The following is a 72,089-nucleotide window of genomic DNA, read 5'->3' on the forward strand; positions in this document are numbered from 1 at the left end:
ACATATTACCAATTTATCAGATTGTTGATTTTTTTCTTAAAAAAATTACTTAAAGGCGCGTGTGATTGATAATACATTATTTTACTGTGAATTGAAAGAGAAAGAAATTCATCTGGAAACAAATTGTATAATTTGGGACGGCGAATACCATCAGCAATACCTGAGACGGCGAATAAGGCGATAAATAGATAGAAAAATCAGAAATTTGGGAGTGAAAGCGTGACCCAGTGGAAAATAATTGATGGGTTTGAACAGGGGTGATGGTTCTCTCAGACTATAGAGAAATTGGGAAAAAAAGGAAGGTGGAATTGAAAGGGTGGAAGAAGGAGGAAGAGAAGGAGGAGAAGGAGAAGGTGGTGATGAGAAGGAACGCCATGGGCATATGGGAGGAAGAGAGTTGGGGCAGAGGTTGAAGGTTGCAATTGCAAGATGCGATGGGTGATTGTCATGTAGAGTGCCACGTCAACAAAAAATGTACAGCTCATCAGTTTTCTGCCAGCTGGGCAGCTGTGCCGTTAGTCTTTTTAACGCCGTAACCAAAAAGGACTAACTTGCACCGTTTTTGCGAAAAGTGGGATCTTAGTAAACTTTTGAAAAAAAGTAGGACCAATTTGAACAGACCCTACGAAAAGAGGAACCAAAATACGAATTAAACCTTAGAGGAAATAGTTCAAATCTATATGGATCAATCAATGACTGTAGTATAATGTCAATAAAACACCAACCTCTATTAACACTAAATAAGAAAAGGTTTGAAAAAAATAATTAAGAGCTAAAAAAAATACTCTAACTAACATATGTGAGAAAATAATTCGGCCAATAGAAAATAGTTTTCACCGTTTGTCATACTTGACAGATTTTTTTTGATAAATTAGTCAAATAAAATGAAAGTTGATAAAAAAACGGTTTAATTTTCCAGAAATATTTTAAGATATATTAATTTTTAAAATTGTGGATATAATCAAAGCATAAAAAAGAATACAAATTTTGATAAAAATGTAACTTAGTTAGGATTAATATATACATATAACTAACTTTTATAAAATAAAAAAATAAAAGGTAGTTATTAAGTCATGGATGATTGTAAATAACTAATTTTTATTTTTTTTATTTTAAATTAAATATTAAAATTATTAAAATACTTTTAGATTTAAAGTATGTTTTTATTTGAATACAGATTTTTTTTTCCATTAAAATTTGATACACTCTACTAAAATGTACCAAATTAAAAAAAAATCTTAAAATTAGCAAATCCCATATTAAAATCCGGTACATTTTAGCAATGTGTACCGGATTTTAGTAGACAAAAATATCCTTATATATCATGGATTCTAAGTTTTAAGGGTATTTTAATAATTTTCATTCTCAAAACTAAAAAAAAAAAAAAAAAGAAACCCCCCAAACCCTTACTCACCTCTCTCATTCCTCTCAACCCTTTCTCTTTCCTCTTTCTTACTCCAATCTTTTCTCTGTCATCCCTACTGTAGCCCCAATTGAAAAAATCAGAAACACTTGCTGTTAAACAGTCTTACAAAAAAATGATTTAATAATGAGTTTTCATCTTATAATTTTTGTCTTATCTAATTTTATCCAATTTTCACAAGCATAAAGGAATTGGTAATTGACCTAGAGGGTTTTTTTTAGAGATGATGATTCAACAAATACAGATGATGAAATTAGAGAGGTTAGTGAAGATGGTGAAATTGAAGAGATCTTGAATGAACCTTTGCCTTGAAGGTGAATATGTCAATGACTCAACTCTTTACAAAGGAAAATTTTTTAAAGGCATGTGTTTCTGATTTTTTTCAATTGGGACTACAGTAGGGATGACAGAGAAAAGGTTGGAGTGAGAGAGATGAAAGAGAAATGATTGAGAGGAATGAGAGAGGTGAGTAAGGGTTTGGGGGTTTTTTTTTTTTTTTTAAGTTTTGAAAATGAAAATTATTAAAATACCCTTAACCTTAAAACTTGGAATCCATAATATATAAGGATATTTTTGTCTACTAAAATCCGGTACACATTGCTAAAATGTACCAACTGAAAAACAGGCGTACGCGCGTTAGCAAACCCCTATATATATATATATATGGTTTAAATATTATATCATAAATGTATTTTTATTATATTTTCATCATAAAAAAAGTCTTATACATATAAAAACAATTTTACTTTATTATGAAATTATAAAATGTAATATATAATAAATTAGATATAATCAAACATAATTAATTATAAATAATTGTAATTAAAACTTAAATGATAATAATTTATATCTTAATTATAATAAGCAAAAATAAGTAGATACATTATAATCATAATCCGTTATATTTTAACTATAATAAATTATATTTAAAACTTAAATCATAGTCAATTATATCTTAATTATATTTTAATTTTTTTAATTTTTTATCGATAATCAATTATAACATTGTTGTAGTCGATTACAAAACATATAATTCGAATCTCATCCACTAGTAATAGATATTCAATTATCACATAAGCAGGGATGGCAAAAAAATCCGCGTCCGCGAATATCCGCAGATAAAATCTGCGACGGATAGTTGATACTCGCGGATATTTACTACTCGCAACCCGCGGGTAGCGGATATTTTAATACCCGCTTATAAACGGGTCGGGTGCGGGTATTATACTATCCGTACTCGCGGATATCCGCTACCCGCAAAAAATAAAAATAAAAATTTAATTTATATTTTATTAAGTTAAATTTAATTAAAATTAACATTAATTTATATTTTACAAGATTAAATTTAATTAAAATTGAATTTAAATTTATATTTAATTTAATTTATATTATATTTTATATATTTTTTGTAATTCTATTTAAATTTTATTTAATAATTTATTAAAATATATTTTTTTTAATATTTGGGGGTATCCGCGGATATCCACGGGTATCCGCAGGTTTTAAAATACCGATATTTTTTAAGCGGGTATCCGTGCGGGTAACGGGTCGAGTAGCGGATGGATTTTTTTTTGTCGGTTCGGGTTGCAGTAGGCACTATCCGTGCCCGACCCGACTCGTTGTCGTCCCTACACATAAGTTGTGTATCTCTTAAACAATTTTAATATTTTGTAATCTATGTTTGTAATCTATGTTTGTAATCGATTACGAAAATGTGTAGAGGTGCACAGTTTCATTACTTTTATTCTAGGGAAGTCGTACATCACGATCTAACAGAGACTGCACGATTTGCCCGTATATATAATTAAAAAAATTGCCAAAAACGAAAGCCTGTAAAAAAAACCCAGAACTTTACACCTTACAATTTGATGTTCATTTCATCATAATTGTTCAACTACCAAAAAAAAAACAATTTTTTTCAATGACACACACACACAAATATCCTTATATACCATGGATTCTAAGTTTTAAAAATTTTAATAATTTTCATTCTCAAAATTAAAAAAAAAAAAAAGAAACCCCCCAAACCCTTACTCACCTCTCTCATTCCTCTCAACCCTTTCTCTTTCATCTTTCTCACTCCAATCTTTTCTCTGTAGCCCCAATTGAAAAAAATCAGAAACACTTGTCTTTAAAAAATTTGCCTTTGTAAAGAGTTGACTCATTGACATATTCACCTTCAGGCAAAGGTTCATTCAAGATCTCTTCAATTTCGCCATCTTCACTAATCTCTCTAATTTCATCATCTGCATATGTTGAATCATCATCTCTAGAAAAACCCTCCAGGCCAATTACCAATTCTTTCGAATGTCATTATGCTTGTGAAAATTAGATAAAATTATATATGACAAAAATTATAAAATGAAAACTCATTATAAAGTCATTTTTTGTAAGAAATTATTTAACAACGAGTGTTTCTGATCTTTTCCAGGCCAATTACCAATTCCTTTGATGTCATTATGCTTGTGAAAATTAGATAAAATTAGATAAGACAAATTATAAAATAAAAACACATTATAAAATCATTTTTTGTAAGAAATTGTTTAACAACAAGTATTTCTGATTTTTTTTCCAGGTCAATTACCAAGTCCTTTATACTTGTGAAAATTGGATAAAATTAGATAAGACAAAAATTATAAGATCAAAACTCATTATAAAATCATTTTTTTGTAAGATTATTTAACGACAAGTGTTTCTGATTTTTTTTAATTGGAGTTACAGTAGCGATGACAGAGAAAAGATTGGAGTGAGAAAGATGAAAGATTGAGAGGAATGAGAGAGGTGAGTAAGGGTTTGGGGATTTCTTTTTTTTTTTTTTTAGTTTTGAGAATGAAAATTATTAAGATACCCTTAACCTTAAAACCTTAAAACTTAGAATCCATGGTATATAAGGATATTTTTGTCTACTAAAATCCGGTACACATTGCTAGAATGTACCAACTGAAAAACAGGCGTACGCACGTTAGCAAACCCCATATGTATGTATGTATATATATATATATATATATATATATATATATATATATATATATATATATATATATATATATAAATTATAATTAATATATTATTTATATTTATATATTAGGTAAATATAATTATTTAAATATTAATTATATTTATATATTATTTAAATATAATTATTAATTTGTTTTGTTAATATAATTATCTAAATATTAATTACTATATTATTTATATTTGTATACAATTTAGATATAGTTATTTAAATTTTTTTATGAATATAGTCATTTAACTATAGACTTTTTTTCCATAAATGTTTATCTTTCTAGATTAAAAAGTATAATTAGTACCTTTTAATGTATATCGATAAGTCCATGTTCTGTATTTATACAGTTTAACCGGATTTTCGTGTCTGTAGTTGTGTTCGTGCGGTGTCCGTATCCGTATATGTATTTGTGCTTCACAGTGAGTCACTAGTTTTTTTTCAAACTGCATTTGTCATCTTTTGCAAGGTATATTGACTATATATACTCCTTCTTGATGGTGCACTAAAGTAATTACCAATGTTGTACATTATTAGGATCTTATAATCTACATGGTTCTCACTTAATTACCTTAATCTTCTTTTACTAATATGCCTCTTTGCCATTTTTGTCTTCTCACACTCTTACTCTTTCTTGATGGTTAACAGTGAGTAAGTATTATGGCAAAGACAAAACCCTTGTTTCTTTAGCCAACATCTATCAAGTTGGTTACCATCAATTTTAAAAAAAGACTTTTCATACTAATCAATAATTCATTCTATTTTATCAAATCATATTTAGGTTCATAATTATACTTCATATAAATAATCAATTAATGAATATTTCTAATATTCTCCCACTTGAGTCACATTAAGAAAACATAATTTGAATTACAATTATTGATTCTAGATGCGTGACCTTTCAACATATCTCAGTAATTTAAATTGTCTATATTTGTACTCATTTTGTTCAAAAAGTTTAACCTCAACATTCCTACATTTTAAGATTTCTACATATGCATGTGCTTCTGTTCAAAAAATTTAATATCAACTTGATGCTGCTTTAATTTTGTATAGTAATTACGTTTTATTTAAAAAATTTAACCTGAACTTTTGCTTCCTATAATTTTGTACGGGGATTGTGTTTTAAAATATGTTTTCATTTTATTTTAAGTTGCTTACTTATTACTTATATGTGCATGTTTGTTTTGTTTAAAATGTTAAGTTAACCTTCATTTTTCTCTGATTTCTTATCCCAATAACTTCCAATATATCTTTGCATTTTGCATGTACTTCTGTTTAAAAGTTTTAATCGCAACTTCGTGTTACTCTAATTTTTGTATGGGGATTTAATTTCACAATATGTTTTAGTTTTATTACATGTTTACACTTTATTTTAAGCCACTTATTTTTGTTTGCATGTTACTTTTGTTTATGATATCTTATGTTAAACTTTAATTTGCAATGGTTCCATATTTCAATACATTTCAATATATATCTCTTCCTTTTAAGCTATTTATATCTGCATTTGCTTTTGTTTAAAAATTTTAACCTCTACTTGATGTTGCTCATATTTTGTACGAGGATTATGCTTCACAATATATTTGCATTTTATTTTAATTGCTTATTTATATGCGCATGGTACTTATGTTTAAAAATTTTTAAGTTCAAACTTAATTTTTGCTCTGCTTCCTTATATCAATACTTTTTAATGTATCACTGTCTTTTAAGCTAATTATATTTGCACGTGCTTTTGTATAAAAATTTTAGCTTCAAAACTTGATGTTGTTTTAATTTTGTAGGGGTATTACATTAATATGTAAGTGATTTATTTTAAGCTGCTTATTTATATCCGTATATCCCAATACATTCATTTTGCTTCTGCTTTAAAAATTATAACATTAACTTGATGTTGCTCCAATTTTGTAATGGGAGTACATTTCACAAGATGTCTATATTTTATCTTAATCTCTTATTGATTCCATATCCCAACACCTTTCAATATACTTTTGTCCTTTTAAGTCTTGTGTATCTGCGTGTGCTTTCTATTAAAAAATTTAACTTCATTTTGACGTTGCTCTAGTTTTTTTTATGTTGCATTTTTTAAGTTTATATGTTCATATTGGTTCTTTTAAAATGTTTTAAGTATAAAAAGGTTTAAAGAATAATTCTGATGTATTATTTCAAATATTACTATACCATATATATACATACAAGGGTCCTATGCTTTTTCATCTATTAAACGAATGACATTTTTCATCTATAATAATGTCTAAACTATAGCTAACATAATATTTTATTGCATAATATTTTCTAATAGAATATTTGACATATCTTAAAACTCCCACTCAAGAATAGGTGTATGAATATCACACATTTTCAACTTGAATGGAGACTCATTAAACACTATGTTTGACACTCCTTTGGTGAGAACATCAGCCTAATGCAATTCTGATCTTATAAAGGGAAAGAAAATTATTTCAGCTTTAAGCTTCTTTGATGAGATGTCTATCAATCTCCACATGCTTTGTTTTATCATGTTGCACAAGATTGTGAGCAATTACTATAACTGACGTATTGTCACAGTACAAACTCAGTTTCATTTGGTTTAAAGCCCAAATCTGATATCACAATTTTAATCCACAAAAGTTCACATATACCTAGTGTCATACCTTTGAATTTTGTTTTAGCACTAGATATTGCTACTACAGGATGTTTTTTACCCCTCCAAATTACAAGATTCCCTCTTACAAAAGTAAAGTATCAGGAAGTAGATATTCTATAATTTTTTTTAACCTACCCAATTTGCATCAGTATACCCTTCTACCTTTAACTTTTCATGATTTGAGAACAAAATTCATTTTCCAAAAATGGACTTCAAATATCTCAAAATCCTCTCAACATTATTCATATGAAGCTTTCGTGGGTCATGCATAAATTGACTAACAACATCACTGCATAGGTAATATTTGGACATGTATGGGACGAATAAATTAATTTTCCTACCAGCCTTTGGTATTTTCCTCTATCTATGCTTGCTGAATTTGAGCATTGAAAGAGTTTATGATTTGTGTATCAACTTACTCCCAAGCAGCTCAATTTTTGTAAATCAATAGTAGATTTTCTTTGGCATAGAAAAATATCATGTTTCCAAATTGTTTCATCTCGAGTTCAGATGCAAGGTATTGTAAACTAAAAATCTCATCTTGGTCATTTCTTGTAACAATCATGTCATCTACATATATAATCAAAGTTGTAATTTTTCCTTTTCCTCTTTTAGAAAATAAGGTGTGATCGGAGTTACTTGCTTTATAGCTAAAAGCCTTGATAGACTTGGTAAACCTTCAAAACCATGCTCTTGGGGTTTGTTTTAATCCTTATAGAGCTTTCTTTAATTTGCAAACTTTCATTCCAATTGAATTTGTCATGCTTGGTGGAGAATCCATATAAATTTCTTCTAAAATTTCTCCATGTAGGAAAGAATTTTTCACATCAAATTGTAGAAGAGGTCAATCTTGATTTTCTACTAGTGACAGAAGTATTCTCACAGTGTTGAACTTGGCTACCACACGAACGTCTCTTAGTAATCTACACCATAAGATTGAGTGTAACCTTTAGCCACAAGTCGTATTTTATACCTCAATAGTTTATCAGCTTTATGCTTAATTGTAAATACCTATTTGCAGCCCACAATTTTCTTACCTCTTGGTAAGGACACAAGATCCCAAGTGTTGTTTTTTTCTAAAGTTGTCATCTCATCAACCACTGTTTTGGTCCATCTAGTTCTGCCAAAGCTTCCTATCACTAGTGCAAAAATAATGTATAATGTCATGCATTTAACGTCCAATTATTGAATAGCTATCGTTAAAAATGACTAGTGACAGTTTTGTAAATAAATGCAATTATTAGACGTCGTTTAGAATTGTAATTCGACGTAAAAGGATGTAAAACGTCAAATGCCCCAGTGTTAGACGTCAAAAGGTTAGTGAATTCAATAAAAATTTGAGCGGAAGATTGAAAATTCATTCACTTTATCTTAGCGCGCGAGACCCTCTTCTCTTCTCAAACTTTTCTCGAACAAAGTTTGACGACCATCACATGTAATGTTTCTTTCATTTGATACAAATGCATGTTAATTAACTACTTTATGTATGATTTTCGTTTGTTTTGACCGATTATTTTCGTGTTCTTGTCCTTCATATGCGCATTCTGCTTTCTCTCTCATTGGTGAGACACTTTATTCTGACGAACCCACCTTTTGAAGATTAGTTTTCGTTTTCGTTTTGAAGAACTTAATTGTTGAACTTGTTTGTTGTTTTTTTTGTTGAACTTGTTTGTTGTGGTTGTTTGGTCGAACTTTTTTGTTGTTGTTGTTTGATTGAACTTGTTTGTTATTGGTTATTGTTTTTGTTGTTGATACTACACTACACGTTCATAGTTCATGCTTTATAAAATACCAACAACTGAAACTTGTTGTTTTTCTGCTTTGTAGGTCTCGTAGAATTGTAAAAAAAGATCACAATTAATTTAAAAAAACAAAAAAAAATTGATGAATGTCGAATATTGAAAAAATTCGACGTTAATTTAACGTCGAATTTTTTAAATTCGACGTACTTCGACCTCAAATGCGACGTGAAAGGCCCAAAATATTTGACTTGTACGTTGTTTTTGTACTAGTGTGTATATTATTAGGATTAGAAATTGAAGATAATTGAGATACAAATGATGCATATGATTGGGGTAACCTATGAGATGACATATATTTACTAATGGGATATTTAACTTTGGCTTGGAGGTCTGGTTCATATTTAGCTGGAAGTTGACCACGATTAGAATGGAGACAACAATTATATTGAATAGTAGTAGATTCAATGTTTAATAGACTTTTTTTCCATAACTTTTGTGTTCTATTCTTATTCTTAACAACATAATTATTGATTGCATACTTTTGGTATCTAATTGTTGGAAAATAATTTAAAATCTGGAATCAGAGTATATAGTTTATTGTTGATAAGATTAAAATTTATCCAAATATAATCATTATTTGTGAGATATCAATTATGAATGAATTATCAATCCCTTATGAAAAGGAAAAATATACATCCATGTAGACTCATAGTTTGATTTAGAGACACTGATGAGATAGAATTAATATAGTGAAAAACATTGTCCAAAATTCTAAGTTTTCTTCTCATAGTATTGCGTATTCAGATAGTAAAATAGGTGTGATTTGGTGAATCAATCAAAATATCTATACAATAGATTTAATAAGTCCTAAATTGAAATAAACCAATCTTTTCCAACTTATTTAATGTGCATCCCTAAGGCAGAGTTGACTTGCTTTTTTAAAAAATAATAATTATAATATTAATGATTTTGAAAATAATATTACTTTATTAAAACTCATACATGTGTTAAAATTTATAAACGGAATCAGTAAAAAATTGAAATTATTTTAATATATATGTAACTTAAATTTAAAAAAAAAATATTTAATTGTAAAAGTTATATATTTTTATTTATTTTCTTTAAAACCGTGACTTATTTGCTAAATCTAGTGTTAGTTGAAAATGTTTGACCAATTTAAAATAAGTCAGACAGGCTAATACAGTTTTCTTATTATATAATTAAATCGTTAAATTCTTATTCTTTTATTTCTTTTTTATATTTATATTTATAGTAGATACGAAGATTAAATGTGTATTTATGTTTTGAATAAAGTATCATTTTTGTAATGGTTTGACTATTCGATGAGATACTTTGTATGTGTTCTTTTAAAAAAAATAGTGGTTCTCTATTTAACCCATTGATAATATTTTCAAAATGAAAAACTTAGCTTTAGTTTAAGTCAAAGAAAATCAAGAGCTAGTTTAAACAACATGCAGGATTAAGTTATTACCTAGGTTGGTACAGCTTTATATGATTAATCTGGTAAGTGATGGAGGTTACATGTCTTAAAGAGCGGTTTTGATATCCTAATTATATATATTTAAAATTTCCATATATTTTATATATTTAGCATCTATAATTTGTGTATTTTTATAAAAGAAAAATAGTTGTCACTTTCAAAACATGTTTTAAAAATGCACTGAATTCGATGATTGAAAAAATTGATGAGTTAGAATATGTGATACTAAGAAGAAAATAGGAATTAGACTGAAAATAAAGATAGAAATGTTTTTGGATATCTTTTAGTAAGTAAGAAAACAGGATCAAAAGACGTCATACTTATTATATTTACAATGAAAAGTGAAATGATATAAATTTACCAAAGAAAAACAAGGAGTTATAGACAACACAAGTGGAAAAGCACACCCTGTTCATCACATTATATATAAGAGAGAGAGAAAGAGAGAGATTTAACATAAATTTATATATATATATATATATATATATATATATATATAGAGAGAGAGAGAGAGAGAGAGAGAGAGAGATTTAACATAAATTGTCATAGAATAAATATATTAATAATTTCTTTTAAATTTGGTAGTTATTAATTGTTTATATTTTTAATAGTATAAATATAACATAATTATTTATTGCATAGTTTTGTACAAAATTTTGTTATGGGTGGATTGGATTAATCTAATTTGTATATATAAATATATTCCTGCAGATAACAAAAGTACATAATAGATTTTTACAATTTAATTATTTTTGTTAATTTACATAGTTATTTATCCTAATAATTTTGTATAAAAGTTTAAGTTGCTCGATCAATTCATTTTTGCAGTACGGACTCTTAGTACGGCCTCTTCCTCACTATTATCACCTGCCAATATTTACACTTAAAATTTTCTTTGTTTTTTATAAGCTTAAATGTTGGTACTTTTAATATGTATACTTTGTATTACTCTCACCTGAAGTTGAAATAAAGTTTGTAATACTGTACATTTCTTTTAGTCTTTTTATGTTTTTTAATATAAATAATTTTATAACCATTGAATAATTTTTTTCTGAAATATATTTAATTACTTTAATTATTTTCTCCACTTATAGGATAATAATAAACTATATATATAAACTATTAAAGTATATTAAAAATCATGAATAAAGAAATATCTGGTAATTAATGCTAAGAGAAATGAACCAGTAGTATATGTTAAACAAGGATTTAAAGATAATTTTGAGAAGTTCAAATCATTTCCTGATAAAAGAACACTATTTATTAATTAAAAATTTACTTCATTATAAAGACTTTTCTTAATTGCTGTAAAGGAGTTAAAAGTTAATTATAAAAAGAAACATGAAAACAATTATAAAAGAGAAAAAAAAATTAAGAATTGATATATTTTCTTCAAATTTTCTTTTACATTCATTTATGATAAAAGAAATACCAAAACTTACACACCATTCTCTATTTTAATTTTTTTAAATACAAATATAAAAGAAGTTACAAAAATTTGCAAGAATAAAAATATATGTTACTGATACATATATAAATTTTTAAACACAGCACTTTTTCAGAAATTAGTTGTCTTACATCCATGTCTTTTTTTTCATGGAATGCAATATACAACTTTTCTCTCATTTTATCATCATAAAGGTTTCAAGTTTCCAATCTGTCTTGCACAATGAAACTGTTAACTCTTATCAAAAAGTAATAATAATGACCATGAGGCATTTGCAGCCATCTATATGGATCATATATTATTGAATGAGAGTAACTAAAATTAACTAAGATTACAAGAGAATAAAACAAACAAACCTTTGCAATTGAGGTTGCTTTAAGACTTGTAGGTTTTATGCAAACATGAAGAAGCACTGAGATATTGGCACGGCTCAATCAAACCCAAAAACCACGCATACAAACTTACAATGTTTCTAGGACAAGACATAAGTGTGTGTGGTACGCATGTCTGAGTGAACCAGGCCAATATCACAATAACTACTTCATATACTTGTCTCTGTGCATTTTTTGTTCTGTTTGTGCCTGAACTAGGCTGGTGTTTGCAGAGAAGAGAAGGCACAAGGCAAAGAGAAAAGAGAGAGTGTTCCTTTGAAAGGTTGTGTTGTGAGTGTTGAGAATGTCTCGGCCGAGATTTAAGATTTATCGAAAGCGTGTCTGAACACAGCATTTAAAACCCCCGACTACCAAAGCATAAAGCTGGGACATAGCATTTAAATCGATACTTCTCCCTCCACCCCCACTTTTTGTTTTACCCTTTTTATTTTCATGAACAATTTCGTCTTCTATACTATCATGATAATGTTGTTGATATAGTATATATCTTTCTATCATTCTAAATAAAAGTGAATAAATAATTTAACAGATGTGTATTATCTCCATAGTTTTTCTAGTAAAAGTTTTGTCAACAATGATTGATATTTCTAATTTATTAGTAGTGTATGAGAGTATCTACTGTGTACATAGTATAAACTTGTAAATTTGCATGAGAGTGTACTTTCTTAATCTAATTTTTTTATAAGAATAATAATAAATTATTAGTTTTATTATAAAAAAAGTAAAACATGTGTTTTCACTAATATATATTTAAAAAATAATAGAAAAAGGTCACCTAAAAATGTGTGATCTGTTTCAGTATTAACTCGTTGCATATTTGGTTGTTTCAACGTTCATTTTTTAAATTTTTATACAATTAATATTTTAGAATTTCAAAGTCTAATTAATGTTTTTATGACAGATAATAATACAAGTGGTACCTACATTCATAATTAAGAGGTTTTCTCACTTTATCTCAATAGAAAGAGTGCATTTGAACACTATATATAAATTTCTCCTTCCCTCAAATATGTACAAATTTAATTACATAACAAATATTAGTGCTTTCTTTCTCTTATATCCTTCAATTAATTACTTTATTATATATATAATATTCTATACAAACTACTTTATACAAAAAGAAATTAGTTAAATTTTAATATATACTTTTGTTCTTAACATATATATACATGTACAATAACATAAGAGTCAAAGTTGTGTTATATAGTGTATAATGGTTAGAGTAGATGGGGAGCATTCCTTCTATGTCTAGGTTTTGTGATCTTGTATTAGTTATGTACAAAATGGTTCATTTGTATAAGAATTTAATATTTAAAAAAGTGAAAAATAGGAGTCGAAGTAAAGATAGAGGATGAGGGTAAGCATTGAAAAGTAACCCTAGTGATGGTGGGGATGAAGTGGGGGTGGAAGAAGGGCAGAAGTGTAATTGAAGGAACTGACATGGGCGCATTTGGTTAGGGTCAAGAGTGGGCAGAGAGGGAAGAAAGAGGTTGAACATGATGGCGATACTCGTTGTGACAGAGAAACCAGAAAGACCACGACATTTAATGAGGGAATCTCCCTCTGGAATGCACAGGCTGCAACATTAATAGGTGAGGTACCCATGAAACTGTGTCTTAGAACTGTCAAAACCATTTCGCTCCCCCCACTCTATACTTTCTTTCTTTTCTTTTGGGTTGAGAACTTGAGACTATTCATCATGTAGTAGTAACTATAGGGTGGGGTTGACTTGCTTTGGAGGAAAACCAATTCCATGGTTTAAAGGCTCTCTGATGTTTGCTCAATATGGCAAAGTAGTATCTCTGTTGCAATTGCCAACCCTTGTTTTATACACCACCTAGTTTGTGGTTTGGTTGATATGGTATTTATGGGAACAATTAATGATACCCCATAATAATATCTTCACTCTTTTTTCCTGCTCTGCTTCGCCTACACATGAACACACTCAACTTCTACATTTTTTCATTAAATTAATTTATCGTCATCATCATGACAAGTACAACTTGACCACGATTTCACATCATTTAGGGCATTTCTGTTAGTGTTTATATGCTATCATGGGAATATGCTACTTGCAATATTACAATTGGGAAACTCCAAACCAATTATATAACAAACTTGAAAATGAGATACAGAGAAATTAATCTAAACAATACTTTGTTTATCCATCCATAAGAAACAGTGACTATAATATATAATGATTTGTTTTGCAGAAAACTAATAAAATTTTTATTTTTGCACAAGGCATTTAGTGTAGAAGTTCATAAATATTAAAAAAAAAAATAGGGAGATAAATAGGTGTGAAGATAAAAAAGGGTAAATTTTAATAAATTTTCTTGTTGTTCAAAATTCTAGAAAGCATTTCATATTTCCTTGACTTCATCTTTTGGAGAGATATTATAGTGGAATTGCATCATGATCAAGAACTGTTTCTATGAGTAATAACCTTTGATCATGGACTCAACATGTTGCATCTATGTTAAGTTATCTTTTATCAATTTATAAATCAATTTGAGTGATAAATGTTATAGACATGAAAGCAAATCTTTGAGACTCTATTGATATCTAGGAATGATAAAAAAAAACAAGAGAAAAGGAAGAAGTATTGTTCTTCACATTAAAAGAGTAGTCGTACCTAAAAGAAATTAAAGAAGAAATAACAATTATTGTACTTCTCCTATATTTCTTTATGGCAAAAACCTGAAAAATTAATAATGAATAGTAATAAACACACAATCTTCTATTTAAGTATGAGTGTCTTCAACATTAAAACATCTCTAAAAAAACATTTCTGTTATAATAGGGCACTAAAATAAATGATCGATTATTATTGAAAATTTTAAAAAAGAGATATAAGAGAAGTTTAAGTCTTAAACAACATCATATAAAACACCAATACTCCATCTTCAAACTCATTCTTAAGAAAATATTGTTCTATTTATATATTTTTTCATTTTATTATGTAAGGCTTTGAACTCATTTCATACCAACTTCTTTTAAAAATTATTATATATTAAGAGATTTTAAAGAATTTACAGATGTAATAATACTTAATTAAAAATTATTAAAAAATTCAATACAATTATAAATGAATTAAAATTGATGTTATACTGAAAGACTAATTCATTGTAATTGATGGCAACATCGGAATTAATTGAGAATAACAGTCGTGGATAACATTATTGGATATGTTTTTAATTACATATAAACCTTTGAATGATTTAGATGATTATTAATTATTTATATTTTTTATAACATAAATATAAAATAGCTATTTATTGTAAATATTTGTACAGATTTTATTTTTTTTATCAATAAAAAGTTATAATTAATCAGGTGTCACCTTTTAATTTGAAAGGCAAGTATATAATAAAATAAACAGTACTAAATATATTATGATAATGTTATATAAACAAAATTGGATTAATTGGATTCTTTTTAACCGTGGGTCCTAAAGCTGTCATACTACTTACTAAACAACATCCAGAGATGCCCCTATGTATGAGTACATAATCCTATGTACGAATATGGTAACGAGAGAGTTGATTGGACAAATTTTCTGGTAAGGTGTAAGAATAAGATAAACTTTTGGGAGAATATATTGAAGTAACAGAAACACTAAACAAAGTTAGGGTTCATATGTAAAACATTTCAACAACCTCTTACAAACAAGTAAAAGTTCATAAAAGAAGAAAAACATTTTAAACACATATGAGAGTTAACAAAAATAAGAACAGGAGAAAGTCTTTTTACATTACTTAAAACAAGATTGATTAGGGATATTTTCTTTTATGTCTTCAAGAAAATAACAATATTTTTATAACCTAAAGATTTATTTCTCTTAAAATTTAATTTCTTTTGATCACTGAGTCTCTTTAGATTTTCTCTGAAGGCAAATACAAGTGAAGACATGCAAGTTATATCGGTTACAAGAAGTCAAAAACGTATTTGGTTTTGGATATGGTTATTATTTATTGTTCATTGGTTTGATCAACCATATTTATTATTTTTTTATGTTCTCTATGTTTGATCTTCTTTTGATACATTGACTTCTTTTTCTTCTCTCAAAATGATACATTAATTGGCTATCATTTAATGTCTCTAGGTAAATTTGATCATTTAATGAATATAAATATTTAAGCATTATAAATATTTATTTTCCAAACGGTCATACAACTCACCCAAATAATAAATTTGATGGTTCTGCAAATATTTAAGCATTATAACATTTAAAGAAAAATCATTTTCGGAAATGGCCGAAGAAAGGTTAGAGAAATATTTATTAAAACAATCATATTGAGTATGGTCACTTTTAGTATTTGAACATATGACACAATTAAATGTTATGGCGAAAGAGATTTACTTTGATTTATACTCAAATATACACAAATATATTGAATTGAAGTTTTTTTTTCTTTTATTTTGGATATTAAACTTCAATTTTTAATAAATTTTGTTTCCATAAAAATTTATAATAAAAAAAAGTGATTTATGTAATTAATTTGATGTCTGATCATTTGGTGTGAAAGATGTGCAGTAATATTTTTATAATTAAAAGTAACTCTTTTTTTTTGCCTTACTTTAAATTGACTTTGACCTACATTCCATTGTAATATCTTTGTATGTATTTTTCTTTCTCATTTTCTCCTTTTCTCTTAATGATTTTGATATCTTTTATCTCTTATCCAGTAATGGCATTAGCTGCACAAGCTCATTTATCTTTACCAAAGAACTTTCTTCTTTCATCTAAGTGGTGGCTTTGCACAAAAAAAGGTTTATGAGTAATTGTAGTGGTTAAACATTCTTCATTGATGTTAGTGGTTTAAAATTTCATTTTCATTTTTAAAACTGATATTGATTTTATTGGGATTTTGAGGACTAATGTGTAAATGTGACAAAATTCTAATAGCGGTTTGATTGTTTTTTTTAGTTAATAATCATATCTCTTGTTGAAACGAGAGAGATCCACCTGCAAAAGACTTTCTGATGCTCAAGTCAGTAAGAAAGCTTATTATCTTATGAATATGGTGAGTATCAGTAATTATGAAGTGAATATTCCTTAAAAAATACTAGTTGAATTTATAGGATATACTCATGTTTCTATTGAAATAATACTTACATGAGAAATATAATAATAGCTTACCAAATAATAACATAACGATAAATAATAATTACCACACCAAACTATCAAAATTTAATTATTATACAAGGATATGACCCAAATAGGTTTAGGCAGCTCCATAATGAAGAGGCTTAAAGAGCCTTATTGGATCATGCTCTTTAATGTGCGTATTAGTCCGAATAGGAATATATACCATGATTGTTTTAGAAGAAAGGTATTAAATTTTGAATTGTCTGATTGTACAGTTTTAAAAAAGCATTTTTCGTAATTTTTCAATAAATACAAATTATAAGTCTATGCTGAGAGTTGATAAAATTGTGGTTCAAACTCTTTTATTTTATTCTTTAGATGCATATTTGATTGTGATATGGTGTGACTACTTTCAATACCTGTTGTTCCAGTTATAGGATCGATTCACCTAAATCCTACACAATGTTCTCCAATCTTCGTTCGGTTGTTGCTTCAATCTCTTGTTCGTCGTCTGAAGGTGTAACTGCCAAAGGTTCTCCGATGCCAAAGTCAGTGATTGTCCGTACGATAATTTGAGTGCAGTAATAAATGTGTAATAAATGTGAACCCCTACATCTTACCTTTGACCTGTATTTATAGTTTTCGGTAGGTAGGAGGACGATACAGAGCTTGGAGAAGAAGACCAATCTGTGCCGCCATCACTGCCCCTGCCCGTCGACTCTGACGAAGAATAAACGTGCACGAAAGCCATTTTTAATTACCTTGGAAAAAGAATGAAGCCCTTGACCGGATGATTAAGAAATCAGTATAAAAGAAAAGCATGAAAATGACAACACCCCAACCCCCTATTTATAGAAATTTTTTTGAAAATTGTCACGTCATCACAGTCGTTAACATGAATCACGTCCAATGGCCCAGATCAAGCGACGTTACCACTACCCGAGAAGGAAAACACTCGAGCAAGCAACACATGTTTTCTCGCCCAAACAAGGGTTCAAGACTGTGTCGCCCGAACCTCAAAACCACCCCAAAATAGGGCGAACCCATTCAAAACCCTACATCAATTCCATTGCTTAGGGCTTGGGGAGTCTATGTACCGTATGGGCTGGACAGTTGTACTGTTGTCTCGCATTAATTGGACGGACGACTCTGAAAATTAGGAAATGTGTCAGAGCGGCTACAGCGAAATGGTTAGCATGGAACAACAAATCAAGAGGGGAGGGGGGTGAATTGGTTCTTAACAAAAACGTATGCCTTTAAAATTTCTACTCAATTAAACTTACTTAGCAATTAATAATGACAAGTAAATAGAGTAAGGTTGAGATAAATCTGCACAGATGATTTTATCCTGGGTCGGATCTTACCAATCCTACGTCCAATCGCTTATCTCAAAACAAGATAAACAATTTACTAATCACAAAATAATTACAAACTACAATCACATAGATACAATTTGTAAAAGTTCAGAAAACACCTCTCTTAATGCCACAAGAGATGAACCTACACCTCCTTTGAATCTTCACAAAGGATGCAACACTTCCTCCGAATACTTCACGAAGGATGACTTCCTCTTCCGAACACTTCCTTAGACACACCAAGGATGAACCACTTATTCCTCTATCACTGTAGCAACACTTCACCAACTCTACAGACAAGAGTTTCCTTAGCCGAACAAAACACATTTTCTACTCTTAAAGCTTATTAAATCTAGACTTGTTACAAAAGCTTTATAATACAATACAAGTCTTCAAAATAATTCTTCATGAATCTTGATTCTTCTTGACTTGATTTGGGCATCATCAACACTTTATCTTCATCATTTCGCTAACAAAATGGTTTATCCATAGGATGTCGCTTAACCAAGCGACAAAGCCGGCTGGAAGAAAGTAAAGACATCCGGTCATAGTCAGAAGATAGATTTGGCTACAAGGATAAAGGTAAATGATAATTAGGGGTATTGGGCTTAGATTGAGCCACGATTAAGGCTTTGCTAATCTCAAGCCCATACCGAAAACTATAAATATAGGTCAAAGGTAAGAGGTAGGGGTTCACATTTATTACTGCATCAGTCACCGTACGAGCAATCATTGACTTTGGCATCGGAGAATCTTTGGTAGGTACGTCTTCGGACAACGAACAAGAGATTGGAGATTGGAGTAATGACTGAACAAGACTGGAGAACATTGTGTAGGATTTAGGTGACTCGACCCTATAACCGGAACACTTGTATTTTAAAGATTAATGTCAAATGTTATCAAAATTTAATCAATTTTTAGATGATATATTTTTGTTGTTGTATGTGTTACCTAATTATGGAAAATACTTTCCCAAACGGGTAAGGTTTTACCTTCTATTAAAAGAGTGAAAACTTCATATTGCAAGCGGTGATGAGATGGAGTTTGTAACATACATAAAGTTATGGAGATGAGTTGAATAAATTCAAATTATGTTAATGTAAAGTGTGAAAAAGGAGTTGACAAGTTCTTGCAATTTGCTCACAAAAATGGAAAACTTATTAATGGAACATATTATTGTTCTTGCTTTCATTATCTCAATCAAATATATCATGATTGAAGGGAGATACGTGATTACTTATTCTTCTTTGACATAGTGAAGAGTTATATAATATGAACTTGTCACAAAGAAATATTGTTATATGTTCTTCATGTTTCCAAAACAGCAAAACCTTTCAAAGAAGAGGTGAATGATCCTTTAGAAAACATTATACGTGATGTTGGTGAATTTTTTTTTTAAATAACTCATGTATGATTCTTTGAAGTCTGATTTAGAGTAACAATTATACTTAGGACGTAGTAACTTTAGTCGAATGTCAACAACTTTAAAGTTATTCAATTTAAAAGCAATAAATAGATGGACTCATAGAAGTTTCATCGAATTGTTGAAGTACTTAAAGAAGATGCTCACCTTGCATGTTCATCACGAAAATTTGGACAACTTAACATCTTAAACATAATAAAAATGATATTTCAAGTTCATATTGTGTATAAATGATTAAATGTTTTCACCTATTTTCCAAATCCATAGAACAGTCTACCTCTTATTGAGTTCCAATGAGTTCAATCTCACCCTCTTCAAATAGAGTATAGAAATAGTAACTTTCTTGTTGAAATATTTTAATCTTTAGTAGATTACCATCTATCAAAAGTATATGTAAATCCTTTTCCCATAAAGGTCTATCTTCCATGAGAGTAATTTTGATTATAGCAGAGTTGAATGTACACATTCAACTCTCGAAAGCCAAAATTCAATACATTGTAGAGTGGTCTTTATGGAAATAGGGATTTATGTCCTCTTTTAGTAGTTGGTAATCTACACATTAAAAGATTTCAGCTAAAAAGTTACTCTTTTGGAGCTCTATTAGAAAAATGTGAGATTGAGCTCATTGGAACTCAATAAAAGGCTATTCTTGTATTGATTTGAAAAAGAGAGAAAAATGTTTAATCAATTACAAACAATTTGAAGAAATGTCATTCTTATTAGGTTTAAGATCTTAAGTTGTCCAATTTTTTCATGATGACCATGTAAGAAAGACATCTCCTTCAACAACTTCAATAATTTGATGAAATTTCTATCCATCCATCTATTTATTATTTTTAAATCAAATAATTTTAAAATGTTGACAATCAACTAAAGTTACTACATCCTAGGTACAATTGTTACTCTAAATCAGACTTCAAGAAAATTATTTAAAGAATAAAAAGAAATGTGTCTCAAAATTTTCTTAACTTTCAAACTTACTTATTAACTAACTTACAACTACCTGTTACAATCTTATTGACAAATAGTTAGGTCACACTTTAATAACTGACTTTAGCAATATATATATCCATTGATAAATTTTGGTATGTCTCATCATGCAACAATATCTATCACTAATTTTGTTGGTAATTTGAAATTATTAAGTAATTTTTCTCCCTTATTAATCTTTTTCAATAAATTATGTATTACTATAGTAATAGAATTGTTTATAAAAATATTATATGAGTATATAAGTATCTATTAATTTTAGTTACGAAAATATTTTAAGAAAATATTAAAACTCTATTAATTTTATAAAACTGTCTTTTCAACTTACATAAAATTGCCAACATATTTCTTTAGAAGCATTTAGAGAACTAATTCCCAACTTTTTCATGCATATTGATTTTAGATATAAGATACAAATATAATAAAAGAACTTGACAAAGATTAATAATGTGATATTCAGTGATATGAAACTGCATCACACCTTTTTCATTAGGTTCTTAGGTATGTTGAGTAGGGCCGACTTAAGGCCTAAGTAACTAAAGATCTTGCTTTAGACCTTTAAAAAAAATCTTCAAAAAATAAATTTTCTAGTATTAATATACTTCAATTAAATTAATTGTAAAATTAAGTTTGAGAATAAAATGTAATTAAATTATTATGAGTGATTGTAAAATTTTTTGGTATTAAAAATAATATTTAATCATTTGATACAGTACACAAATTTTTTAAATTACCAACAGGATCTCATAAAAAAAATTGTTGGTAAATTTCAATTATCAACGATTTTTATTGACATATTTTAAAATTGTAATAATCAATCAATTTTATTGATAGATTTGTTACAGACGAAAAAATTTATCGATAAATCTATCAATGATGCATATTTCATTTACTAGTGAAATTTTTCGTTCAAAAAAAATCGTGTATTACCAACTGAATAATCTATCGATTAAAAAAAGTAACAAATTTTTCGTCTAAATCTTATGATCAATGTATAAACCTAAAAGTCTTTATTCATCTTCACCCACGCCATGCAACCCACCACCATTGAAACTTAGGCCAAGCCTCTTCATTTTCATATCTTCTTCATATCCAAACAATAAGACCATTAAACTGCCATTGGTCGAGACACCACACTCGTTCTTCATGCCTGACCCCTTTTCAATATAACCAATGTTTTACCACACAACACCTACCAACATGTAGAAGGAAAGCAAAAAAGGGAAGAGGAAAGGAAAGGAAAAGTGAAGTGTAATCATGGTGGCAGTAGTGCTACAAGACGATGGCTCTTTAGTGTCGCTAGACCTTGAGCTAGCATGGGAAGCATGAGCACAACTTTGAATGCAGTGTTTTCTATGTCACGTGAGTGCTAAAATCAAAGTACAGAAGGAATGTGTTGAAGTTGGCGAAGCGTTCAACGATGACCAACTTGGCTGGCGAAGGTCCTAACCAGATAAGTGACTTGATGAATGTAGGGTTCAATTGTCACATGATTTGGTTATGGGGGTGTTTCAAAGGTGTAAGCATACTAGGAAGTTGACTTTTCAGTTCTTTTGTTGTGTGGGCAAGAGACCAGGGTTTGCTCATGATTCCAAAACTTATAACTTCATGAGAAGTGCTTTTGGATTAGGGTTTAGGGTTTAGGGTTTAGGGTTTAGGGTTTAGGGTTTAGCTTGAGAACGTTGGTGTTTCTAAAAGGATTTTTCCTTCAATAATTATTGATGGATATAAATATTCGTCAATAAATGTTACCAACTAACTTTTATCGACGAATTTCAGTCTATTGAAAATTCGTCAAAATAACCTTGTTACTAACATACTTTTAACGTTTTCGACTAATTTTAGCTGTTAGTAATACCTATTTTTTCGTAGTGATAACTTTTTTCAATAAATCATAATTTTATTTAGAAAAAAGAAAATGGTTAGTATCTCCTCTTACTAATGAATTCTCATTTATATCTTCTTCTTTTCTCTCTCTCTAGGACTTCTCATCGTTTATATTTGGTGATTCCTTTTTTTCTTGAACATTACTTTATTCACTGGTTCAATTGACACATTAGTTAATACTAATTAGTCTTTCTTCTTGGTTTAGAGTTCTTCTTTTTAGGACTTTGACAAATTTTATTCCTTTAGTTATACCAATCTTTTTATCCTAATTTTTGGTTAATATATTTTTCTTTTTATTTGTATTGCTGTTATTTTTTATTTTATTTGTTCAACTTATATTAGGATATTATGATTAGAAATGTGTTCTTTTATCCAATTTTGTTTCTTTTGTTTTTCAATTTATAGATTTCAAGAGTTGGAGGTCATTTGTGATGTTTAATTGTTATGAGATACTCTTTACAAGCTTAACGCTTTCATTCTTAAATGTTTTATTATGAATATTGTAAAGGTTTTTTTTGAGTTTAAAATAGAGCTTATTAAAGTTCTGCACTGGACTTTTTCCACTTTCCTTCAATTTTGAATTTTGCATACTTGTTTTGGTAATTTATTTTACACTCGAAACATTGTATTCATTATTTAGGAACTTTTTGCTATAGAGTAAATTTTATTAATTGAAGGATGATGTGATATTACTAGTGCGGAAAAGGCCTTTAACGTTACCCTTTAGACGTCTGACCACCAAATATCCAACGTAAAAAATGACTGGTGAGATGTTGTAATTACAATTACTATTTAGACGTCGGCTGAGGAGGTCCCTAACGTCTAAAGAATAATACACACCGACCCCTACAATTGGACGCCAAAAATAGACGAATGAATAAAAAATATTAATATTTTAATTGACTTTAGACGTCTGGGTTCAAGGTGCCTGACATCTAAGACCTATTTAAATGTCGGGGCCAACCATTGGACTCCAATAAGGTAGTCAGAATTCCAAAAGTTACTATTTAGACGTCCGATCCCGCCACACTGACGTTTGAAGTCTTATTTAGACATCGGTCCTCAATCCCCGGACGCCAAATTGCCTGAAAAAGTCATTGTTCCATTGTCCTTAGATGTCCTTAGTCATAGTGACGTCTAAATAGGTCTTAGATGTCGGCCCCTCCTAACCCGGATGCCAAATGTGTCCACTAAAATTATATTTTAAACCCTTTAAACGTCGGCTCGGGAGGGCCAAATGTCTATAGTCGTTTAGACGTCGGCTATGAGGGGGCCCAACGTCTAAACGTCTGCTATTACCAAAACCGCGAACGCGAGGCAGCAGTTACGCGTACTTAGTGTTCATCATCTTCCTCGCGTTTTCTCTCCACGGCCAAAGCTTTTGAGGTTCGTTTTCTCTCTTTTGCACCGTTTAAAATTAGTTTTATTCCGATTACATTACTCTTTGATGAATTATGTTCCATTTGAACCGATTATAATGCGTTTTCGTTGCATTTTGGTGCAGTTTTGTGTGTGTCCTTAGCCGACGATTTTGAGTATTTTTGGCCGACGATTCTTGTGTTTTTTGGTGCACTCCTCCATTTCCCTTCACTGTGTTTTTTAATGGTGCACATGCAAACGTATAATGGATTACAGAGCCAAGATTCATTCAGGACATTAAACGTTGGTCATCCACGATCAGACGTCTATATAGACGTCTGACCTGTACTATCCGACGTCTATATAGACGTCTGACCTGTACTATCCGACGTCTATATAGACGTCTGACCTGTACTATCCGACGTTTACATTGACGTTTCCCAATAGGACGTCGGTGCGGGATCAGACATTAAAAGCCTTAAATAACAGATGTTAAAAGTTTTTTTTTCACTAGTGTATGATATTATGTTAATCAACATTGTTTGTAGATTATTTAAACATTTAAGAATATGAATACAGAGGAGTTCTCACTTCACGTTCTTTCATACACCTCCAATATTTCATTGGAGTCTCTTAGAATTTATGTTTGAGTCCAACTATATCTATATCTGCAAAATCAATTAATAAGAAGAAAGTTGTTCCATTTATATTATAATTTAAGTGAAAGAGTTTTCATCTCCCTTTCAAAATAAGAATGGGATAACTTGAACATGACATTTGTAGGATTAGACAATTGTAATTTCAATGTGAATGCACATTACACTCGAGAAGAACAAGAACTATTTTAATTGTTTTTATTAATAATTAATCTCAAAATAAATTACGAAAGTTTATGACAATTTAATAAATAAATTTGAATAAAAAAATTAAAAAATAATTTTTATATAAAATTAAGAAACATTTAAACATAAATTATTTTATTAGTAAATAAAAAAACTTACTTAAAGGTTTTCGTGACCTTAATACATAATATAAGTAAGTTATCATAAAATTTACTTTTACAGTTGATGTATGAAACATTCGAACACTTAGAATCAAATTAAAAAACATCAAGTTTATTAGATCATTGTTAACGAACCTACGTCGAATAGATTAGATTCGTCGGAACTACTTTTGACAAACATCAGATCTCAATCCTTATGAAATGATTTATTTTAATTCTGCCAAACCCTTAAACCATTCCTGATTTGATCTGCATTTGTATCCACTTTTTTATTTTTTAAATTAATAAATAAAAATTTTCATAGTGAACTTTAAACTTAACTCAATTCTAAAAAACTAATTTGTATGATAAGATTTATTCCACTTATATGTTATAACTTAGTTTTATATTTCTAATCGATACGAACTTCGAACAATATTAATTGTAATTTTAATATATACATTTTCCTTGTGAAAACTAAAAAACTATCTATAACATTTTTCCAAAGTTCTTTATTTTTTTCTTTAGTTCGTTTAATCCCCTGAAAACTAACTCATCGATATTCTAGTATTCAGATTCCTATCGGCCAAAAAAAAAGCACCTGAATACAACATCGTTGTCTCTTGTTAGTACGTAGTTAAATGGGCGGTCCTTATCTGTTTACTTTTTTAACTTCTGTAAATTATAAAAATGTCATTTATTTTTATTATCAAAATTTTTAACAGAAAATGAAAAGCATGAAAAAAAAATATTGTCAATATTTCCCGAAGAAATATTTGATACAAAATAATATATAGATTTAAAACAAAATTATATTTAACAGTCAAAAGAATAATAAAACTATAGGTAAGATTGGAGTGTTTTAATTGATATACAAGCGATTTAACAATCCATTCAAATTTTTCAAAAAAATTTAAAGTCCCAAATAAACAACCAACCATAATCACTAAGAATAAAAGTGACATCTTTGTAATTACAAACAAAAACAGAAACTATATATAATATACATTAAATGTTTGCTGGCTATTGGTTGTAAGAGAATAATTTAATAGATATTTCCTCGAGTTTTTTCATCGAAAATAAACACAAGTTAGAAGTTTTTAAAACATCTCAACTCACACAATTGAGCTAAAGTATTAATTTATTTGCTTTAATTATTGCAATTGCGTCATCTTTTATCGTCTTCAATGATTATTTATTACTTAAATTTAACTTGCTCAGGAAAGTTATTAAAATTTGAAAACAAAGAGATGAAACGAAGTCGATTAGAACAATGCTCCTCACGTCACAAAGGAATTGCTTATATCCCTTGTTACAAGTGCAAACTATAAAAGTACAAAACTTCACCTGACTCTAGATTCTACAGTTTAGCTCTTTTACAATATTGAAATGAATCTAGTGCGTCGAGAGCAGATGTCGAATCACCGCAACAAGAAAAAACAACTAGTCGATTATTTCAAAAGTTCCTTAAAAAAATGTCCAAAATTTGTCACCTTTTATATTCCAAACTCGATCCCACCGCAGAGAAATTTTTTCAAACACCATGAGTGCAAGTTCTTATGGTTTCCCTATCCCAGCATCGCTTTTGCCAAGCGATGCATCTCCCGAGTGGAACAACAAAGCAGCTAATGCATGGCAACTAACGGCAGCAACCTTAGTGGGCCTTCAGAGCGTTCCTGGGCTTGTGATCCTGTACGGCAGCATAGTTAAGAGAAAATGGGCTGTGAACTCAGCCTTCATGGCCCTGTACGCCTTTGCTTGTGTGCTCATTTGTTGGGTTTCATGGGCCCATGGCATGGCATTTGGGAATGAGCTTTTGCCATTTGTGGGAAAGCCCAACCACGCTCTGAGTGGGAAGTTTCTGCTTGCGAAGTCAAGTGCTGGGTACTTTCCAATGGCTGACTTCGTGTTCTATCAATTTGCTTTTGCCGCAATCACTGTTGTGTTGCTTGCAGGGTCTTTGCTGGGGAGAATGAACTTCTATGCGTGGATGTTGTTTGTTCCTTTGTGGCTTACCTTCTCTTACACAGTTGGTGCATTCAGCATATGGGACAAATATGGCTTCCTTGAGGGAAAAATAATAGATTATGCTGGTGGCTTCGTCATTCATTTATCTTCTGGCATTGCAGGTTTCACAGCTGCTTATTGGGTAACCCTTCATCTTTATCAACACTATTACTTCTACAAACTATAAGTTTCTACTCACAAATTACCATCTACAACTTCACTTAACTAGTCTAGAAAAACTTTCTAGTTAATAAGTGTGGATGAATGGCAGGTTGGTCCAAGAATTTCATACGACAGGCAAAACTTTCCACCAAACAACATAATTCACGTGCTGGGAGGTGCAGGGTTTTTGTGGATGGGTTGGACAGGTTTTAACGGTGGAGCTACTTTCCGAGTGGGAGAAATTGCATCGTTGGCGATCTTCAACACCCATCTATGTACTGCAACAAGCCTACTGGTTTGGCTTACATTGGACATGATTGTATATACCAAGAGCTCAGTCATAGGAGCCGTACAGGGAATGATCACTGGCCTCGTCTGCATCACACCAGGTGCAGGTAAATATATTGACCAATGATGCTTGCTCACTCATAACCATACCACTCAAACCGATCAAAAGTTAACTGTGTTATTCATATAAAAAACATCCTCTTTAACCTTGTTTTTTTCCCTATGTGAGAAGGCTTGGTGGATTCATGGGCAGCAGTATTGATGGGAGCTTTGTCTGGTTCCATTCCATGGTACACTATGATGGTGTTACACAAAAAATCAGCATTCTTTCAGAGTGTGGATGATACATTAGGAGTCTTTCACACTCATGCTGTGGCTGGTCTTCTTGGGGGTCTTCTTTCTGGCGTGTTTGCAAAACCCAGGCTTCTAAGAATAATGTATCGCGATGATCAGTATGGCCCAGGATTAATCTATAGTTTTTCTAAGGGGGAATCAGTGAGTGAAGGGTTTAGGCAAATATGGTACCAGTTACTTGGAGCAGGTTTTATTATTGTTTGGAATGTAATTGTTACTAGCCTGGTTTGTGTTCTTATAAGCCACATTGTGGATCTTAGGATGCAAGAAGAGGAGCTTGAGGTTGGTGATGATGCTGCTCATGGAGAAGAAGCATACGCATTGTGGGGTGATGGAGAGAGAATGAGAGTTCCTCTTCGTCTCCATATAAGTCCAACCATTCCTTCTCTGTGCCGGCGAAGGTTTTCTATTCCTCTCACCAGGAACCAAGAAGAGTAGTGTTGCATTATACTTGGATTCTGGTTTTCTTATGCTATCAGTTCATTAATAGAATGAAGCTATTTTTGCAAGTATCATTTACTTGTTTAGTAGAATTAGCTTATGCAATTTGCATCTTTTTCAAAGACACAGAAGAATTGAGGTACTTTCAAGCTCCTGTCTTCATCATGTGAAAAGTACAAACTCATCAATTTAATAAACTTTAGACTTCACTACTGCATAAGACAATGAAATCCACTTTGTACTTTATTTCGTACATCATCTTTTCCTTCTCAACTTCTTAAAGGAATTTACATTTATAATAGCTAGGTAAACATGAAGAAGACAAGTCGTTCAATGTTTTACACCACAACTTTTTATACGTTACTTTCAAAAATCAACAAGTCACATTAGAAAAAAAAAAAAAAGAACTTATGATTGACTTTGGGATATTCACGTTCTAATTGAAAATTCTTTCCACGAGAAATTTACTTCAATAAGACAATCTATTCTCAAATACTCTAATAAATTATGTGTTGGTATAATTAATATTACAATCGACTAAGTTAACTCTAAATCAAGACATTAACTTTTTAATAAATAAAAATAGAATTAAATATGTTTTTAATTATATTATTTTTAAAAATTGTTTATCTATACATTATATATATATATATATATATATATATATATATATATATATATATATATATATATATATATATATATTTCATTCCTACACTTTTGTGAAAATTATTAAAATATCATTTTCAATAAATGGTACCTGAAGTATTTACTATGTGACAAATAGAGTTTTACAATAAACTATAATATAACATCTACGTATATGTTGAAAAATATATTTTATATAACTTTCATAAAGTGCAGATATTACCTTGATACCAAAACTCATCATCTAATGTTTATATCGAAAGCATAACATTTATAATTCTGATACCACTGTTTAAATATATAACAGAAAATAAATTCATTCACAAGTAATAAAAGATATATATGTGTCATTGTTCAAAACTGTAAAACTGACATCTTAACGAAATGTTTACAAATGAAAAAAAAAATCCTTTTTTTTCTAAAAAGAACTAAGAAAAACTAATTTTTCAATAACTATTCATGTAACATTTTTTAATATTGTGCATTTTTCTCAACAATACATGATGTACTATAATATATTCCCATGACAAATCACGAGTGGAATAGAATGTCCACATAGATCTCGCTAGTAAAGGCTCCAACAATGGCTCTAATACTATGTAAAGAAGTAGACTTTAAACCTAACTCAAACCCACAAAACCGGTTTGAAAGATGAGGTTTGCACCCCACTTATATATTATAATTTAGCCTTATCTCTTTTCACGCCGAGGTATAGACATCTCGAGTGTGAGAGTAAAATTAATGAGTGGTTCGATAGTGGCCCGACAGCGGGTGAAACAAAATGCCCACATAGATTTCGTTATGATAGGCTCCAAGCATGACTCTGATACCAAATTAGAAAGTGGGCTTCAAGCCTAATTCAACCCCACAAAATCGACTTATATGGTGAAATTTGCGCTTCACTTATATATTATAATTTGGCCTATCTACGGTGGATGTGTGAGTTCCAACCAAAACTAACATATAAAAACTAATAACCATCACCTTAAAGGTACATCTTATACTTTAATCTCACATTTATCCATAATTTATTCATCAACGCACACAATAAAATACACTCATTCACTACAAAAAAAAATTGCTAGTTATCTACTGATAATATTAAGTACATATTAAAATTCGTACGAAATTTTTTATTTTCATATTAATATTATCTATGGATTAGTATCTATATATAAATTTGACTTACATACATATTTTTCTGTATATAATAGTAAATTAGTTTGATATCCAAAATTCGTGGATAAAATCTATACGTAACTTTCACGCATTTAGATATAAACTCTTTTTCAATAATACCATTCTATTGGTCATTAATTAGTAGGCAAGTGAAGACACACCTTACCTACATGTTTTACATTAATATGTTGTGTATTGTATGACCGGACGACGCTATGGTAAGAAAGGAAGACGTCCAGCAAGGACGGCCGACCCGTGACAAGCAAAAACCAATCCCGCGAGATTAAAGTAAGTCTAGATTAAGAGTAATGGACCAGGATTGGGCCGATATTAAGACATCACTAATCTTGAGTTCATGCCAAAAACTATAAATATGGGTCAAAGGGGAGAGGTAGGTGATCGCATCTACTCTACATTTATTATTGTTACATTGAATTACCGAACGATTCACCAACTGACTTTGGCATCGGAGCACCTTTAAGAGGAAGTATACCTCCAAACGGGAGAGCGAGACAGGAGACTAGGGAACGAGACCGGACGGTGGAAGAGAGTAAATTGTGAAGATGTTGAGTGACTCGACCTCGTAACCGAAACATATTGGATATTATATTTATTATTATTTGACATATGTTTCCACTGTTATTTAATTATTACTTCATTATCAGGTTATAATAGTAAATTTTTTTAAGCACATCAAATTTAAAAGGAAATTATTCGTAGAGGGAACCATATTTTGTTCCGTATGATCCGTGGATAACTATTTTAGAATATGATCCGTATCTTACTACTTACGAATATGATTAATAAGTAATTACTTACAAATATTGTAATATATGTATCTACAGATATGGTAATATACAGTGATGATTCATAATTAACTAGCTGCAAATTCGATCCATAGTGAACTATGCCTACAATTCAATCCGTAGATATTTGGCTGGCGTTATCTTTCCCTTCAACAAACTTATTAATTAATAATAAGGATTTCTTAAATTGAAAATCTCGTATTTACAATATTATGCTGTTTTAATCATGTAATCATTATTCCCTAAAAGGCTAATATCACCATTATAATGTAACTTCCTTTTATGAAATAAATGTGACAGAATTGAACATGAATTGTTCTGGGCATCTTTCATAATAAGATTTTTCCGATTCATTACGGTGTGTTTGGATGGATGAAACAATATTATAAAAAATGGCAACATTTGAGAATTTTTAATTATGTAAAAAAGGAAGAGGTTTAACATCTTAAAAATTACATTAAAAATGTGTCACATTAACAAGGGAAAATATTTATTTATTTCGATAAATATATTTTCTTACATCTTAAATATTTATTTAACATGATTTTTTATCTAATTAAAGAAAATTAAAAATCAATTTTAGAAAAGAAAGGAATCTATATGTATCTATTAGTTTATAGAAATTAAACTTCGCAAAATATTAATATAATATTATTACAAATTATAGCAACAAAAGTTTTCTTATATAGTGTGGTATGATACAATATATTTTTTAATCGCGATATAAAGAAGTTTATCAAATATATTTTAAAAAGGAGATTTTCAAATATGTATAGAAAGAGAAAAGTAAAATGATTTAAAAATTAATGTAATATTTAATTTTATTAACATAATATTCTTACAAATCATTCAAATAAAAACCATCTAACTTTCCTTTTTTGAATTTGAATAAACTGTACTGATATTGTAGAGATATTTTACATTTATACACTGTTCAAGACTAAGATGGTTAATGGTATAATAGTTATTACTTTGAAACTCATATCCAAAATGATTTTTTATTCATTAATAATAGAAATAAAATCATGACACTAAGCATCTAAATAAAATTAACCTATTTTGTGATTCCAAACTTCGAAAACTGATTATATATAATCATCATCATATCTTCAATTCAGATTTGCAGGAACATTTTCTTTCATTGTCTTCCACAATGAATTTCAACCAAATATTTCTCTAGTTAATTAGCTATCATTTTCATTTATCTCTCAAAGTCTTCTATTTCCAGTGCCTTATTTGTTACCTTAAGTAGCCCTACTTTTGTGATCAGAGATCATAACACAAAACTATATCCATTGAGGTGCATTCATGATGAAGATACTGTCTCAAATCAAAGCCAAGTTGTTGAAGTTTGTGCTAAAGCAACCGGTAGGTTCAGTGGCCTTTCAAAACCCTAATATGAGTCCTGCAGGAAATTTCTCTCCAAGGTTAGGTCGGTCACCACCACGTAGAGTCTCGATTGTTCCAATGGAGATTCGAAGAAATCGTGGAATCGAAAGCATCAGTGAACGAGAGCCTTCCTCCCCCAAGGTGTCTTGTATTGGTGAAGTGAAGGGCATGAAGAAGAGAAAGGTTTGTGTACAGAAAAGGGTTCCAACACAAGAGGGCGATGCTGCTGCATGTCATGAAAAGAAGAAACCTCTGCAATGGATTTTCAAGGGAAGTAGTGGTGAGAGACAAAAACATAGTACGACGGCTTCTGTGTTGGAAGAGAAAGCACCAGCAACCGCAGAGGAATATCCATCGTTGGGTACAATGAAAAATTTTGCCAGTGGCAGTGGATCATTGCCCCGTTTTGAGGTTACATTTATAGAAAGGTAGCAGAAAAGTGAATGAAGTGATTTAGAATGTTGTATAAGAATGTTACTCTGAGTTATTTGCAATGATGTTTGTGATGTTTCATAGATAAAATAGGTACTGTTTTAGCAAAACGCAGTGTGTAAACTAAACTACGTTCAGTTTATAATGTTTGCAGAGTGAAGAATTTTTTATGTGAACTGATTCGAAGTTTCATCAATTTTGAGTTTTCTTTTTGATAAATAATCTTCAATACTACGCATGCCAGATATTTGGTACTATAGAGGAATATGTCTAAGTAAATAATTAATATTTATTTAAAATCATTTTTTTAACTAAGAGGATTTGTCATAAACTATAAGCTATGACGGATTTTGGGAGTATAATATATTTTTATTAATCCCATCACAAAAAGTGATTTAGTAATAACAAACATTTATAACAAATAGTATCAAGTGAAATCAATGATGATCTTGGTGATTATAACGAATTTGGATTTTTTTTTTTTGGTAGTTTCTTTTTTGTGTTATTTTTCTGCCTTGTTTTTTAAAAGAGATTGATGAATACTAATTTTAATGTTTTAAAATTTATTAAAAAGATTTTTAAAGTACCAAATGTATTTTGAAAACACAACAGTGAATGACACTAAAAATCCTGTAAAATATCTAAACTCGATTATAACTATATCACAAAAAATGTCACTTAAGTATGTTAAGCAAGTCCATTCTTGCTTCAAGCAAGTTAAAATGTAATATCCACTAATGTTATGGTACATTGTTTAAAATAAAATATATGACACTTGTGCATTTAAACTTAAGTTTTATATTTTTTTAGTTTAAGTAATACGAATGACGTTATAACAGATATGGAAGAAACTTAAATTTTTTGAAGTGTTTCACTTTAAAACTATGCTTGAACAAATGTTTATATACTAATGAACGTAAGGTGATGGACTTCTTATTTTAAGTAATCACTTCAAGCAGGTGCTTAAATAGGTGCTTAAACAATGACACACACCAAACTTAAGGTTTGTTAAGTACTTTACTGGGAGCATTCTTACTTACGTAAATATTAATGTATAGCTAAGTGAAGTAAATGTATGTAAGATAATGAACTTCACGTTATGAAATAATCACTTAAAAGAGAAATTTAATAGACGGTTAAGCACGACAAATTAAACTAAAATATTTTTTTAAATTTCATTTTAAATATTTATAAAAGTAACATTAGTATAAATATTGCATTTAACTACATAATATAAGCTACATTATAGGATAAAAGTAGTTTTTAAAAACACAGTAATATTTTTAAAATTTTTAACAAAGTATAGACTACGGTTTTTTGACTAAGAGTATAAACTATGGTTTTACGGATAATCATAGTCTTAAACTCTTTTTTTTTTACTAATAAAATGTATCACAGTTCCTTAACTAGTTTAATATCGTAAATAACCGTAGTCATATTGCTGTATTGTAATATGATATATGTAAAATTATAGGAAAAGTAATTTGTTTATTTAAAGTAAAAAGTTAAGATAGTTTATTAAAATTATTAATATTAAAATTTTTGCAATAGTTACTTTTAAAATATGATATTTGGTTATTATTTATTTTGAATATGTTATATAATATTTATAAACTATAAATAAAAAATATAGAAAAATGGTGCCCATAATATGGTTAACTTTGAATATTTAATTTTATTATCGGATGCATTTGTATTTGTTTCATAGATATGATTTAGCAAAGTCTTAATATGGCCAGTAAAATTTGAAATTTTTCGGCCAAAAATTGAATTGTTTGTCCCATTATAATGAATATACACTGTAGTTAAACAAATTAATGAAATTTTAGTTTTACATGAAATGGTAATATTTCAACATAGTTTATTGAATGATTTTATTGTTATGTATTAATTAGTAAGTTATCAAAATAGTTAATGAAATAACTTATTTAATTAATTATGATAAACTTAAAGAATTGAAGTTACAGTAGTCAGACTGCAAGTGATGAATACAATGAATAAAATAATTTCTTCAATGTATATTAAAATGTTGAAATGATGCATTAAATTAAAAAATAAAAATATGTGCATATTATATATTATATATATGATTTCAAACTAATATTAATATATATATATATATATATATATATATATATATATATATATATACGTAATTACTTTATAAAACAAATATATCTATTATCAATAAAAAGATATATTTAAAAGAGTTGCTCTCAATTACTATATATTTTTAAAAGTTTTAATATATTGTAATTTAAGTTTATAATTTTTGCACTTTTGATTGTGAAATTTGTGCATAATGATAACATCAGGTTGGTGTCCAAAATATACAATAAATAAATATGTCTAAATTAGAAACTTCAATAAATAAATAAATAACTATTAAAAAGGAAAAAAGAACATCCAAAATAGAAATTTAGAAAGACTATTTTAGTTCCATCAAAAATAGCATGGCTACAAAAAAAAATAATAAAAATAAAGAGGATAAACTAGCATTTTAACTAAATACATAATATAACTTATAAATAAAGAGGTTTGTCAAAAACCTAACTAAATTCTTACGTTACAGGAATAAATATTGCGAATTTAAGAAATATTAGTGTTTCTATCGACTCAATAATACTAAATAGTACCGTTCAACAACATCCATTCAGTTTCTTTATTTTGGAATCATCCAAAACTATGTTTATTGAAACAATGTCTATATATCATAATTAATATTAACAATTTGATATTATAATTTTATTTATGATAATCATTCTATTATTATTAACTATATTATTATTAACTATTTTGTTATTATATCCTTGAGATAAGTATTATTCTAATAATAACATACATCAATGTTGATCCTATAAATATAATTAGTATTTTTCAAGAAACACTCATACTCACTATCATATCCATAAAAGATCCAAACTCTCTTATTTAGTTGAGCATCGGAAAGTCTTTTGTTGGTGGATCTCTCCTCTCTAAGCAATAAAGAATTCTATTTTGACCATCAAGAGTATTCAAGTCACCACTAAGATCTTGTCACGTATTCGTAGATCCACGCTTAAGATCTCAGTAAGATAATTTGGCGCTCATCATGGAACCGATAAGAAGGTTCTCAAATAAATCATTAGTTCCTTAAGCCCTCCTTTAGGGATGACCAGTCATTCCTTAGATTATGTTCTCAACACCTCAAATGTATGGTGATTAATCCTAACGATGCCACCACCGGTTTTGGAATTGAAACAAATAATATTAAGTTTAGACTCAGAAACTAACGTATATCACCAAATATATTTATTTGGTAAGTGTTATCTCAGAGGATGTTCTTTTTTAGTAGTGTTTTGATGTCTTTTTCTTTTTGACACTGTTTTTTTTTCGGTGGTATATATTTCAAAATATTAATTTTCTCTTGTGTTGCTCACTCTTTTTTCACAAAATTCTAGTTCGTCGTTGTAGTATGGAGAAACGAATTTTGGATTGGCTTTAGGCGCTTTTGAGTATGAGTCTTTTGAGTTTCTCTTTGCTCATTTGGTTAGACGATTTGGGAAACTATGCTTATTTCTTAGATAATAGATCTTTTGTCACCTAGTGTTCAAAATTTATTTTCCATAAATTTTGTCTAGTCTTGTTGATGAGACATGTGTCTTTTCCCCTTTCGGGTTTAGCTTAGATGCTCTTCATTCTAAGATGATATTTCATTTTTTTTGGTTTGTTAAACTTCAAAACTTAAATATGTTAGACGATTTTTGTCTCAACAGTTGTCAGTTGCCTACCTATAACCTGCATCACAACTTTATGAACCACGACCAATGTCACTCATAAACGACGAAACTCACCTCAAATAACTTTGAGAAGACTCTATCAACCATTGTGAAACCCTAAGACTAGTATCTTTCTTCCAAGGCAAAACGGATATTTTCCTCTTACATGCCCTTAAATCTGAGCCTATTAGTGAGAAATGAAAAACCAACAAATCCAGAAAAATCATCGTCTCTCCTCGCTTCCAAATTCCTCTAAACAAACGCAGTTTAAAACGTAAATTTATTTACATAGATACTAGTTAATAGTGCATTACTCCTAAGCGAACACAACCTAAGACTTTAAAAATAATTTTAATACATTACTTTTCTTTTTATAAAAATTACATTATAGGTTTCTACATCACATTGCATATAGAAATCAAGAAATAAAATGAATGAGGGATAGAATTATATTCATTGTATTGTGTCAAAAAATATATCGTCATTTGATTATGTTTCCTAGAAAAATATCTCAAAGTTCAAAATTCATAATGAAAAGGTAAGTTATAAAATATTTTCTTTAATTGTGCTTTATATTCTCAGTAATGTATTACTAGTTTTTTTTAATGTTTTCATCTTTAATGTTTTGAATTGATAGACATCACAGTAGTCTTGTAAGAGTAAATCTTCTCTAAGTAATTCCAATAGTTCTTCACTCCTTATTCATATTTTGTCATATAATTAAATGTTCATTTTATTGTAATGTAACAAATAAAAGATAACTGAGTGTGGTTGTTATGTGATTGGCTATAGAACATAATCATAGTTCATGTCACAAGTTTCTTTTGCTTACAAGTAAGTTTACAACGGGCTTTCTCAAATTAAATATTTAAGTATTTTTATTTTCACAAATATTGTAGGTATTTGTAGATCTTAAATCACTTCCTACCATAAGAATTTAGGAAACACATCATGAATATGGGCATTCAAATTTGTAGAACTTTGAAATATTTTAATCGATTTGTACTTTTTTCATCTATGGCAACAGAATACCATTTTTTAAGGATATGTAATGTTATTATATACTTGAGGAAATGCAATTTTATATAAATTCTGTGAAAGTTTTTTTATCATCTCATTTCTCTTTATTTTTTATCATCTTTTCTTCAATTCAAACAACTTCACTTTTATCTCTCTTTCTCCTCAAATTTACTCAAATGTATTCTTCCAAAGTCATGTTCAAAAACAAACACAAGCTCACTGAAGTTAAAAGATTGAAAGTTGTTTAAAAGTCACAACTTACAATAAATCATGGTGTTGAATACTGTACCTTTCAACATTAGACGCTAAAAACAACTTTCAATATCCATTGTTAAATCAACATCGAAAGTGCATATTTTCAGCTAAGTCTTATTTAAGACCAGTTCTAAAATTCTAAAATTGATATAGAAATAGTGAAATAACCAATAAATCTTTTTGGGTGGAGTGGATCATAGTTGCCAAAGGACGTCCCTTTTCCCATGGTTGGATATACTCATTTTTATCCACGTTTCCTACAAAATGGCATCACGTTGCGTGAGTTTCTTTACCCATAATCCTATCTAAGCTAAGCAAGATCTGGAAGATCTGTGTCGTATTTAAATGACTCTCATCATTTACCGCAAATCTTTTACGACCTGATTCCAACTCTACGAAGCTATACCCAATTGGCTTCTTGATTTCTTTCTCCTTTACTACTTTCCTCAATTTGGAAGCATCCTGCCATCGCCCTGCCTCTTCATACATCTGTGCTAGAATCACATAACGCCCAGCATTGTTCGGATCCAAGACAAACAACTTCTCCGCAGCCATTTCAGCAAGCTCCATATTTTTGTGTATTCTGCAAGCCCCCAGCAATGCACCATAAACATTTTTCCCAGGTTGGACAGGCATAGACTGAATAAACTCCACTGCTTTCTCCAGATCCCCAGCTCTCCCCAGCATATCCACAATGCAAGCATAATGTGCCTCCCTCTTCCCCACTCCATAAGTTTCCATGCTATGAAAAAGTTGCCAGCCTTGCTCAACCAAACCTGCATGACTGCACGCAGATAACAAAGACAAAAACACAATGTCATCAGGGAACAACCCAGCCTCAACCAATTGCCGGAACAAAGTGAGGGCCTGCTGAACAAGACCATGTGTCCCATAGCACCTAATTATTGCACTCCACGCTACAACACTCCTAACAGAAATCATGTCAAAGATAGCTCTCGCCTGGCTCACGAAACCACAATTCGAGTACAACAATATAAGTCCAGTTCCCACTGCAGAATCGAGTTCCATCCCTGTCTTCACAATATAACGATGAATCCAATACCCTGCATGAATATCTGCTACCTGAGCAAAGGCAGGAAGAACAGTTGCAAATGTGGTCTGATCAGGACCTACAACACCTTCATCTCTTAACATATCATAGAAGAGCTGAATAGCATCATTCACATAACCATTCACAACATACCCCGAAATCATGGAGTTCCAAGTCACAATATCTCGTTGAGGAATTCCATCAAACATTTTTCTGGACACTTCAATTTCTTGACACTTAACGTAAAACGCGACAAGGGAATTGCCCACAAACAAATCCAAGTCCAATCCACACTTCACAGTGTGCCCATGAATCACTTGACCCTTTTTAGAAGCTCCATCGGCGCCACATGCCTTGAGAACAAATGGGTAAGTATACTTGTTAGGGGAGATACCCCGCCAACGCATCGCATTGTAAATGTTCAAGGCTTCACCGAAGGGACCCACGTTAGCGTAGCCCTTGATGACCACGTTCATACAGAAAGCATCTGGTTCCGACAAATTGTCAAACACCTTGCATGCGAGTTCAAGGTTGGAAAAGAGGAAGTACTTATCAATGAGCTTAGTGGCGATGAACGCGTCTTTCTCGTGGCCAGCGACCACAACCTGGGCATGCGCCTTTTTAAGGTTGCCGGTGGTTTTGCAAAGGTGCAACAGGTCTGTGTAATAGAACGAGTCTTCGTGAGGTTTGGCTCTCAAAATTTGTTGCACTCTACGAGATAGGACACGCATCGGAACTCATTGAGGCCTTTGCAAGATCTTCAGTAACATTTGAATTACAAAGCAAAAATAGATTACATAATTTTTTTAGATCATTTAATATATAGGAAATGTTTTAATAATCTAAAATAAATATAAAAGTAGAAAATGAATTCGTACATAAATTTTTCATTTCATACTATATTTAAAAAATCAATTTAGAATTGATGTACTATAAATTGATGTACTGTCACAAGTATGGGTATTCTTAAAACATGTGTTAAATGAAAACACATGGTTTTTTTTTATGATAATAAAATTAATAAAATTATTATTATTATAATTATAAAAGTAAATATAAATAATTTTTACCATTTTATTATATGTATTTTCTATTCTGATAATTATCTCTCTATGTTTACAATAATCGTTCTTTACTTTGTTTATATATTTACCTTGCATGTTAATATTTCTTGACTTTTACACGGTTTGATTGTCATTTTATGCATTTACCATTCTTGTCCTTTAGTTTCTATACATTCCTATCTATTTATTGTAACAGAGAACGAACATATAAGTATTGTGTTTGTTTAAGCTGATTTGAAAATATTTACAGCAACAGAATTAAAAAAGTTTGGGAAAGAGTGATATTTGGTGGAGTGAAGAGATTTTATAGTAGAAAGTCAGTTCATTTTCAATACAATTATCATTTTGATTGTTCATTTTTCACTATGTCGGGTTTTTTTTTTACCATTTTCACTTCAAGTAATAATTTTATCATCATCTATCTATATTTATCATAATATTTTCTTATTTGAGCATCACATAAAAAATGTTATCAATTTTCAAGATACACAATTTCATTTAAATTATTTCATCATTATGTAAATTTTTTAACAAAATTACTCTCATTTAATTTATGTTAATCTAAACGACAACATCTTAATTTAAAATAATTTCATAAAGTCAAATTATTGCTTAATTTTATTTAAACTAATCCCCAAAATTTTATTTTATCTTAATTTCTAAAAATTATAATTTAATTTAATATATTTTTACCAATATCAAATTTTCTTAATCTAAATAATCACTCACATTTCATTATAATATAATTTATACTATTTACAATTTAATTTAAATTACTTTTATTTATAATAATAAAATAGTCATATATTATCTTTTTATCAATTAAATATTTTTTTATTTTTTTAATTTATTACATGTATCACTTTACTCATTAATTTTCATAAATTTTTCTCTTATTTTTCTTCAAATTTTATCATCTTTCCCTTAATTGAAATAATCCAACTTTCACTTCTTTTCCCCCTCAAATCCACTCCCAAAATCATTATTCAAGAAACTCATTTATTTTTTTGTTTTCTTAATTTTTTCATAGTTCAACTTCTACCATACTTGATTTATAAATCTTTTTAAATTTTAGAAGGGTATTTTTCCAACATATAATGTATAAATACATGAAAACAGATATAATTTATTCTATCAATTTTAAAGTATTGATTCTTTAAAATATGAAAATTAAAGATAACAAAGTGAATCCGGTTTAGTGGGTTAATCTGCTAACTCGCTATTAATTTAGTAAGACAAGATGGGTTAATATTTTAAATTTGTCAAGAACTGCTACTAGTCAGTTTTTTAATTAAAAATCAAATGATAAAAAATTGAAAAAAAATTATTATTTTTATATTTACTTATTTAAAAAGATATGATAATACTATAACTCAATTATTAATATTTACAGAAATGAGTTTCAACATTTAATTATAATAAAACAATTTAACTTTTAAAGATGGTAATTCTTTTAATCTATTAATTAAATAATTAAAATTTAAAAAACATATTTATATTATTAAATGGGCAAGGTGATGACCTTTCGAACTCCTAACCAGAATGGATTAACTTATTCTTTTTCACCCACAGAGAAAACTAACATTTTATAAATATTTGATAAATATATTAATCAAAGCTATACCGATAAAATAAATTTGTCAAATAAATACTTACCTTCATATAATTTAACATATTTAAATTCAAATTATATTTTAATTGCTAACCGAAACAAAAATAAATTTGTATTTGTTTCCTTTAAAAGTTTTACTAAAAAAAATTTATGATTTCATAGAAAACCGCTTTCGTTTTATTATTATTATCATTATATATAATTAATTATATATGCCTTTTGTTTTAATTTATTAAGTCGTCACCTTTAGTAAATGCTTGTAAACGTTACAATACTTTATTTATTACATATAGTATGTAGATCAGTATTATGAGCAAGGTTTAAATATATAAAAAATATTTCTTTTTTTAACTAAAATGTAAATCACTCTTGACGAACATTAAACGGTATATTTGATGAAAGAATGTGGTAAAAAATTATATTTTGAAACATAATATATTATTAATTTCTGTATCAAATGTAACAATTAATTAATACCGAGCTAGATATTAAATTAATAAAAGCGTGTTTCTCCTCTTCTGCAACATTGTTCTATTGAAACGAATTGGTTCCTCGTCCATTCCAAAAATTAACACAAATGGTGAAAGCGAGGCACTCTCGGGTTCAAAAATCATGGATGACGAGGTGGTCGTGGTTGTTTCTTCTATCAGTGCTCACGATGTTCATGTTTCTCCTGATTCTCCTTCTCCTCGCTCTCCACCTTCGAATGCCCAACACCAACACTTCCTTTGCTCCATTCGAACATAATCATCTCAATTCCATTGCTCGCAACGCTTCCTACATGTATTCATTCTCCTGTTTTACATGCTTCATTCAACTCCATTACTTTCCTCCTCTTGTTTCTCTTATCGTTCTTTCTTTTTCACTTTTCTGCAGAAGCGAAGGAGAAGATGAACAGGGAGAGCAATGGGTTGAAATATTATCATGGGAGCCTAGGGCTTTTCTCTATCATAATTTTCTGGTCAGTTTTAATTTCTTAAATTAATGCTCTAAATCATTTATACATCTTGTTCAAATTATTTCGTTTAATTCATTTTGAAGTTGTAACCATAATACTAACAGTAATTATACTTTTAATAACGAAAGCAAAATTAGTCTTTATGATAATAATCATAATAATATAATAGAAGTGATATTTTGGTGTCTTCAACTTTTTAAAATATTGAAATCTTTGGCCGATTTTAATCTTCCCAGACGAAGGAGGAATGTGAATATCTGATTAATATAGCCAAGCCAAACATGCAGAAGTCTATGGTTCTTAAAAGTGGGAAATCTACAATTAGCAGGTCTTGGAATTTTTCTCCTTAAACTTTCTGATCCTTTGAATTCAATGTTGAAAATAAGATTAAACCGTGTTTTAACTTGTTCCTTTTCATTTAGCGCAAGGACAAGCTTTGGTACTTTTTTGGATAGAGGTCTCGATAAAACTGTGAGAAATATTGAGAAAAGAATTGCTGATTTTGCTCATATACCTGTTGGTATGTTCTTTCTCTCTTTACCACTTTTGCAAAGCAGATTTCTTAGAATATGGGTATCTTCGAGTTGTCTCTTATACATAGATTTTTGTCGAATAATCGAAAAAAAAAACACTACACTTGTGCAGAGAACGGTGAAGGACTTCAAATTCTGCATTACGAAGTTGGACAAGAGTATGTGCCTCATCATGACTTCTTTGGGGATGAATTGCACACTGCAAATGGGGGAAATCGCATAGCAACAATGTTGATGTACCTGTAAATGAATCGAGTTCCTAGTTTTTGTTAATCTGAATTTGCCAAGGTATATGAAAGACAATGCTCATGTTGTCCAGTTTTTGTATTAATTAATGATACAGTTCAGATGTTGAAGAAGGGGGTGAGACAGTTTTCCCAGATGCAAAGGGAAATTCGAGGTCAGTGCCTTGGTGGAATATTAATAAGTTTTCTTATTGTACGAAAAAAGGACTTTCAATTAAGCCAAAGATGGGGAATGCTTTACTTTTCTGGAACATGAGGCCTGATGCAACTTATGATCCATCAAGTGTTCATGGTTAGTCTCTTATTTATGCTTATTATTATTATTATTATTATTATTATTATGGTTATAGAAGCTTTTAAAATTAAAAAAAAAATATAAATTAACAAATCTGTCTATTTTCATCTTAATTTTCAGGCAGTTGTCCAGTGATTAAGGGTAATAAGTGGTCATGTACCAAATGGATGCGAATCAATGAATTCCACTAAATAAGCAATATTATTACATAGAAGCTCTAAAACCGTTCACAAGTGAAAAGATGATAAAATTTTATCTATGAATAAATTAGTTTATATAATTTTGACATTACTAATAGATATGTTGGTTGAAAATTTTGTTGGTAAAGCAATATGTTTTGATTAAAAAGCGACTCATCTTCCTCCCTACAAAAATAGAATGAACGACAACGCAAACCACAAAATACCCTAATTCCCAAATTGAAGAATGCTGATGTCAGCGGCGCGTAAACTAAAAGCACAGATAAGGTTCTCTTCTACCAATTTATGCACAAACAAATGCTTTTGTTTCGGTTTGGTAAGTTTTTCTTTTTTTCTTTTCAGTCTATTTTTTCTCATATTGCTTTCATAGATCAATATTATATTTCTTCTCTTTCATTTCTACATTTCCTAACTCATTAAATTAATCGATTTGATTTCTTACAAAAATAAAACTATGCTATAATGAAAGATTGCTGCAAAAATTAACATGACGTGGCATATGGGATGCCGTAAAAACATAAATCAACACAACAAGAATAATTACAAACGTAACATAAAGAATATCCAGTGGAAGTTTTCCTACAACAGTCAATAAAGGTATTGATATGATTAGATCTTTAAAATTAAATGTAGCTCTTTATATAAATAATTTTCTGATTTTTTAAAAAAATATGTAATTAAAATTGACATTAAAAAAAGAATATTTTTATTGATAAGGATGTACTATAAAAAGTTTAATTGAGATGCAACACAAAGTTTATTTTCGGTTTTCATGTATAGGATGTTCCCTTAAAGAGAAAGTACTAGACTAATAGAATGGAAATATTCACCAAAAGTGGGAAGTGAAAGGAAGAAAGCAGGACAAATGAAGGAACATGAAAATAAGAAAATGTGGTGGAGGAGAGAAAAAGGGAGGAAAATGACACATTATGCGGCATGATAAGTGGAGGGGAAAAACTTTTTTCAAACATGTTATATAAAATTTTAGATTTTCAATGTTTGAGATTCAATTACATAAATTGAATATACAATTTTCATAATTTTTCTAAAGAAAGAATTTAAATAAATAATTATACACAACGTTTTACTAAATATTAAATCTACTTACTTAGCAACTACTTTATCAGTGTATTAATTACCAGCTTTATCAACTAATTTTAACAAGAGACTCTGTAACTGTTTTTAATATTAAAATATGAAATGACTGTAAAAAAATATTAATATATTAAAAAATTATATATATATATATATATATATATATATATATATATATATATATATATATATATATATATATATATATATGTGTGTGTGTGTATTGTATGAAATATGTCCACCTTGGAGCCGGAAGCATCCCTTATAACCCACAAGGAACTAGACAAGGATATGCAGTTTCATCATCAACAACCTTCTACGGCTTTACAGATAATTATTTTGATATAGATTCATTTTATTATTTAATTTAAATATCTTAATTCAATATTATAATATTGTTCAAGATTTATTAATGTACTCACCACTTAGCCAAATTTGGCATCAAGTTTTCAACCATGCAACAGCTCGGTCATTCGGCCTCATTGGTTTTTAGCCGTCCGGCTTCATAGTACATGTGACAGGACCATGCAAACCACTCGTCCAAGAGGAGGGCAAAAGTCAAGCGGTGATAAAAGTTCTAAATAAACTGTCACTCTCGTAAACAAAACCCAGAGGCGTTATGTGAAAAACATCTGGTCCAAACCGAGCAGTGATAAAAGTTCTAAACGAATTGTCACTCTCGTAAACAAGACCCAAGGGTGTTATGTGAAAAACACTTGGTCCAAACCGGGCGGTGATAAAAATTCTAAATAAATTGTCGCTCTCGTAAACAAAACCTAGGGGCGTTATGTGAAAAACACCTGGTCCAAACCGAGCGATGGGGAACGTTCTAGGTGAACGCTCACTCTCGTACGCAAAACACAGGGACGTTATCTGAAAAACACCTGGTCCAAACCGAGCAATGAGGAATGTTCTAGGTGAACGCTCACTCTCGTACACAAAACCCAGGGACATTATCTGAAAAACACCTGGTCCAAGCCGAACAGTAAAGTCCGTTCCCTAGGAAGAACTCCTAGGTCAAAGTCATAAAGCCAAGAGGTAAAGCTCTCTCGCTAGGAAGTTCTACAAGAACTCCTAGTGCAAAGTCGAGCGGTAAAAGTCTGTTCCCAAGGATGAACTCCTAGGTCAAAGTCAAAGCAAAGAGGTAAAGCTCTCTCACTAGGAAGTTCTCCAGGAACTCCTAGTGCAAAGCCGAACAGTAAATCTCATTCTCTAGGAAGAACTCCTACGTCAAAGCCGAACGGTCATTCACACCATAATCACCCAGCAACCCTGGATGGTAGAAGCGAGTGGGACGATCATTATCGACCATTCGCTATCGAACGGTCTTGATTACATGGTATAACCATCTACTTTCTTTTACTTCACATTTGATTATTTTTCCTCCTTAGTACAGGTAAACATGCACTACTGGTTGCGCAACTACATGGGGAAAAGGTTCTAAAAAGAACTCTCCTCAACCACCAATAAGAGCAAGCAGAAGCTCTTCAACAAACATATATCTCCTACAGTCTACTGTTCAATCTATCAGGGAACAAAAACTGAAGGCATGCTCTCCAGTATAACAAACACAGCCTCCCTCAAACTCATAAGTCCTATAGTTAATCAAGGCTAAAGTCGAACGATTACACTCGGACTTGGGGGGCATGATGTATTGTATGAAATATGGACCGAGCGGTTATTGAATAAGGCCGATCTGTCTATCCGCCATTGGTCAACCTAGTCAAATGGTTTTGGTCGTAATTGGGCCTACAGTGCTAATAAGCTACTTCAAATAGTAATTGGGTCAGCGCTTAAGTTGTTACTGGGCCAATAGTCTAGTGGATGATAAAATAATTAAAGATATCTAGTTAAAGATATTTGATAAACCAAATCCAAAATATTTGGTTGAAGATATTGATAAAGTCGTTTATGGGTAACTAACAGGATCTCCAGGTAAGTTTGTTTTTATTTGATCTATGAAACACTTATAAATACATTGACCGGCCGAAAAGTCAGGTACGTTTCATTCACAATCTACTCCGCTCGCACTTCATAACACTCAAATATTCAATAGTGATAATCATTCACTAAATATTCAATCAAGAGTCGAGGCTCTTCAAATTCGTGCCTAACTTGAGCGTCAGAGTATTTTTTGCAGGTACCTCCCCTCTGGAGTATGAAGGCAACCGATCGGCCAAGACTTACGTGACCGAACCGCCTAGACGGAAGTCAATCGAGCGGTCAGACTGTAGAAGCCCATCAGTCTAAGCGGAAGGAGCACGTGGAACACGTGATTCAAGCATCATAAGAGTTTGTGTCTCTGTCTCACAAAATCTACGAAACAAAATATATATATATATATAGATGTTATTTTAATATTTTTTTTCAAGTTGCGGTAAGCATTAAAAGATATTAGAAATAATACGTCTATAACGTACTAAAAAGAGAATATTTTTAAGTATATTAGTTGTGTCTTTTTGCACTATTTGTTTTAAAAAGTTTACTTCCAAAGTCTTTTTTTTTAAGTCTGTTTATTACAAATAAATAATTTTCTATTTTAAAAAAAAAGTAAATTATCGATTTAAAGAGGTAATTTTAAAAAAAAATTATACTTATTTTTAACATAGTTCCTTAAAAATATAAATAGTGATATGATATTATAAGAGTTATAATGATTTAAAAATAGTCAGGCTTAATTATTTTAATATTAAATTTTTTTAATATAAATTGTTTAGTTATAAACGACTTTTTAAAACATATTATATATTTAGAAAGTTCTTTGACTTTTTTATAAGATTTATTTTGCTTGTCTAATTGAATATTCAAAATAATAGAAAAGCTCCTTACAGCAAGTTTTTTAGTTTGGACCGATCAATTTCTCAATTCGTGCAAGTTAAGTTTTAACTTGTTCTCTTAATCTTATTTAATTATCTATTGCACGTGAGTTTGCTTTCACTTGCATATGTCTTTTTATTATCTATATAAGTATATGTTGATTAATGATTCTAATTATGTGTCCTATGTTTGTATCTGGATCATATTTATATTATTTCTATGTGTAGATAAAGTATCTTGTAGCTTTGAAAGGGGTTTGAGTTTCTTTTGAGCAAATTGGTGTATCTCTCATATAAGGAAAACTAATTACATTGTTTTTAAATTATAAATATTTTAAAATTTCTAATTTTATGATTATATGGTGTATTGACTAGATAATTGATATGTTGGTATGTATCATATGTTAAAATTGTGGTTTGAACTCCTTGAATCTTGCTAGTTTGGACTTAGTTTTGTGAGTTTAAGGGAATTATAATGTTTAAGGGAATTATAATCTGGATAATTGGTCAAATGATACAAGTTTTCATGTTTTAAACTATTTTAAAACTAATTCACAAATAAAGGAATACCATTTTGATCAATTCAACAAGTATTAGTTTTCTTAAAATTCCAAACAATAGAGAATTACATCACGTAAGAAAATGCATTAGTTTCATTACCCATACAAAATTAAGGTTTAGTTTAGGAGAATACGGGTTAGGAGGAGAGTTCCTTTCCCATGTAGGTTGCAAGTTATGCGGGCCAAAGTTGTGTAAACCAACAAACTCAAAATCTCAGTCCTTTCCGCACTTTTTCCTACGAATGTACGGGTTTGTCCACCTTACATTATCATCCTTAATTTATTTGACATGTTTTAACTTAAATGTCAATCCACAACACCATTTAATAAGTTCAAAAAAAAAAAGTCATTAGATATAACTAATACATTTATTTATTAAAATATATCAAAGTAACATAAATGAATTTCAATTTTATGAAAGTTTAAGAACTAAAAATATGTTTAATTTAAAAAATTTTAAAGAAATTTTATAAAATGTAAAAAGTAAAAGTTTTAGAATTTAAGTTAGAAACAGAACAAAATATTTTATAATAATTTAGAAAAAATATATTGAACTCTAATTTAAAATATAAAATGTTTGAGAATAAATCAACTCAAACTAATCTTTATTATTGTTGGAGGGTATAGGAAGCCCAGAATGTGTTTATTTTTTTCGTTTATAAGCAAGGAAAGCTAATTGTTTATTATCGTAAGATGAAAAAAAAATTAAAATTATATTTATATGTAAGTCTTGCAGCTACACACGAGTTCAAATAGACTTCAAATGAAAAAGTTATCCAGGAAATGCACGACTCTAGTTCTGAAGAATTTAAAAAAGTAAAATCACATTGTTTCACATTTTCTTTTTGCATTTATAATCTATTATACTGAAATCGTTAAAAAGATATACAAATTCACTATAATCGATTATATATTTATTATAATTGATTACTCATTAATTTGGATTATAGGATATTGTAATATATTATAATAGGATTTAATTGATTATCAATAAAAAAATAAATAAATTAAGATATACTTGATTATGATTTAAGTTTTAATTAATTATCATAATCAAATATATCTTAATTTATTATTTTTTCTATTAATAATGAGTTATAACATTATTATAATCTATTATCTTTTGAAATGGTTCAAAACCAACCCTGCACCCTTCTTTATTTGAAGTCCTGTCCTATAAATATAATTTTAAAATATTTTGCCTTGTCTAATTAGACAATTAGATTTGTGTATAAACAAACCGCTGAATGTTTATAAAGTATCATTTTTCTTAATTATAATATATAATGGAAGGAGGAAAACCGGACGCGCAAAGGGAAGCACAGCCCACAGAACATAAGAGAACAGAACAGAAGACAGAGTCCTATGTTACATAGCCCAAACACTGAACCAATAAACTTTCTCCTCTTCCTCCAAATCAAATTCCCATCTCCTCTTCCATCACCTAACTCATTTAGGATCTTCGTAATGATGAAAACCAGACAACCTCGGATTCGGAAATCGTCGAGGCCATCGTGGACGCTGACGCTCACGTTGCTCATCACCTGCTGCTTCCTCGTTCTCATTCTCCTCACTCTCCGCATTCTCTCCGTTTCCAATGCTAACTCCTCCACTGCTCTCTCCAAACCCAATGATCTCAGCTCCATCTCTCGCACCTCTTACGTGTATGTCTCTTCTCTGTTCCCTGCTTTTCCTTCTTCTCTTCTTTCTCTCATCTCTCTCTTTCTGCAGGAGCGAAGAAGACGACAACCAGGGAGAGCGGTGGGTTGAAATAATATCCTGGGAGCCCAGAGCTTTTCTCTATCATAATTTTCTGGTTAGTGTTTACGTAAATGCTACTAGCATTTGTTATTAAGATGTGACATTTTGCATGCTTCTATTATCTTTGTGCTTTTCAATGTGTCCTCTTGTGAGTAAGAACCTTATTTTTTTATTTTTTTATTTTTCTTTTCATTTTCTTTCCCCCTCTTTTAGAGCCAAGTTTTGTTCTGGAGATGCAGAGGTGTCTGTGTTGAAGTTATTTTAATGCTATATAGAGCTTTGATTGGATGTGCCTATAGGAAAAACTGGAAAATTGGACTACCTAGGCTCACTTTAAAATTTGCTTTTGTTAGTAATCTTGTGCTTGTAACTGGGTTTGTGCGTGTTAGACTTGTTAAACATGGCTTAGTTTATTGAGTCGCTAGAAAATGGTGAGGTGGGGAGTGAGGAGGGGAGTTTAAATGGACTGACATGGCAGATTGAATGGAATGGAAGGTTTTGGCTTTTACTCAATTATGCTTAATAGGGGAGTTTGAAATCTTTCTCAACCCACCTTTTTAGTATTGGAGGAGCAACCGCAAATCATGAAGTAAAGTACTGATGGATAGTGTTGTTCTCTTTGAGCATTTACTAATTTTTCCTACACCATACAAGCATCAAGTAATTTTCATTCAAAATATTATGTTTATCCATTCTCAACTTGCATGCCCGTAATCATCAATGGTGAGGCTTTTTCCTTAATTATGACCATGGTTTTGGAATTACTAGAGAAGCGAACTACTTAGTTCCCTTCTCTAATTTATTGAAATGAGGTGTTATTTTCAATATTGAATACCACTTTAGCATGATATGGTTATGTTGTCTTTAACCATTGTTTAAGATAGGGGCTCAACAGTACTATTAAATATTTCAGTGTCTTCGCTTTCGAAATAGTGAAATTTGGCTGATTCATCTTAACAGACCAAGGAGGAATGCGATTATCTAATTAATATAGCGAAGCCAGACATGCAAAAGTCATCAGTTGTTGATAGCAAAACTGGAAAGAGTATGGACAGCAGGTTGGATTTCCCCCTTACATTTTCCTGTCAAGTGTCCTTCGATTTCAGTATTGAAAATAATTATCTTTTGCTTGTTTAGTTTAACTTTGCCTCTTTTTATGAAAAATCTTATCTTTTCTTATTCCTTTTGCATTTAGAGTACGGACTAGTTCCGGTGCTTTTCTGACCAGAGGACGTGATCATATTGTGAGGGATATTGAGAAAAGAATTGCTGATTTTACTTTTATACCCGTAGGTATGTTACTTCTGCCTTTTCCCAGTTTTTTTTATCAGTTTTACTTGTTGATAAAACTATGTTCTCTGGTCGTCTCACATATGTATCAAATAGTCGTGAGTGCCAGAAGTTAACACGATAATTTACACATTGATTCATATACAGAACTTTTTTACTCTATCTGCGACATCGTCAACAGAGTTTTATATTTAAGGTAGTTTTCGTCATAGTCAGACCCTTTAATGTTTTGATGTCGTGGTAACATACGATTTTCTTAAATGCTTTCTTCGTATTTTGAAAACTATCAAATATTCATCTCTTATATATTTTCTCGTTGGTATGTAAAACATTTTTAATAGCTTAAATGTCTAATCAATCTGTCTCTTTAGTTGGTGTACTATGTGTTTAATGAATATTTTTATCACGCCTGCATGATGAGACTGATTTCTGAGCAGTTGAAGTTATCATTTCCCTCTTTATTATGCTAGCTATACTTTGTGCATTTCTAGACCTTTTTTTTTGTTTATCAAAAGGGAACTAAATCATGTGCACAAAGTGTCTTGAAATCAAATTTGAATGAAAGTGACATGATCTATAATTTTACATAGTCATGCAATTAATCTTTCATTTTCATAAAGCAAATTACTAAAAAATGTGTTTCAATAGGAGGTGGCATGATAGGTGCTTATGATAGGTTCTAATATAGTGAGTTTAAGCATAATTTATCTTTATAAAACTAACTTGTAAGATGACGATTGTCTCTACTTAGATATTATAATTTAACCATATTTAGTTGATGTAAAATTTTTAATATTCCAAAGACTTGAAAATCTTGTGTTTCAGACTAGATAATGTTAAGAATCCAAATGTGACCCTAAGTGTCACATTGTGTAAAAATAAGAAAGTTTAGCAACATATAAGAAAAAAGACTTATAAACCACTTACCTTAACGTTTTAGGTTAAAAACGATGTTATAGTTTCTTATGTTGTTTGATTTAATCTCGTTGGTATTGGGTTTCTTTGGTGAATACTCTTCTCTAAAGACCCATGTGTAGTATCAAAGCCGAAGGTTTGTTTTTGTAACCGTTTATGGTACAAGTAAGGATTATTGTACTCCTAGTTAGAAATGCTTTTGTATGAAGAGATTAAACAATGTGGAAGAGACTCATGGTGAGTCTAAGTAAAATAATATCATGAAGTTTTTTTTGAATTTATCGGATACTCCCTAATACTATGTATGAAGAATTATTGATAATAGATATTTTAAAACTAGATATTTTAAAACTGATTTCCATTAACACAAACAAGAGAAAATTGTTGGATCCATAGAAGAGGAATGTTCACCGAAAAAATACAATATCAATCAAATTTAGACTTATACTTGGATTCTCAATAATTGAAATATTTTTAATTGTTTTTCTTTCCCGATGATTCTTGATAGTCTCTTCAATATGGGGTACTCCTAAAATCATGATGTATTCATAAGGGGTATCTATCCATATTCAATTAGTTCGATACTCATGGATACATACTCCATATTCATACGGGGTATCTAAATTTGATACTGAATTTAGGTATGCATGAGTACATTTTGGGTATGTACTGTACCCAAATCTAATAATTAAAAAATTTCAAGAGGAGAAAACTTCGTCTAATTTGATTTACTAATGGATGGATGGAACCTGAAATGAAGGTAAGGGTGGGTCGTACATGGTGTTGTGTTTCTGGACTTCAATCAATTTCATTGAAACTCTTTTCATAGACATCATCGTCTTCTTGCTTTGAGAGGAATAGAGCACATAGTCATTTTCCATAAAAATAAATAGACTTAATCTTAAAAAAGATAACGATTTTGTTTGTTTTACAAATTTCAGTCTCTTCTGGAAAAAGAGAAATAGTTATAAAGAGGGTAAAAGCAAAATGTGGGATATTGCTAAAGATGAATGAGATCCACTTGAAGGAAGTAGAGTCCTCGTAGTTGCTAGCCTTTCTCTTAACGAAACACATTCGCAGGAATTTTTTTCACATATGATGAAGAGCGAAATGATGAGATTGAAAATCAAAGTCATGTCTAGGTCATGTAATATATAATATAAAGTGTTAAAGTTTAAATATTATATAGTTTTTTATTATAAGATTTTTTTTTTGTCATGTTGATTTCATTTTACGTTATAAATTGTCTATGCTTTTATCACTTATATAATTCCATCATAATTATATAAAAATAAATTATTTTTATATATCGTACCCTGGAATGTTTTGAAAATGCGGTATTCCATTTTTCGTGATATACTTAAAAGAACTATATTATCTGCCTCACAATATGCAGAGCATGGTGAAGGACTTCAAGTTCTTCATTATGAAGTTGGACAAAAGTACGAGCCTCATTTGGACTACTTTATGGACGAGGTTAACACTAAGAACGGGGGACAGCGGATAGCGACAATGCTGATGTACCTGTACGTAATTTCAGTTGCCTCGTATTTGCTAACCTCAATTTGTGTTGGATATAAAGACAGATGCCCATGTTGTGAAATTTCTGTATTATAATGATGCAGTTCAGATGTTGAAGAAGGGGGTGAGACAGTGTTCCCAAATGCGAAGGGAAATGTTAGCTCTGTGCCTTGGTGGAATGAGCTTTCTGAATGTGCAAAAAAAGGACTTTCAATTAAACCAAAGATGGGTAGTGCTTTACTTTTCTGGAGCATGAAGCCTGATGCAACCTTAGATCCATTGAGTTTGCATGGTTAGTTGCTCTCTTGTTATTGATACCATGCCCGTTATTATTCTTTATAGTTATTTCCAAATTTGGAGAAATAACAATGCCGTCTCTGCAATAATTTTCAGGTGGTTGTCCAGTGATTAAGGGTAATAAGTGGTCATGTACGAAATGGATGCGTCTCAAACCATACGGAACTTAAATAGGCATTACTTCAGGTATTTATCTTCTCTTTCTTTCTTTCTTAATGTTTACTTATATAAGTATTACATCCGTGATTAGACATCAGTGTTTATTTCACCAATTTTACATTAGTGTTAAGTGAGACTATGTATTGTAAATATCCTTTTAACCATTTCTGATTTCTTCCTTTCTGTTTCATCTCTGCAACTCTATTTATTAAGAGTTGCACGCATTCACAAAGCTTGTTTTACGCTCTCTGTTTCTCTTCCTTCTGTATGTTTTTTTCTTCTGCTTTCTTGCACCTCCTTCTACTGCCTTTTTTTATTTCCAAGCATCTTCAACGTTCTTTTGCATGACACGCAAACCTTTGAAGCTGACCTTCAATCACACCATGTGATGTGAACCACATTTACAAAAAAAAGGACTGATTGAAGATGTTTAGAGTTAGAACCTTGAAGGAAATTTCTAAACTTAGTAAAAATGGGGAACAAAGTTTTCAAAATATCAATATCTCAGAGCCACATAAGTCCGATTGGGGTGTTTTAAAAATGAGGTGAAAACTCACGTTCTTAAGTTCAATTTTGGCTCAAAAAACACTTTAGTTGGACAAGTAAAATGCAAGTTATGACTACGAGATAAATTGGACAAAAATGAAGATTCTATAAATCATGAGAATAAAAAACAACGAAGTGACAAAGATAGACGAAAGGAAATAATCACTCTTTGCACAGGAGGCGACACACAAAGGATGGAAAGTCCTTTGATATTGCCATGAGTTCTTGAATCACTCAAGAACATAGGAGAATCACTCACTAAGAATGGATAAAATCCTAGTTTTTCTGCACAAAAACCTGACTTCTACATTTGATGAACCTAAGTAATGACTTCTGCATAAAAACCTAACTTCTGCTTTCAGCCACTACAGGCCCCATTAGTCACTGCAACGTATGGACTAAACTGCCATCAAGTAAGGATGGGGCCTGTAGTAGCTAAAGAAGACAAACTGCAGGGATTGCTATCACTAACTAATGGGGCCTGCAGTGGCTGAAACATACTACAGAGACTAAATTGTTATCATTGACTGATGGGGCCTGTAGTGGTTGAAACATACTCCCTTTCACGCGAATGACAGAAATGACTACGCGCTGATGACAAACTGTGAAGGTGGAAGGTCATAATGATCTCCTTTATTCATCAAAGCATCCAAAAACAAATATGACAAGGGTTGGTGAAATTGTTTGACTAAGATTCTGAATCTTGCCAGACTCCCCTCATGCCATGAGCAACCTTCAACCCGTGACTTTGGTGATGAAATTCTTTGGTGTTAACTAGCTGATAGCACCGACTCTCATTGGAGACTGGTAAATAAATGACACGAGCCATCAGGAACATCACAACTTCTACAATATGAAAGCTAAACACACATTATGAAAGGAGGTTAAGGAACAATGTTGAAACAGAGTACAATGTTGAAACAAAGTTTTTCTTATTTTTTTTTAAATATTTCTTCCTTCTCTTATCCTATCTTCACTTCCATTCACCAAGAAATCTATGACTCTTCAATTCCATAACCATGGCATACAAGAAAGGACAAGAAGAAACCAAAATGCTACTAGGATTATGTGGTGCGTTGATGGATGACTTTTATTGGTGACACTTAAACGGTGCAAATGGGGTGAGAAGGGTGATGAAGAAGCACATGCCATAAGAAATAAAAAATTGAGGATTTTTTGAGTTTAGGGTTTTAAGAGAGAAAACTTAAAATACCAACCAAATGACTTCGAAATCAGGAACCAAGGACATATAACGACTTAAATTCGGTGAGTCAGAAGATGATAAAACAAAGGATATCATATTAACTTAGGGTTCCAAAACAATGAAAAGAGAAAATTCTAGGTCTAAGATACAATCACCGAAACTAAGAAACAAGGACCAAAACGCACTTAGGAGGCTCCAACAATACAAACAATAGTGTCACGTGTGATTCCAACACCGAGAAGGTGGCTTTTGACAAACACGCGCCGAGAGTGATAGGAGAGAAGCTGTGCGTGATGAGTCGTGTGAAGGAGAATGAGGCAGCGACCACCAGTGATGGTAGTCACTCGAGGAAGTGATCCAGATCCAGATTCATTTGTCAATATGTGTTTTTGCATTTTTGTTATCAGCTTACTACTACCATCGGTTTTGTATACACAAATTTCAAGATTACAAAGAAAATTTTGAGTAAAAACCTAAACCTTGCACTCCTAATACGGATGCTCCAAATAGCCACCGAACCTAAACCTAGAGTAAAAATTCATTCTTTGAAAATCAAGCGTATATATATAGTGTCACGCCAAAACTTAGACACACTTAAATATCATTCCCTTAAAGGCAATCCACTCACTATTAGGATTAAAATATCATATTGGTGCGCTATCTTGCAATATTTCTTCCTTATCCTGCTTAGGTTGCAATATTACCTCAACACCCTACTTAAACTCTTGCAATATTACTTCTTGCGACCTCATTGTTGTCATTTTTGTTAAGTTCTGCATCTAATCTTCCATCCTCCAAGTTTTTCTGTTGAAGCTCGTTCTTTAGCCTTTGGACTTCCCTGTCCTTCTTTTCAAACTTATATTGTAATATGAGAACCGAGAAAGAAATTCATCTTAGGTAATCCATCTTTGGTTGACTTGAAATTGAAACTGTAAAATAATTCTTGAGGACTTAAAATATCATTTTCACTTTGATCCTATATATAAGAAAGTTGTGATACAAAGTACATGTAAAATAATTCTTGAGGGCTTAAAAATCCCTCTCACTCTCATCCTATATATAAGAAAGTTGTGATACAAAGTACATGATAAATAGAGTAACCTTATATATAATATAATCATGATAAATAGGGTAACTCTTGACACAATATAATCATGATAAATAGGATAATCCTAGACACAATATAATGATGATAAATAGAATAAATATTTTAACACATATAAAAGTTGTTACATCTTGGAAAATCTTATTTTTTGAGATTTTGTAGCACTCTTTTGTTACGTTCTTCTATGTCTAGAAGGATATCAAACTCCTTAAAATCTAATTCAATTTTTGTTCTAATTGTAAATCTCATTTTATATTCTTAAGTAACACCAATTATCCTTCTATGATTTTTTAAAAATATTTTAGAGGTTTTAAATTTTTTTGTAAAAGAACTCATTCTCCTATGTGAAAAAGTTATCTCTCTTCTAATGTAAGATTTGTAAATAATATATAATTTGTTTTGGATTTTTGTTGAACATCTATACTAAAGATGCTCTAAGTCTATTATCTTCTCAAATTTATCAGTTCTCTTGCACTATTATTTTTTTCAAAGTTTTATTGTTGCTAATTCATCTAGATAAAAGGTTAGATTTCGTCACAAATATATTATATTGTGTGGAGTCTGCAACCTATACTAGTTATTCAGGATTAACGCTGCTAAATTAAACTGGATATAAAACTTAGTTTACAAAGTTGAATTTCTTGTCAACCATGATTCTAAATCGTGGCTTTTTGTTTAATAAATTTAATTATGACATTTTGTTTCCATTCACCTCTAACGTTGATTTACTTATTTACTTACTTTTCAGGCTCATAATGAGTTCAACGTGTCAATATTATACTAAAGTGATGCATGGACCATATTTGCATGATCATACTTTAAGGGGTGGAAGTAAAATGTTCATGTAACTGCGCCCTGTAATTTTTGGATTTTTTACCATACCTCAATTCTTTCTCCTATCCTTTCTGGTTAAATTACTAATAGAAACTAATAAATTTTTAAAGATTTCCATAGTATGAAACCAATAGATGGAATGAGTATATATCATAGGCTTTACAAACTTTTTGTTTTCTGCTTATGTGGTTATAGATTTTTTTTATATATTCTTTGTTGCATATTATACGAATTCAAGTATTGATCGACAAGAATATTTTTTAGACTTGAAGTTCAACTTTTTATAACATTTTAATCAAGATTTTGAATTAGTTATTATCTAGTAATTAAACTTCGGTGAAGAAAAATATAAATTGAGTCACAAACTTTTATTATATATTCACAAATAATCGATTATTTTTGTAATCAGTTATAAAATTATTTAATAAATTTTATGCATGATTGATTATTATTACAATCAATTACATATAAACAGAAGCAATCTTTATTTGAATAAGTATGTTGAAAAAATAATTCTGAAATAAATAATTTTGTTTAGATACAACAAAAATAAACTTTTAGACAAAGGTGTGTGAAGATGAAAGGAAAAACAAATTACAAGATTATAAGTTATAGATTTCAGATTCAGAAAAAATAAACTAGTATTCAAATAGAACAATTTTATTGATATGGATGCTGTTTTCAAGTAGATTTATACAGTTATTATGACAATTACCCGTTATTTTTTCAAATATTAGGATGCTGTTTTGTACTACAACATTGTCTATGTTTGTCTCAAACATAATATAGAAGAAGATGAACAATAAGTGTAACTGGAAAAGTGCAGAAAGCACATTGGAATCCCTCCTTAACAAATTCATAACTCATAACTAATATAAGAAAGGCTTCATCAAATGCAGCATGCACATAGATGCCAAGTCACCAAGCCAAGAGAGTGAAGCATGTCACTCCATTGATGCTCTATCATCACTATTCCATTCTTATCTTCTTCAATCCCTGTCTTCTAAATTCCAAGATAACTTTACTTGAAAAATGAGTTTAATTTTCATGCTATGCTAAAGATTTTAACATCATTCATCAATTCCAAATCAAATCACTTTAATCTAATATTATAAAAATTGACAATTTTCCAAACAGAATAATCTCCGTACGACGAAATCACTCTATTTCAACTAACTTTGTTAGTTACGATATAATGAATTGGATAAGAGTGTTGGGAGTTAACTTGTAATTGTGTATTTTTTACTATTTAATTAAAATATCAAGAAACTATGAAGAAGAGAAATATTCTATCACAAGTGGAAGAACTGATGTGTTTTTTTTTTTTTTGGATATGGGAAAAATCTTTTGTACATATCCTATTCCACCATGTGAAGATATATGAAGTTTGGATGACTTGGTATGTATATGGATAAAAAAATCTTTTGTACATACTCTATATATTAAAATCATAGACCACAAAGAGTCAACATTCATTGAGGGAAGGGCATATTATATAGTAATGTGGTAATAATCAAAGTGGTTGAAAAGAGAGTTGTGTGATTGTAAAGGTAGATTTGGAGAAAACATATTATTGGGTTAACTCGGAATTTCTTATCTATATGCTTTAAAGATTCATGGAGTGTAGATTATTTCTATTATGTAGTTTTGTTGTATTGACAACTTCGTGAATGTAATATGATAAGTGTTCTAAGTTTAATTTAACGTATGTGGCTTCTAGAATGGAAGTCAAATGTATATGGTGTTTGATGTCAATAGTATTATGACATGATATGTAACCAATGGATTAATAGTTTCACAACTAATTTTGATGTTGATTCAATTAATAAGAGGATGAGAATGAAATAAAAGTAATATGTACATTTTAATTCTGAAATTTTGAACTATATGTGGCATTATAAACTCATAATCAAATGAAACAGGTAATTAAGAAGTGTTATGTGCGGAAATCTAGTGATTTAGTTGAGAGGGTCCGTTAGGTTGGGATTTAATGTTTGTAGTGGGAATTAAAATATATTAGTCGAACAAAATGGAAGAAATAAGACTGTAATTAAAGTCATTAATTATAAATTTAATTAAAACTCATTAGTACTAAAGAATATGTCTTCAAAATATCCAACAATGATTTGAGAGCGTATAAATCTTCTTGACATCAAATACAATTCAGCTTTTCAAAATTAATTTCATCCAATTCTGCTCCAAAGTTAAATCAAACCTAGCATATAAGGGTAAATGATCTACGGAAAATAAGAGTGGTCCCTGTGCTTCTTATTAAGCATATAAGATATACTCTATATATTTATAAGCATGCAATTTTACAGATTTTTCATATTTTAAAAATTTTATTATACTTCATAAATATTTAGTTATTTTTATCATGTAATTTAGTATATTTTTGCAAGAAGTTTTAATATAATGATTGAACTAATGAAATTTAATATCTATGACAAATGTTAAATAATTAAATAAGTATCACAAAAATGTTTTCTATCAAAACTAATTTTAAACCTGTGCCTAGTAGACACCAGTTAGTGTTGGTTTGTGTATTAATTAAAAAGGAATCAGAGAACGAGAAAAAAAATAATAAATATTTTTAAGTTTATAATTAAGTTTTGAATAAAATCAATTTTAAAAATAATTTATAGATTTAAACGTCAATATGACTATAAGAAATATAAATAATAAATTTTATAAAAATATAAAGAATAAAATATGTGTAAAAATATAACAGATAAAAGCATAAAGAATATACATAAATAGTTAAAGTTGACTCGCTAAAAATATAAATTAGTATATGAATTGACTCATGTAATATGAATTATTTGACTTATCTCTAATCAATGCATTGACAAAGTCGTTCAATGTGTATTGTTAGACTCGTCTAATCAGTATATGAATACATTTAATGTGTATTGTTAAACTAGTATAATTAGTACAAGGACAAATTTGTGTAATATATATTGCAATACTCGTGTAATCATATAATGGATAGAATCGTCTAATATGTATTAATAATTGATCTTATATGGTGTATGAACATACTCATCTAACATATACTATTAGATTGATGTAATTAATATACGGACAAACTCATTTAGTGTGTGTTATAAGACTCATCTGATTAGTGTATGAAATAAGTCATCTAATATTTTTTGTTATACTGATCTAATTAATATATGGACAAACTCCTCTAATGTGTATTGTTAAATTTGTGTAATACTTTTTTGCTAAACTTATTTATTTAACTTGCCCTTATATATTCTTCTCCCTGTTACATGCATGGTGACAAATGGTTCTAACTATAGTTTATAATAATATTCGTGTGTCGTAATATATTTTTAAATTTAGAATTTAAATATATACATGTGAGAGATTTTTATGGTAGATTCATAGTTTATTCAATATAATGATAAATTCTATTATCTTTATATATATATATATATATATATATATATATATATATATATATATATATATATATATATATATATAAACAACCTTTTCTTTTATTTTCATATTTTTCTCTTATGGACTTGAGTTTAATTGCACTTCTATGTAAAATCCTGTAACACATTTTTACATTGGTATACATATTAGACATACATGATAATCTAATCATAAATTATATGTTAAATCTAAAAAATAAAAAATTTTGCCAAAATAAACTTAAGATATTTTAATATATTTTTAAAAATGAATTTCAGATTAATTGAACTCTATAAAATCGAATAATAAAATAAAATTTGTATTTATTTATATATTATAAGTTTGTCTAATTATTGTGAAATGGGAGAAAGATTGATTGGAAGAAAGAAAATTAAAATAAAGAGAACAATATTTAATTTAGATGGTGGGATAAATATATGGATGGAAAAATTAGAAAAGAAATTGAGTCTGATTTCTTTATTTGGAACAGTTGTTTATTTATTACTTGTCCATTTGATTTTGATTTAATGTATTTGTGAGTGTTGTAGTGATGTATAAGGAGGAATGAAATGGTGAAAGTTTTAGAAAGAGTAAAAATGAGTGTTGAAGTGATGATTTATGATAGGACCATAATATTTAATAATTTTTTTAATAATTTTTTGATAACGTATTATTATTTTATTTGTTTGTATATTTAAAACGGATCAATTAAGGTATAATATAAGTTGTTATAAAAAAGTTATAAAAAAAAAAAGTTGTTAAAAGAAATATTTTTCTTTTATGATATTTGTTGGAGAAGAGCCCGCACATGTGCCACAATGTTGATGTTGGATGGATTCCAGCATTGCATGTACCACTAAATCTAAATCAAAGCCGCCCATTTAATGCTTTCTAATTACCATTTTCATTTCTCAACTACTCACTTCCACTACACCTAACATCTACTTCCTCACCTTCGTCATTTTCAATACAACCCTAGTGCTGAAGTTTATAAAGAGTAGATAGTCTTCATCTCCTAATCTCATCGCAAAATCCACCCTTTTCAAAGTTTTTTTTCTAAAGCAAAAAGGAGAAATCAATGTTATTAGTTACGGATGGTATAATTATTTCATATCATTGATTCGCTTGTAAACTTTGTAAGATAGAGTAATACAATAAGATTTTTTATTTATATAACATTAAAATTATACATAGTTTAAGCATTTGATCCCAAATTATACATTTTTAAGTAAGATATGATATCTCAAATAAAAAAGCTTTTATCTCATTTATTCTTGAATTGATTGGTCTCTAATTCATTCAAGTTAATGCATTTATTAAGAAATTAGGTTATTTCTGTCAAAATGTTTTTAAAATATCATATTTATTATTGCTCATAATAAATGCTGTGTCATTGTAGACAAGAGATTACTTCCTTTATTTAAGCTTTTTTATATTTCAAATTGACAACCATTTACTTCTTTTAAGACAATAATTATAATGTTATTCTAATATTACTTTAAATAAATACTCTCACCATTATAAACAATTTTTAGTATGTTATGCATTAACAAAAACATGTATTCCAAAGAGTATAAACCATAAAAAATGGCTTTTAAGCATTTTTGTGAATTTCACGTTGTCTCATAGAAGGTTAATAACTTCATTATATTTCATTAAGAATTCATTCTAAATTCTTCATCTATCTTATTTTGTTTATCTTTCTACCTCTCTCATTATCTTTTCTATCTCGATTCTTCATAGTCTTTTCCACGATTCTTCATAGTAATGAGTGAAGAATAGTTATTTTATCTTAAAAATATTTTATAAACATTTTAGACTAAACAATCCAGCAATAAAGACGGTCTAAAGACATTTTAATATTTTTTTGTAATTCATTAATTTATTATTATTTTGATATATGAAAAAACCTTAAACTACCCAGAAAATAAAATGGACAGAAATATTACTATTACACTTTCCAAAATAAAATGGACGGAAATATTACTATTACACTTTCCAAAATGAAATGGATGGAATATTATCATACTTTTTGATAAATTTAATAAAAGCAAACACATTTCTTCGTGTCAAAATAACATGACAAAAACTAGTAATAAGTAATTAGGTTGAGTTCTCCATTATTTTAACAAGCCAAATATTAATTAAGTTGAACTGAGATGAGTTGTTAAGTGGATTAATTAACCTAATATAAGACTTTCAAAGTACTAAAGAAACATCACAAATTTCTCCATAGGTAATCAGACTTTAACTTATATTAAAAAGTACTTAAGAAATATCATAAATATCATTTCTCTATTATCTTTTTTAACTTTAGTTTATTTATTGACAATTTATGTTCTTTTATGTTGTTTTAATTCCAATAAATAATAAAGACTCTACACATGTCTTTATTTAAACGAGAGAACAAAGTAGTTTTTTTCTTATAAAAAACACTAATTTTTCTAGTATTCTGTATTATTTTATAATAATCATTTTTATTATTCTAACATCTTAAAGCTTAAAATTTGATTATGTATTTATAGGATTTATTAGTTCTTACAAAGTTAAATAAACTTCACTTTTGTTTTTTTATTCGAGATGTTTATCAAATTGAAATCTTTAATACTTTTCTTCATCGATATAAGCATACATAAAAGGAAGAGGTATTCACACAGACATTCATATATTCAAGTTAACAAGTTGAGTATAATAAATATAATAATTAATTAATCATTAGTGCAGAAAGGGCTTTAGACGTCCGTTCTTTTGGCCTTTTGACGTCCGACGTTCGTCCGACGTCTATGTGGGTGATGTTACTCAGACGTCCGTCATGTCAGGACGGACGTCTATATAGACGTCCGTTGTGTCAGGACGGACGTCTATATAGACGTCCGTTGTGTCAAGACGGACGTCTATATAGATGTCCATTGTGCAAGGTCGGACGTCTATATAGACGTCCGCTGTGTTAGGACAGACGTCTATATAGACGTCCGCCTCCTCCCTCCCCGGACGTCTACCTGGCTGAATTGTTTGTGGTAGGGGCTGGGGGGTGGACGTCCATTTGTGCACTGCCAGACGTCTATAGACGTCCGACTGTACACTAACGAACGTCTACTGGGAGTTTTTTTTTTTAATTAATTTATTTTTTCAATAAAACCACACCTGAAAAGCAGAAAAATGTCCCAGAACAATTTTGCAATAATATAAATATACGTTTCATATAAACAAAGTTCTACTTAATGTGGAGTTCAATCCACTACCAAAACTATCAACATAAAACTTCAACTAAAACTAAACAATGTTCCGCAAGAAATAAAATTATTCCTAACTCCATCTTTGCAGAAGATAAGCGGTCCACTCTTGCCTTATCTGTTTAATTGTGTCCTCTGGAATAGGCGATGTACTCTTGAAGCGCTGCAAAATTCAAGAAAGATTCATTATGGTTTCATATATGTTGAAGATGAATTTGATTTGTAATGTATTGAAGGTATACATCATTACCTCATTCCAATCATCTATAATGACAGCTCGAATGATGGTCTTAATCCAACACATCACATAGAAGCCACATTCCCATGAATCTAGCTGCTGGTTACACTAAAATCACAAACTAAATAGTTAAGAATTTAGATCATTCAATAACATAGAAAATGAATTAGAAACTATAAATGACTTACAACCTTTGGATACAAAATTTGAACCAGTTGACCACGAGATTTACCAATAACTCTGTACAGATTGAAAACACAAAGTATAATTAATATGACTATTTTATCATAAAAGTTGAAGGTGAACATCAAATTCAAAGTCATTTTTGGAGAAACACTTACCCTTGAAGCATGGTTCTCAACTCATTTTTCATCCTTCTGTGCAACGAACAAAACCATATAATTTTACATTGTTTGGGAATGATGACCATCAACTGCCAGTGTGACCTATCACGAAGGACAAATATTTATTCAACTAATTAAGGAAACTATAATAATGAACTGACCACATATAACGTTCGTTCATCCAGGTTCGATCCATACTATGTTCGTAAAATCATCAGTTCAAGTTTTTTAACTCTCACAAGGTTAGGCCCTACCCATTCAAAAAAATTAATTTTCATAATTTGCTCAGACACGTCCATTGAAGTCTACATCATAAAATTGATAAGATTTCGGCAGCATTTCGCATTGGTCTCCGAAATACACGAAATGAGAGTAGTCAACGATGACCACAATCAAATATGCATTCGGAGAACAACACAAGTACTGAACAAAAATTTTATCAATCTTATCCGTAAACTCCAATTGACATCTTATTGCAAATTATGAAAGATAATTTTCTCAAACTGTCCAATCAGACAATTCAAAATTTAACACAAACGATTAAGAGATTAATCGTTTGTGTTAAATTTCAAACGGGAACTAAGTGTCACTTAATGATTTGATACTTATAATAACACAACTAATACATGCATATTCAAAATCCAATAACACATGCACACTTTAGAGTAAAAAACATGCATACACAAAACCCAATTACATGCATACAAAAATTTATCAATAACAACAAGCTAACCTGAAAAGTAGATTCGAAATGAAAGGGAGGGAAATCGAGGAGGGAACGACCTAAAACCTCGCCCAAAAACAGTCAAAGAAGCCGCCCAAGAACACGCAAGAGACTGCAAAAAAACGGACCGAAAACGATTTTTAATCGGTTCAAATTAAAGATATTTCATCACAGAGCAATGTAATCGGATTGAAAGTCAATTTAAACGGTCCAAAAGAGAGAAAACGCACCTGGAAAATCAATGGCAGACAGCGTTCGCGGGGGAAGACGATGAACAGTGAGCATACTACTCGCGGGTTCGCGTTTCGCATATTAATACTGTGAGACGTCCGGTACTCTGGGGCCGGACGTCTATAATAGTATAGACGTCTGGCCCGTCACTAATATGACGTCTTTGGGAATTTAAAATTGATATTCGCGGGGGGTTTTAGACGTCCGTGGTGGGGGGACGGACGTCTATAATATTATAGACGTCCATGGGAGGGGGACGGACGTCTACTAGACTGAATAACTGAACGTTTGAACTCCCCATGTCAGCCCCTTAAACGTCCGCCCTGGGAGCGCCCTGACGTCTATAATATTATAGACGTCCGTGGGAGGGGGACGGTGTAACATCCCAATATCCCACATTGGATAATTCATAATTTATATATTGTAACATTACATTTACGGTAACATCCCGTAATCTCACACTTAAAAATTCACAGTTGATATATTTTAAACTCAGATTTCAACTATAAACTCCTAAATATAACTTGAATTCTTCTAACTTATTCTTCGATCTCTTTCTTCCTTGGTATTGTTTCAGACGACATTCCTTCATCTGCTCCCGTATAACGAATTATACGATCATCGCACATACCCAAACACAAAAGAAAACACAAACAAGTAGGGTGAGCTAACATGCAACAAATAATTTATAAAACATGTATAATTACCTTGATATAAACATCATATAATAATTATGTTCGACACCCTCATACCACAGTTCCTATTAGACACTCGTCTCACAATACCCAATAGACACCACAGTACCCAATAGACACTCATTTCACAATACCCAATATACACTTATCCCCGACGATATGTTGTTGAGTAATTCAACGAAAGCTTCCCCACTTGTGATGCCATTCTTAGTCCCCTCACTATGTCCAAAACCGGCACATAGACCAGGACATCCTGCCCTTCATACCATCCACAATGTTAGTCCCCTCACTATGTCCAAAACCGGCACATAGACCAGGACATCCTGCCCTCCATACCACCCACAAGGATAGTCCCCTCACTATGTCCAAAACAGGCACATAGACCAGGACCTCCTGCTCCTCTCACCACATAATTCATCCCTCTCTACTTGAGACTAGATAATTATTAGAGTATCAGGATAACCCCCAACTACGGGACTCTCAACATCAACATATACACAAATACCATAACATTATTGAATCTCTCCACAAGACTCATACCATACTCATATTCCTCAACTCACATTATATCCTTACAAAATCTCCCCATAATACTCATATCATGTTCAGACGCATAAACTCAATTGCAATAAAATGCAATAATCACAATTATAATTCATAATTTCATATCTACCATAATAACATGAATTAATCATACATTTCCATTCCAACAACATATATTGCATAATAATTTAACAGTACAAAATCTGTTCAATAGGATTTAAGTCAAAAACTTGTCGAGTAGACTTCCAGGAAAGAGAGGCGCGTCACAATGGACAACTTAAGTACCAAGTCTTTCCTTAGCCAAAGTGTTCCTCAACTAGTTTTTAACAAATTTCTTATTTACAGATTTTAAACAACAGCATATAATATTAACACCGAAATTTAATATAGATATCAAAAAAATAGAAATTTAGCAATATTGAGATCCCTGAGAAGATACGAAATTAATATCTCTAAATCGGTAACTCCGATTTCAAATCTGAATGGTCACAAAAATTCACTATTTGTTATAAACTACATATTAAAATTTCAGGTTGATCCAACGGTTAACTAGATAGATATTGAGGTTTTTACCGAGGTAACTCAGGTGCAGAATTTTAAGTGGTTTTCGGTTATACTCAAAATGCGGAACTAATTTCCCTAATCACAGACATTTAATTACAAATCTGAACTGTCAAAATGACTTAATATGTCTTATGAATTACATACTAAATTTTTGGGCTCAATCTAACGGTAGATGAAATATATATGAAATTTGTACCATGATAGCTTAAGAACAACAATACAGTGTTCATCCGATTGTTTCACACTTTCGAAATTTCTTTCTCTAAACATAGACCTTCAATTACAAATCCGATCGGTCAAATTGTATTAATATGTCCTAAGAATCATATATCAAATTTTGAGGTTGATCTAACGGTTAAATAGGTCAAAATCTATATTTTTACCGAGACAACTTAGTAACAGAACTATAGGGTGACTAATTTACTCAAACTTGCAGTATTTATTTCTCCAAGTACAGACTTCTATTTTCAAATCTGAACGGTCAAAGTTTAGTAATAGGTCTTAGGATTCACATAGTAAAATTTTAGCTAAATCCAACGGTGAAAACAATTAATAGAAAATTTTCACAACAGTAACTCGAAAATAAGAAATTATAATAATGAAAACTAAATTTATATAAGTGAATAAATAACTACCATTACCAAAATTTTAACATACTCATAACTCATATTCATTATCATAACATGGATAAAAAAATCATATACAAGAAGGATTAGCTCCCCTACCTCTATTCCAGACTTAATCTCCTGCTCCGAATTTGTTTCCCCGAAACCCTTCAGAACCTCTACTCTTCTTGCAACTAAAAATTTCTCCCTAACTCTTTCTTCTCTATTTCTCAAGCTCTCACTTGATTCCTCTTTTCTTGGTGCAAAATACCCTTCCCTCCCATGGCTATTTATAGTAAAAAAAAATTTACTATTCATTAATATTTTAATATTATTTATTATTTTAATATTATTTAAAAATAATATTTCAATCATTTTCTCACCAAATCTGATCCTAATTTCTACCTACTACTTTCTTCCATGCTAAGGAATCTTAATGCTGAAAATTTATTTTTACTATTTACTTTTTACTATTTACTATTTACTTTTTACTATTCCATTTAAAAAAATTTTACTAAATAAGTTACCAAAAAATTTGAACCTCTCCTTCTAAAATTACTATAATTTTATATCCAAAATTTACAATTTTATATCCATTAAAATTATTATTACTAATAAAATACTAAAATTTACTACTATATATATATAAATATATATATATATATATATATATATATATATATATATATATATATATATATATATTTTTTATGAATCTTACAGACGGACGTCTACTAGGCTGAACAACTGAACGTTTCAACTCCCCATGTCAGCCCCTTAAACGTCGGTCCTAGGAGGGGGCGGACGTCTATAATATTATAGACGTCCGCCCCCTCCCAGGACGGATGTATAAGGGGCTGAAGACAATTAATTCTCCAACCACCCTGTCAGCACCCTAAACGTCCGTCCTGGGAGGGGGCGGACGTCTATAATATTATAGACGTCCGCCCCCTCCCAGGACGGACGTTTAAGGGGATGAAGACAATTAATTATCCAACCACCCTGTCAGCACCCTAAACGTCTGTTTGGGAGGGGGCAGACGTCTATAATATTATAGACGTCCGCTCCCCCAGGACGGACGTTTTAGGGCTGACAAGGGGAGTTGAAGCATTGATTTTGTTCAGCCTCGTAGACATCCGGGTCCCTCCCACGGACGTCTATAATATTATAGACGTCCGTCCCTCCTCACAGCGGACGTCTAGAATTTCACTTATTTACGAATATGCCACCAGTCAATTATTTACGTTGGGCCTTTTGTGAACGGACGTCTATGGGGGACGTTAAAAGCCAATTCTGCACTACTGAATATTATGTACTTCATAAATGGTATCTTGTTTATAATATCCTAATGAAATTTTACTTTGATGAATCTAGATTAAGTAGATGCAAAGTATCTTAATACTTGATTAACTTGTTTCATATCATTTTAGTGAAACAATTCTAGGTGATATTGTCCAAGATAACCTATATCATCTAGGTCCATATACAGTACAAATTCAAAATATTTATTTGGTCTTTGATTTCGACCATCTTTCTTTTGATATGATTCACTTTAATCTTTTTGAATAAGTCGATCATGTTTTCATTAAGTATTAGCAATGTAAATTGAATATATTTAAAAATAAAACACATCGACTTTTAAATCTTTTTGAACTGTGATTTAATTAATTTTATTTAAAAATTAATTTCAAAACTTATAAATACATTAATCAAATAAGAGATACGATAAGTTATTATATTTATTATAAATTTAAAATTTTATAATAATAATAGATCAAATCATGTAACTAAATTGAGTGTTAGAGTGTTTTAAGAGTTACTCATCCGTATAACTTAGAGTTGAAAACAAAAATGAAAAATAACTTTATAACATAAACTTAAAATGATGTATTAAAATGAAAGGAAAGTGTTAAAAAACATTCATCGTGATTTTCGACCACCTGAAACATATATAATTAATATAGCAAAACTATCTATTTGGCATCAATCACCACTCCGATGGAATAGTTTGTCATCATGATAGATATTGTAATTAGTAATACAGATAAACTCTATTTTTAGAAAGCATATAAAGTTTCAACAGATTAGAAATCCTTTTTGCAATGGAGAGATAAACTAAAAATTTAGTAAAAGTTGTTAAAAAAGTTTTTGACAATAACAATGCTTCGAAAATAGAAAATTACAGCATAAATACGAAATTAGTATTTACAAAATTGACATACAAAATAAGATGACGCTTTCATATATATAAGTGGATAGTATGTTTTAAATATCAAGGCGACAGTTACACATTCCTTCACTTTTCACAATCATGGTCTTTCTTACGTTTTTTCTTTTCTATTTATGCTCTTTCCAACTACAGGGATGTCATACTTACAGCCCTCTCAAACTATTATGCACCACATGTCATCACTAAAAAAAATTATTAATAATTATTATTCAATGTTTTTATGGATGAAAATTACAAAGAAAATATGTGAAAAAATTAAAAATAAAATTGAAAATATATCCTAAATGAAAATCAAGGGTTCATATTTTTTATATTTGTGTTCACACTTTTCATGATTGTATGACATGGTTGCTTTATATTGAGCCTATCTCTCTTTTAGCTTGGTGGAATTTAAGCATGGAACCTGGGGTTTCAATTGAGCTTGAAATGTAGTCACATGGTTTTTGCTTTCTTTCACACTTTTTGACCAAAAGTGAAAACCTTGCTCAAATTTTACCATGTATAGCCTTGGGCTTCAACTGGACTTCGAATGTAGCCACATACTTCTTGCTTTTGTTTCACGCTTTTCTACCAAAAATAAAATATCTCGCTTTGGAATTCCATGACTTCTAACTTAAGCGAAAACATCATAGAAAATTACTATTTTTACCCAAAATAAAATCATAAAATTTTAAATAAAAATATAAATAAAAGAATAAATGATGCTGAAATATTGATTTATAAAAAAAGTAAATTCAATCATAACGAAGTATATAAAAAAATAAAAATATAAGAAAACATTACCATTATAAAAGTAAAATAGGGAGTTTTTAACACCAAATTCTAAAAAATTCCCAATAATTTACATTATTATTTCTTTAAAAAATAAAATCATAGTTACATTTATTCTTCAACTTTTTAAGTCCTACATATATCTCCTATTTCTTTTAAAAACATTAAGCTAAACATTTTTTTAAATACATGTTTTAAGTTTTTAAGAAATTTTAGAAGCTTAATTATTCTTTTGATCTCAATATTTATATTATTTGTAGTAATGATTAAATAATTTTCTTTTAAACTCAATATGATCTCAATATTTATTAATATTTATTAAAAGAGTCTCTCTTGTTAAATCAGCTATAATATGGGTAGAAGTAAATATTTATTAAAAGGAGTCTCTCTTGTTAAATCAGCTATAATATGGGTAGAAGGTGAGGATGTGGCACTTGCTAAACA

At 30.0% G+C, this 72,089-nt stretch overlaps 4 protein-coding genes and 1 pseudogene across 4 annotated transcripts; 4 read left to right on the forward strand and 1 right to left on the reverse strand.

Annotated features, from left to right (window-relative positions):
• Window positions 1-26,784: 26,784 nt before the first annotated feature.
• Window positions 26,785-28,606, forward strand: LOC124828771 (ammonium transporter 2 member 3-like). The gene is made up of 3 exons (XM_047302148.2): window positions 26,785-27,390; window positions 27,520-27,805; window positions 27,931-28,606. The coding sequence occupies exons 1-3, from the start codon at window positions 26,785-26,787 to the stop codon at window positions 28,488-28,490; spliced, it is 1,452 nt and encodes a 483-aa protein (XP_047158104.1). The 3' UTR covers window positions 28,491-28,606.
• A 3,680-nt stretch (window positions 28,607-32,286) lies between these two features.
• LOC124828770 (uncharacterized) lies at window positions 32,287-33,096 on the forward strand. The gene has a single exon (XM_047302146.2). It carries the CDS (start codon window positions 32,435-32,437, stop codon window positions 32,945-32,947), a length of 513 nt encoding a protein of 170 aa, XP_047158102.2. The 5' UTR covers window positions 32,287-32,434; the 3' UTR covers window positions 32,948-33,096.
• A 4,845-nt stretch (window positions 33,097-37,941) lies between these two features.
• LOC124828768 (pentatricopeptide repeat-containing protein At3g12770 pseudogene) lies at window positions 37,942-39,834 on the reverse strand (annotated as a pseudogene).
• Window positions 39,835-42,260: 2,426 nt separating this feature from the next.
• On the forward strand, window positions 42,261-43,696 carry LOC148206671 (putative prolyl 4-hydroxylase 10). Its single transcript, XM_088114306.1, has 5 exons — window positions 42,261-42,490; window positions 42,584-42,668; window positions 42,902-42,993; window positions 43,088-43,185; window positions 43,311-43,696. The coding sequence occupies exons 1-5, from the start codon at window positions 42,285-42,287 to the stop codon at window positions 43,442-43,444; spliced, it is 615 nt and encodes a 204-aa protein (XP_087970432.1). The 5' UTR covers window positions 42,261-42,284; the 3' UTR covers window positions 43,445-43,696.
• Window positions 43,697-49,723: 6,027 nt separating this feature from the next.
• Window positions 49,724-58,225, forward strand: LOC124828769 (putative prolyl 4-hydroxylase 10). The gene is made up of 8 exons (XM_047302145.2): window positions 49,724-50,073; window positions 50,141-50,225; window positions 51,131-51,228; window positions 51,366-51,463; window positions 53,772-53,901; window positions 54,001-54,188; window positions 54,290-54,379; window positions 57,956-58,225. The coding sequence occupies exons 1-7, from the start codon at window positions 49,775-49,777 to the stop codon at window positions 54,361-54,363; spliced, it is 972 nt and encodes a 323-aa protein (XP_047158101.1). The 5' UTR covers window positions 49,724-49,774; the 3' UTR covers window positions 54,364-54,379; window positions 57,956-58,225.
• Window positions 58,226-72,089: the final 13,864 nt, after the last annotated feature.

Source organism: Vigna umbellata, chromosome 1 (assembly GCF_029865625.1).
Source record: "Vigna umbellata cultivar VRB3 chromosome 1, Vumbellata_1.0, whole genome shotgun sequence".
Lineage (NCBI taxonomy): Eukaryota > Viridiplantae > Streptophyta > Magnoliopsida > Fabales > Fabaceae > Vigna > Vigna umbellata.

Excerpts from the sequence above, each read along its gene's own strand:
- LOC124828771 (XM_047302148.2), top strand. The coding sequence starts at position 26,785 with ATGAGTGCAAGTTCTTATGGTTTCCCTATCCCAGCATCGCTTTTGCCA. Across the intron at positions 27,391-27,519 it reads GTTTCACAGCTGCTTATTGG|GTTGGTCCAAGAATTTCATA; the intron begins GTAACCCTTCAT and ends GATGAATGGCAG. Across the intron at positions 27,806-27,930 it reads CTGCATCACACCAGGTGCAG|GCTTGGTGGATTCATGGGCA; the intron begins GTAAATATATTG and ends CTATGTGAGAAG.
- LOC124828770 (XM_047302146.2), top strand. The coding sequence starts at position 32,435 with ATGATGAAGATACTGTCTCAAATCAAAGCCAAGTTGTTGAAGTTTGTG.
- LOC148206671 (XM_088114306.1), top strand. The coding sequence starts at position 42,285 with ATGGTGAAAGCGAGGCACTCTCGGGTTCAAAAATCATGGATGACGAGG. Across the intron at positions 42,669-42,901 it reads TTCTCTATCATAATTTTCTG|ACGAAGGAGGAATGTGAATA; the intron begins GTCAGTTTTAAT and ends TAATCTTCCCAG. Across the intron at positions 42,994-43,087 it reads GGGAAATCTACAATTAGCAG|CGCAAGGACAAGCTTTGGTA; the intron begins GTCTTGGAATTT and ends CTTTTCATTTAG.
- LOC124828769 (XM_047302145.2), top strand. The coding sequence starts at position 49,775 with ATGTTACATAGCCCAAACACTGAACCAATAAACTTTCTCCTCTTCCTC. Across the intron at positions 51,229-51,365 it reads GGAAAGAGTATGGACAGCAG|AGTACGGACTAGTTCCGGTG; the intron begins GTTGGATTTCCC and ends TTTTGCATTTAG. Across the intron at positions 53,902-54,000 it reads GCGACAATGCTGATGTACCT|TTCAGATGTTGAAGAAGGGG; the intron begins GTACGTAATTTC and ends ATAATGATGCAG.